Source organism: Nelumbo nucifera, chromosome 3, assembly GCF_055504915.1.
Source record: "Nelumbo nucifera cultivar China Antique chromosome 3, China Antique-T2T, whole genome shotgun sequence".
Lineage (NCBI taxonomy): Eukaryota > Viridiplantae > Streptophyta > Magnoliopsida > Proteales > Nelumbonaceae > Nelumbo > Nelumbo nucifera.
This window is the reverse complement of record NC_142651.1, coordinates 19,665,330-19,737,222: the sequence shown is the minus strand read 5'-3', so window position 1 is coordinate 19,737,222 and position 71,893 is coordinate 19,665,330. Positions and strand designations below refer to the sequence as shown.

At 36.9% G+C, this 71,893-nt stretch overlaps 5 protein-coding genes, 2 long non-coding RNA genes and 1 pseudogene across 9 annotated transcripts; 4 read left to right on the top strand and 4 right to left on the bottom strand.

Annotated features, from left to right (window-relative positions):
• Positions 1–2,174: 2,174 nt before the first annotated feature.
• LOC104600461 (zinc finger protein CONSTANS-LIKE 2-like) lies at positions 2,175–6,087 on the top strand. The gene is made up of 3 exons (XM_010263396.2): positions 2,175–2,309; positions 3,869–4,787; positions 5,522–6,087. The coding sequence occupies exons 2-3, from the start codon at positions 4,044–4,046 to the stop codon at positions 5,879–5,881; spliced, it is 1,104 nt and encodes a 367-aa protein (XP_010261698.1). The 5' UTR covers positions 2,175–2,309; positions 3,869–4,043; the 3' UTR covers positions 5,882–6,087.
• On the bottom strand, positions 2,439–3,862 carry LOC148801000 (uncharacterized). Its single transcript, XR_016083483.1, has 2 exons — positions 2,812–3,862; positions 2,439–2,613 (listed from the first exon to the last, which is right to left on the bottom strand). It is a non-coding gene; the product is annotated as an uncharacterized LOC148801000 (long non-coding RNA).
• Positions 6,088–11,013: 4,926 nt separating the features above from the next.
• On the bottom strand, positions 11,014–22,624 carry LOC104600452 (ceramide synthase 1 LOH3-like). Of its 2 annotated transcripts, none has more exons than XM_088901837.1 (7): positions 22,304–22,624; positions 14,994–15,223; positions 14,458–14,613; positions 13,787–13,972; positions 12,086–12,270; positions 11,606–11,678; positions 11,014–11,437 (listed from the first exon to the last, which is right to left on the bottom strand). In XM_088901837.1, the coding sequence occupies exons 1-6, from the start codon at positions 22,439–22,441 to the stop codon at positions 11,647–11,649; spliced, it is 927 nt and encodes a 308-aa protein (XP_088757963.1). In that variant the 5' UTR covers positions 22,442–22,624; the 3' UTR covers positions 11,014–11,437; positions 11,606–11,646. The 2 variants fall into 2 exon arrangements, with proteins under 2 accessions (XP_088757963.1, XP_010261677.1); XM_010263375.3 differs by having other exon boundaries at positions 11,014–11,389; positions 22,304–22,622.
• A 487-nt stretch (positions 22,625–23,111) lies between these two features.
• On the top strand, positions 23,112–23,886 carry LOC148800999 (cytidine deaminase 1 pseudogene; annotated as a pseudogene).
• Positions 23,887–33,399: 9,513 nt separating this feature from the next.
• LOC104600441 (protein GLUTAMINE DUMPER 6-like) lies at positions 33,400–34,017 on the top strand. Its single transcript, XM_010263364.3, has one exon. The coding sequence runs from the start codon at positions 33,457–33,459 to the stop codon at positions 33,772–33,774; it is 318 nt and encodes a 105-aa protein (XP_010261666.1). The 5' UTR covers positions 33,400–33,456; the 3' UTR covers positions 33,775–34,017.
• A 3,905-nt stretch (positions 34,018–37,922) lies between these two features.
• LOC148800998 (uncharacterized) lies at positions 37,923–43,355 on the bottom strand. The gene is made up of 2 exons (XR_016084289.1): positions 42,626–43,355; positions 37,923–42,425 (listed from the first exon to the last, which is right to left on the bottom strand). It is a non-coding gene; the product is annotated as an uncharacterized LOC148800998 (long non-coding RNA).
• A 12,894-nt stretch (positions 43,356–56,249) lies between these two features.
• On the top strand, positions 56,250–57,814 carry LOC104600431 (uncharacterized). The gene is made up of 2 exons (XM_088902106.1): positions 56,250–56,976; positions 57,112–57,814. Exons 1-2 carry the CDS (start codon positions 56,953–56,955, stop codon positions 57,583–57,585), a joined length of 498 nt encoding a protein of 165 aa, XP_088758232.1. The 5' UTR covers positions 56,250–56,952; the 3' UTR covers positions 57,586–57,814.
• A 5,086-nt stretch (positions 57,815–62,900) lies between these two features.
• On the bottom strand, positions 62,901–67,953 carry LOC104600406 (6-phosphogluconate dehydrogenase, decarboxylating 2-like). 2 transcript variants are annotated; one of them, XM_010263347.3, is made up of 3 exons: positions 67,685–67,953; positions 65,034–66,499; positions 62,901–63,650 (listed from the first exon to the last, which is right to left on the bottom strand). In XM_010263347.3, exons 2-3 carry the CDS (start codon positions 66,488–66,490, stop codon positions 63,635–63,637), a joined length of 1,473 nt encoding a protein of 490 aa, XP_010261649.1. In that variant the 5' UTR covers positions 66,491–66,499; positions 67,685–67,953; the 3' UTR covers positions 62,901–63,634. The 2 variants fall into 2 exon arrangements, with proteins under 2 accessions (XP_010261649.1, XP_010261635.1); XM_010263333.3 differs by lacking the exon at positions 62,901–63,650 and adding an exon at positions 64,088–64,689.
• Positions 67,954–71,893: the final 3,940 nt, after the last annotated feature.

Below are 71,893 nucleotides of genomic sequence, written 5' to 3'. Positions count from 1 at the left end.
AAAAAAATGAAAAACCTTAATTAGGTAATAAGGATTTGACTTATATGCTTCATTTCAAAATAAGGGTGACCATTTTTAGACCGGCCTGCAAAACCGAACCTAGAAATTCTGGACTGGGCTTGGACCTAGGTTTTGTGTTCAGGCCCATCTTGAGTCTGAACCTACATCAGGCCCCACCAGGGTCTAAAGCTTAGCTGGCATACATATTTATATATATGTTATATTGTATGTCGTATATATTCGTATTATAATAGATTTGTATTTTATATTATATAATGTATAAAATAAATATTTGACACATATTATATGCATGCAATATAAACAGATTTTATATTTAATACATTAATAGATAAAAGTTATAGGCTCGGAATCAAGTCTGAGCCTGTGCAGTCTTAACCCTGGAGCCTGAACCAAGCTGAGCCCGGGCCTAAGCTATAGCCCTTATCACATGTGCAAAGCCCAACCAGCCTGGTCTATGATCACCCCTATTTCAAAGCTCTTTGCCATCTCGTGATTAGTTACGTAGTTTATATTACACAGGGTGGTGAGCAGCAGATCTGGACTCTGGCACTTTACTTAGGGGCTTGATGGGATGCATATGCTGCAGTTCAAAACTATAGTGACAGGAAAATAGTTTAGCTGTTTGAAAAAAAAAAAAAAGACTGTTTGGGAGCTTTCTGTATTACCCTAAGTACAAAGATATTTCAATAGGAATAGAATTGGGAGAATTAGAATCTCATTTCTATTCCTATTCCCTCAAATAGGAGAATGTCATTCCAGTAGGAATAGAAATGCGAATATAGGATTCTAAGTCTGCCCAACCAAACAGTTGGACGCGACCCTTATTCCCACGAACCAAATGGGACTTAAGTGAGATAACATGTCATGCACGAAAGCTTCTTCTATATAGTTGAGACTGTATTTTCCAAATAACCAAAGTTTTCCCATAATCACCTATCAGAATGAGCTATTTTTCTTTTTTTTTTTAAAGGAAAGAAACTTAGAAAGTTTAAGGAAAAACTATCGATATAGGGCAGTAAGAGTGCTCGATCTTTAGTTAATTTTATGCTTTTTTTTTTCAGAAAAAAAAAAAAAAACAATTTCACATCAGGGGACATGGGTTTATGGTTCTAGCCAGGACCACAAAGCCTATATATGGTCTTGAAATACAAAACTCTCCCAGTTTTTAGAATTCTAGTGTTTCTCAATTAAGAAAGAAATATATTTTTTATTGATGTAAACATGTCGTCATGGGTGATGGGTGATGGGGTTGTATAATATATTCTGCATATAATAATGTCCACATGGCAAATTATTTGCTCCGAGACCACAGTATCTCAAGGCAACGCTTACAGATTCCACCAACAAAAGTCATTCCCTCATTCAGACCCAAGACTTTCTGATAGAGTACAGCCTGCATCTGCTGCGTGGTGTGTAAAGGCTTAGTTGTTTACGTAATTAATGATGAGTGAATATGCCAATATTTCGTGTGGGTTTTAGGTGTTCCCAACATTATTTGAGATTGTTTACATGGACTTTTAAAGGCCAAATCCCACCACCTTCACCTGGGATTGGTCAGATTTACTAATCATAAACGATTTAAGATCAAATCCCGCCTGTACCTGAATTGGTTGGTTGAGGGGTTATGGGTTAGGGGATTGGATACCCCCATTCTCAATGCACTGCAATAAAAGGCTGTAAGAATAGTGTGATTAGGGTTTTTTCTCTTGGGTTTTTGTTATAAGAAAGTTTTTCTCGGTTCGGAGTAGTACAGAAAAATAAAACGAAGAAAAAAAAAAATTTCCTACATGTTCTTTCATTGTCAAGATAAATAAGAATACATACACGAATAATGCTCCCACTAAAGAAGGGTAAAGCTGAAAAAAAAAATCATTTGAAATATTTTAGGCCCCGGACTAAAAGCGATTTTTAATTTTTCTTTTATTTTTTATAGTAAAAATAGACAAAAAGTTTTCATTTTCCACGTGTCAATTCAGCAAAAGAGGGATAAAAAAATGGAGTTACTCGCCTACAATGTCAATTACCAACGTTCGCATCCGCCTCCCACAACTTTGTCCCCCAAAAACGTCCCACGCGCTGTGAGTGCGCCGCGTGTCCTCTCACACGCAGATTTGAGGGACTCGTGCGGAGCTAACCGTGTGTCATCTCGCCTAAAAGGTCATCCTTCTCATTTCAGAACACTTCAACCTGGATCTTCTGTTCTCAGAACTGAAAGCCGCCGGAGATTGCTCCCTTTGAGTTCCGCCGATCGTTGCCGACGACCACTCTGGCAGATTTATTTACCGGAGGTAAGTTTTTCTCATTTTTTATGTTTTTTTTTTTTCTCATTTTTGCCGGAGTGAGAGTCCCCTTCCAGTTCCGCCGGTCGACGCCAACAAGTCAGAATCGCTGCAACATCTGCAACTCTATCTCTTCCATTGACCAAAACCAAAAATCTACCTATGTTGGTAAAATCTCCCAGACTTCACTTGTAAACCAAACCAAAACCAGCCAACAAATTCAAGATGTGGCTACTACAAAACGAAACGGAACCCATACCCTCAGTCCCTCAGAGAAATAACAAATTTTCATATTTAGCAGCAGAACCATTTCCTTCAAAAAGAAAAAAAAAATAATAATAACAAAGGGGAAAAACTTAAAGAACACTCGCCGAAAAAAATATAATAAATAAAAGGATAAAAGCAAGGGTTCCATTTAATGCAACTGTGATGGATGAAAAATAAGTAGCACACAACAAAGCATACAGAATCACCAAAAAGAAACCATTTTGTAGACAGTCGATGCAGTTACCTGCAACTGTGACCGGAGAATTATCATCTTTGGATTTAACCTGATTATTGCCCTTGGAAATCAAGCTCTCCTGCACCCTCTGACAGAGAAAGCAAACCATTTAGACGGTTCTAACAGCAACATCCAATTCTGTTGGATATTCCTCTGTTTCAGAGGATATAATCCCCAACTTTTCGTCCTCCATGATCGATGGAGAAGTTCGATGAAAACCCGAAAGAGAAGCAGCGTTTTCTGAGAGACCCACCTTGATGGAAGAGGCGGCTAGGCAGCATTTACTACTGGATAATAGCAGAACGCCTACATGCTTGGATGTGAGATCATTTCTTCTCACTACCAAATTATGTGGGAGTTGTGTTGCGTGGCTTGCACAGAATAACGGCATCAAAGACTCCCCTTTCAATCAATTTAAACTATCTTCGCCTACTCGAAAGAAAAATCTATTTTTTTTTTTCAAATAACAAATCGGTTGCTTTTGATTGATTATGTGGGTTTTGAAGCAAGAAAAACAAACGGTAAAATGGGTTCATGAAAACTGAGAAAATGGATATAACAGGGGACCTGTAACAAGGTATTTGAGTGGACATATTCTTCGTCGTTTCTCGCTGTTAAAAATGCTTTGCTTTCGGAACGGTCGTCGGCGTCGACCGGCAGAGCTCAAAGGGTTGAAATGTTCTGAAATGAGAGGGATCACCTTTTGGGCAAGAGGACACACGTTTAGCTCCGCACGAGTCCCTCTAATCCGCGTGTGGGAGGACACGCGGCGCACTCACAGCGTGTGGGACGTTTTTGGGGGGCAAAGTTGTGGGGGGCGGATGCGAACCCCCTAGGGAGCGAGCCTGCAATAAGTGATTCCAAAAGGCCAAAGCATCAAAATGTTTGGGCCCCATGAACCTCCACTCAGCTTCTAGGGCCCACTTGAAAACAGCGGCAACCACAAGATAGAGGGCCAGCCCTTGTCATCCTCTAATATCTTGCCACGTTTCACCCTCTGGATTCTCCTCTCTCCCTCACTCTAACTACTCTCGCTTGCTTAATAGTAATACTCTTCACACTACAGTTAACCAGCCCCTCACTCCCCGCCACTACAAAGTTACGACTCCATCGTGAACAGAACACAGCAGACACAGAAGCGAGACAGACAGAGAGAATTCATTCAGGTTTCTTCAGACTAAAAAAGGAAGAAGGTGAGAGAAAAAAAAATAATAAAAACATAGCAAGAACGACAAAAGAGGATGATGATAAAGGAGGAGGGGGGTTCCGGCGGAACTGGAGGAGGCGGCGGTTGGGCGCGTATGTGTGACTCATGCTGCTCTGCACCATGCGCAGTCTACTGCCGAGCTGACTCCGCATACCTTTGCGCCGGATGCGACGCACGCATCCACGATCAGGTGGTGTCGCAGCACGAGCGCGTTTGGATCTGTGAGGTCTGCGAGCGAGCTCCTGCAGCTTTTACCTGCAAGGCCGATGCTGCCGCCCTCTGCACCACCTGTGATGCCGACATACACTCCGCCAATCCGCTCGCTCGGCGTCACCACCGGGTTCCCATACTCCCCATCTCTGGTTGCTTGTATGGGCCTTCGGGTATGAACCCCGGTAGGCCTGTGAGGCCTGAGATCAATATAGAAGATGAGTTCATGACCCAGGAGGCTGATGAAGAAGATGAAGATGAAGCAGCATCTTGGTTGTTGCTTAACCCTGTAAAAAACAACAACCAGAACAATAGTGGGTTGCTGTTTGGTGGGGAGGTTGATGAGTATCTGGATCTTGTGGATTACAATTCTTGCACTGAGAATCAGTATAACGATCACTACTATCAGCAGAATCAGTGCAGTGTTCAGCAGAAGAATGAAGGGAGTGACAGTGTTGTGCCAATCCAGTGTCTGGCAGTAAAGGAGAATCAACATAATCTTCAGTTAGAGATGGATTATGAGGCTTCAAAACCTGGGTTTAGTTATACTGCTTCACTTAGTCACAGTGTAAGTCCTTTTATATAATTATATATAGTGGGGCAATTTCTATGATGGCCAAATGAAATATTGGGCTCTTCATCCATCTTCTCTCTTCGCCGATTAAGGAGAAACAATCTAGTTCTGTATATAATTTCTTAATTTTGTTATTTGGTTTTGCATCCGCATCTTTCATTCAAATTATTTTCCTAGGTTCTTCATATTAATTTGCATGGTTAGCTCTGACTTTCTGCTCTTTACTTTTCCATTCCTCTTTCATTCAATGAAACTTTATGTTCTCTATGAGTTGTTTCATGCAATAAATGAATAGTCTTTTCAATTTATAGAATTCAGTTATATTTTTAGCCAGATTGAGTTTTTCTGTTACAATTTCTTTTCTATTTTTCCTTGTTGATGAATTTGTACGAATTTTGTTTTGGTACCTTTGGCTCTTTCAATAGATTATCTGTAGTTGTTGTGCTTTTTTGACATAAACTGAAGAATTACACTTTTCTTGTCCAGTTTCTCCAAATGAAGATATTAAAATTTTATTGTGAATTTCCTCATGTTTTTTAATAAAAGTTACTAATAATCAGTTGCATCAATGGGTTCTTCATTATTGTTAAACAGTAATTTTTTTTTCTCATTATATTGTCTCGTGCCTTGGTCTTCTCATTGCGTATAAAATTTGCTATTCCTAATGGCTTAGCTACAAGTCTAATTAAGTTTGTCTTTTTTGGGTTTTTGTGTGATTTTACAATCAGGTCTCCTTCTCATCAATAGATGCAAGTGTGGTACCAGATGGTATAATGAATGACATATCAAACTCACATTCTAGACCACCCAAAGGAACAATTGACCTCTTTTCAAGTCCCCCCCTTCCAATGCCACCCCAATTTACTCCCATGGACAGAGAAGCCAAAGTCCTCAGATATAGAGAGAAGCGAAAAACAAGGAAGTTCGAAAAGACAATTAGGTATGCCTCAAGGAAGGCCTATGCAGAGACCAGACCCCGAATCAAAGGGCGGTTTGCGAAGAGAACAGATGTAGAAGTTGAAGTGGATCAAATGTTCTCTACCACTGTACTTGCAGAAAGTGGCTACGGCATTGTTCCATCATTCTAACTTCGAGAGGGGCAAAGGAGAAAAAAGATCATGTCATCTATGTATCTGAGAAGAGTGAGTTTCTATTAGCACCATTACTATTATGTACCTTCCTCGAGGCAAGTAGTTTGGATGAATTAATGAGTGAGAACCATGCAGGTTAACTTCTGTAAATTCTCTTCTCTGTGCCCTATTGTAAATACATAAGAACTTCAGTGCTTGTAATCTATAGCTTTTGCAAATACTTTTTACCTTTGATTATCACATCAATTTTATATTTTTGTTTGGTGTGGAAGAAAGGAAGAAAAGGTCATAGAGGGTTAAAGGAGTGTCAAATCTATTCCCATAGTGATCTTTAAGAAACCCCACTGCACTTTTCACCACTTTCCACTCGGTGAGAAAGATGCTCAAATTTTACCAACCGGAAAAAGAATATAAGACTGGTAATTACTAAAGCTTGGTATTGAAACATTGCTTTTAGAAGACATAAAAAATTTATGTTTTGATTTATGCCGACCAATTAAGAACGAGTCTCATTTCATTTGACGATGCCATTTTTGTTCTGTAACTGTGGCAACTAAGGTTCAAATGACCACTGTTGGAGACTATTTCAACTCCACGAATGGAGAAAAGCCATGAAATATGTGAAAACCTGTGGAAGAAGTTCAGTTACTTGAAAAACATGTGAAAGACATTCTCTCCCAAAGATACGTGCGGTAGAAAATGATAAGGGTAAATATTTACAGACATGACCTATTACAGCATCTAAGAGCTCTACAGGACAAACCATAGAGTCTCTGTTATATGAATTGAATTCAGGCTGTCGCAAATTTACCACAAACATTCTGGAAGAAATTAAAGAAGAGCACAAGCCACCAGATGATGTAATACCAATAGATAATATTGATTTTGGCCTACGATCACCCATTTATGGCTTTTGGTTAGTCTATCTGAAAGCTTTGGATCTCAATGGCACCAAAAAATCTACACCATCCCTATTTCCTGCACAACATTTATTCAGTCTATATGTGAATGTAATGTAATACTTGAGAATCTTCCATTAAAATTTCCTGCTGAAAATTCTGTTTGACATTGGATTCAGTTTTCACATAACTTTCATATTTTGATATGAAAAGATATTTAGTTTTTTGCAACTCATCAACTAAAGACAACAATAGTTTGTCGAGGTGAATATTGATCATAACATAATCTTGAAGCAAAATGGTCGAGACCTCAAGAAAAGGTCAATAAACTTCGGGGTGTCTACAATCATTCATCTGTATCTGCCATATCAACTGTTGACATTGCAGCTGAAAACATGAAGTGTCAAATCTATGTAATTGACTAATCGTTTGGATCATGTGTACCAAAGTGTCTTTGCTGAAAATCCATAGCTTACCATTTGCAACAAAGAAAAATAATGTTATACAGTATTCATTGAAGATAGTAAGTAAGTAAGTTATATTAGGGATATGTTAGCTTCCACCTACTTGAACTATTCTTTAACCTAATCTATTCAGCACTGAAGAATCTAACTTGATCTCACTTTTGAAGTCAAAGAAGTGCCCGTTTAGAAATCTATTAATTAAAAGCTATCAAGCAAATCCTACCAAAGTTTCTCCATTTTGGAACCCTTTAACCAAATTTCAGCTTTATATATATATAGTGAAGATAGTTTCAGCCCCTCTTTTTGGGGCCTCAAACCAGGTGGATAAGGCATTTGTCATTCTAATTCTCATAAGAAAAGAGTACGTTCTTTACAGGGTCAGATTGAGCTACTGCTCTGTGTTACTGTAATACATGATGATGCATGCTTGCATAATCTGTGGCTCATCTCTCTAGATGGTTCTATGCCTTTTTCTCAATTACTTTGATGAATTGCATTACACAATAGTCTTGGTTTGGAGTGGAAAAAGAAGAAAAGCTCATTGGTATCTATTTGAATATAGTCAATAATCAATGGTGATCTTTAAGAAAAAGTCCTCTGCGCTTTTACACCGTTTAGAGGGAAAGGTAAGAGAAAAAAGGAACAAAGTTTCAGCCACATGGAAAGGAAAGGAAGGAGTGGTGCTTGCAGCTTGCTGGATGGGATGGGCCTTAAGGTACTCTGATTCTCTGTTGCCCTTTTCAGCTATTATTCGAGCTTTTGAGTGCTTTTGATCTTTTGGTTGGGCCCCAACTCCCAAGTGACCCTGGGGCCATGTGCTTTTTCGCTTTAAGTATCAATTCATGCACTGCCATTGGCTAGCCTCGGTGCTTTATTCACTCATGGAGCATGGTCTCAGCCTAAGATTCCTACTTTCTGGTTGAAAAAGTTTTCAAGGACAGGGAAAGAAAGGAATGAGCGAGCATTCATGTCTCAACAAAAAGAGATATGAGCTTTGTTTGCTGAAGATACGTTCGTCACTGAGCCGTCGGACCACAAGTCTGCCAGGTTTTATGGCTTTTTAATTTTTATGATTAAATTGTCTTGTATTCAATAAATGCATTTTACTTGGATAAGTAACTTCCGAAGAGCAAAGGGTGCCACAAAAGTTGTGATTAAAAGTTGCAAATTCTATTATTATAGCAGCTGCTTCATGAGAGATTGCATGTCAACGAGACAAAGCTAGGTAGAGGCGTCCAAAGGTTCTCCTCCCTAGCTAGTTTTACAATTTTCCATCCACAGCTTTCCTCCAAAGGAGGGAGGAATCTTCGACTGGGTTGTCCACAGGCCACATCATATCCGAATTCCCTGCAACCCTTTATTAGGAGAAGTATGCCCCACAGCAAACACTTTTACCAAATTACAGCCTTAGCCTCTCTGGGTAATATCTTTCTCCTTCTGAAATATGCACGTTGTTTCTCTTCTTTAACTTGAGCTTGGTTTGGTTATATGGAAATGGGAATCCTTTACAGGGTAAAGGACAGAGTAGCTTTTTTTTTTTTTTTCCAGAGAGTTAAGTAAAGGTCATCCATCTCTCACTCATCAACTTCTCGGATAACCTTTGGAAAAGTTGATGTTTGCAGCTGACTTTCGCTACTGTTATTAAAGAGGAGACGGTCCACCTGAATTTATACTACTTTTTTTTTTCTATTTTTTGGAAACAAGGACGCGTGGCCTTGTCATCCACCGTGAATCCAACCCTTTAATTCTAGTAATCTTTTTTCGTTTTTGCTACATGGAGTTCTGTGAACTATCGTGTCATGCAAGTAAAGCTCTATGCTGTCAAATTTGGACAGCCAAAATTTTTTCCGAGAAACTTATGCCTACTACCTCTACAGGCTTCAAATTGCACCCTTCTCTGTAAGGTGCCAGCTAATCTCACTGGTAAAGGGCCCATTTGAGAGGTCTGAGCTGAAGTTTTGGTTAATGGTGAAAGTCGGAGTCAGAAGAATTTACACTGTGTTTGGACCCGGGTTTTCTGGCCCAGCCCATTCAAATTTTGATAAATTCAAAACCGGAGCCCAACCAATCTGCACCGCATTGACAAGTGGCTGTACTGCTTAAGAAGTCAGAAGTCATAATCTTGGCAAGGTGCTCTGAATAATTCAAAAAGACTGAAGCCCACAGCCCGTCAACTGGCTGATCGACAGCTGATTTAGCTCTCTGGATTTATTTTACCAAACATAGCTTATAGGCTGTCTGTGGACAGCCAAAAGCCACTGCACTTTTCCACTTAGGGTGAGAGCTCTGTGAGTCTGGCGGCATAAACATAAAAATGGGGCAAAACTAGAAAGTTTGGACTTTGGATCATTATCCATATTTCAAAATGAACCCAGCTACATAGATACGAATAAAATGGCAAATCTTTCTATTTGGACTTTGGATCATTATCCAAGCTCTTCGCCTTTTTTTGTGAAGTTGAGTGTAGTTGTTCTAACTTTCAAGGAGGGGAAGGGCGGGTGGGGCTAAAAGCTGAAAGTCCATTGTGTGAAAAGCTTCTAAATGGGATCAATTAAAATTAATCATGTAATCAGGAGGGTAAGCGTTCTGTGGCTCGTCTTGCTTGAGATCATAGATGATTGGTGCTGAACTTTAAAACATGCTTCATTGGAAGCACCTCCATTAATTAACGTAACAAAAGCATGGGCCACTTGGGAAGCTCTAAACATCACCGTCAATTTCAAGGAATTTCCCGTTGTGATCAAAGAGAATTCGAAACTCGTCATTAACTGCCTCAAAAAGTTCATCGAACAGCCGTGGAGATTAAGGAATGTCGTAGCTTGTGCTTGTTCTTGCCCACAGGTGTCCGAGTGTCTCATTCATTCGTTCGTTTCAAGAAGCAAACCAAACTGCTGATTGGCTACCACGGAATGCTTTGTCTGGTGGGAGTGTGGACCTAAGGTTTATTTGTTTGTGTGACTTGTGTAGCACCTCTCGGCTTATGGCAAGTCTTTTTTCCTGGTGTGGATTTTGTTAAACATGCATTGCCTTTACCCTATAACAGACAAGAATGTGGATATGAATCTATCCCATCATATCCCATTTTTTATCCAACTTGGATCTAATTTTTCCTATTCAGGTCTAAAGCTCCAATCCAATTCAATCCGTTCAAGATCCACGTCCACCTGTTGTGAAATTCATGCACCAGCTCCAATAGTTTTACATTATTCTAAACCAACATTTAACCAAACAGGTTTTGTAGTACTAAGATCACCAAGTATATGTTTGGCATCGATTCTGTTCGGTGCTGTAAATGTGTGGGTTGGAAGCACCATTTTCTGAAAAAACGGTGTCTTTTTTTTGTTTGGAAACGTTACTGTCAGGTAAGAGGTTTCTTGGGGCAACAGCAACACCTTTTGTTTGGTACCAGTGCTCTATATCTGTTTTCAGCACTGGTACCCATTATAGGAAGTCCATGTCATTAGAAAGGCATTGGAAAGGCAACCCAACCCAACTATTTATATCTTCCCAGAATCCCAGTTCCTGATCATTTGCAATTAATATACAGGTCTCTAGAAAACGTCTATGTGCCTAACAAAAAAGAGGGAGGAAAAAGCAGTTCCTGTAATAATCATATTCATATATATGAGATGAACAAAAGCAAGAAACATGCAAGTTGACGGTATTCATTAAGTAATCATCAAATGCAAAAAAAAAGAAAAAATAGATAAGTTGAAAGGGGGGAAATAAATTATCTAGCATATGCAATTGAATTCCTTCAGGCAAATTGGGAAAGAAAAATATAAATAAATAAACAATCTAGATCGTCCACTGAGACCATTTTAAATACACTAAACTGTAATGCCCTCATTTACAATTAAATGGAGTGATACGTGCAAATCAAAACCCAGACCAATCTAGATCCCCCACAAAGTTGGGCTCTCTGTCGAAGCCTAGTACAACAAAGTGTTACAAATTCAAGTTTCCTTACAACTAATACCTAGGTAGTCAATTGTGCCGACAAAAACTAAGTACCATGAAAAAATTCCCCCACCCCCAAAGAAAAGAAATAAAAAAAAAAATCACTTAGTTCCTAACGATACCAATGTGCTTCCACGTCTTCTCAAAGATATGAGCTTCCTTCAAAGGACTTCTGATGAGAACTGTTTTCAACATATCAAACATACATGTTGAAATAAGAAAGTGGAGATCTGTAAAGTTTGGATTAGCTTTCTGAGGAATGAAGAGGTTCTTTCTTTAGTCCCTCAATAGCAAGTGCAAAGATAATTACTGTGGTAAGAAGTGGGAAGTTGCAGAATTGAAAGCCAAAAAACAAAAGTAATAATATTAATGATGGAGATCATAAATTTGTTGAGTACCTTTTAGGCACATTTGACTATCCACCAATCCTGTTTGGGTCTCAATCATCATGTTCATTATCGTTTTCAGAATCTGCATGTGATAAAAAGAAGTGTTTCAGGGATCAAGGAATGAGATAGTTACATTAACAACTGTAAAGTGGAAAGTTTTAGATACTAACAACAACCAGTGCAAGTTTAGTAAAATAAATCCTCCACCATCAAACATTTGCTGTGTGGTATCCAGTTATCCCAGTACAATGCACTTATCAAGGTGCACCAACTATATCATAAGTAACCCACCCCGGATTCAGTCTATCTAAATTTCATTCTCATATTTTGTCCCATAATACTGATACTCAGCTTGGAAATAAGTATCTGATGTCAACAATAAAAAATTAAGTCTTTTGTAATTCAACTTGCAAATACTCTAATCTTAGAATTTGCATATGAGCAAACTTGTGCACACTTTGAAAACCATCAGAGACTTGTCCTACATACCAGATCGAACATCTTCACTAATCTGGCCTCTGGCTTGGATTTGTTTTACAAGCATCCGGAACATCAATATCCACCAATAAATATGAAGAACTAGCAAAGAAAATAGGAGAGAATTGAACACATAATAGTAGATGGGGCCCTCTTTCTTGTGTTTCTCCTTGTCAAATGTTAGTAAAACTTCATAGCTGTGAAAAGAAATAGTCAGAATACATAGGATTAAATTGTGCTTTGTGCACCACAAACTCCACAAGAAAGAGAATAGGAGAAAAAGGAAAATGGAGAAAAACAATTAGCAAAAGCCTTTGTTCTTCATCGCTAGTTTCCTATCTCTTAGTCCCTAGTCAAAAGTATCAAGGTGACAAACTGACAACAGTGAAAATAATTCTCTTAATATAATTAAATACCCTCTTCCACTTCACTATAAAGATTAACAAGAAAATTAAAAATTATTCTTCTTTGTAAACAGTTTCAAACAATCAAGCAGCTCAAATATCAAAAAGAAGAATTAAGTATTTCTAGTAAATGGTCCCACATAGGCACTACCATGATACTGCCCTTTAGTTATCATCTTTGTAGACCCCAGTTAGCTGTCAAGGATCTTTATTAGCATAATGACTACTACCTATAATAAGGGATCAAAAATCTTTTTCTTTCTATTCCGAAGATAGAAGAATCAAACTTTTCTTAAACAAGAGAAGGACGAATAAAATAAATACAGAATTCTTAGGAAGCATCAAACAATTAACCATCATGATGGAGAAATAATGCTGGTGAGAATTTGGCTAGCAGCAACTGAAAAATCATGAGGATAACATAAATGTCTATGGGAAAGTTGACACCATACTCCATCCCCAAATGTTTGTTTAGTCTTAAGTTCAGTATGGACTTCTTTATACAGAGTGTAATAGGAAATAGGTATTAATGACTTAGCATTTTCAGCTTCATATTCTATGTGGAGCCTAATGGCACCTAGCTGGAATAAGCAATAATAAACAAATGAGTTTTGGGTTATGTGCACAACCCAACAACTCTCCCGATTTCCAATGCACCAGTCAAGTACAAATGGTTCCCAAGGAAACTACCACAGTACCAAATACCACCATAATGATACTCTAAAGACATTCTTCTTTTTTTCATCCCAAATGGTTTTCGGAAATCAAACGAGGCAAATGTACAAGCTTGATTGAAAACTAATCATTGTAACTTAGCAAATTCTATTAGTTGGCTCAATATAAGCATAGACTGTGATGTTAGCAGTTAGCTGGTACTACAAAGGAGATTTTAATCATGCCAATGGGTTGCTGTCATCATTCAGAAATTACCAAAGAGAAGCCAATTATCCAGATAAGGGGCCATTTAATGGATGAAGTGACTGAACTGTTGACTTACGCTTTTAGTGGATAAAATATTCAAGGATATAGTATCAACCCAATAAGCCATTCAGTTCACATCATTCACTTCAGCTATAATCAAACAGTCCCTAACTAGACTAAAAGTTTAAAACAAGATCCAATTACATTACTTCCCCTTGCTATAATAATTCTTTTTATGGCTGTTTCAATTCCCTAGTCCATTCATTTCTAATTATGTCAACATTCCTTTTATGACTAATTTTTGCATTTCTTGTTGGCTCACCTTTTCTACCACTATATGGAAGAAAGTATGACAATTAATACAATAATTACAGTAAACTACACCAACCTTGTACTCCGAAGTATCCAGAATGGATAGTATATGAGGCGAAGTATGATCCATTGCAAGACAAAAATAATGAAAGAAATGCTAGCAATCCTTTCCCAGCCACTATATTTGGACATCTTTCCAACTTCCAAAAACACATCACTTGCATCATGAAGAGCTAAAACAACTGAACCAACACGAGCAAAGCTGCAACAAGGTGCAAAATGTTACAATATAGAAGTAGAGCAATACAAGGTACATTCTGATACAGCGGAAGGGGAGTATTGATACTTTAAACCTAATGCATTTTATTTTATTTTTTAGCTTTATTTTCAAATTTTGGGAGGGGTGGAAATAATATAAATTAACATTTAAAACAACGCGTTTTTTAGAAAAAACTATAAAAGCAATGTATTGGTCGGTATGGGCCAATACGTTGTGAAATTTTGATCCTTGGAGTGATAAAACATCTTACTAAGCCATGGCTTTCTGTACTGTAAATATAAAATCAAAATTTTTAATATCCAACAAGAGTTGGAATCTTTTCATATGTAGTTTTTTATGCATGCAGTTAAACAGACAGTAAGGACTTGGGATAAAACCATTCCCAGTACATATTTTTTCGGTAAGTAAGCTGAAATTGAACTTTGACATCATGGATGCACTGTAGAACCTCAGGCATGGAAAAGTACCTGAGTATATAAGATAACACAATGAGAATAACAGATGTAACATGATGAGCCATTGACACCCCAAAGTCTGAACGTCTTGTTTCCCAGAAAATCAGAGCAAATATCGAGTATGTGTAAAATCCGGCAGCATACATGTACAAGCCCTTCAATTTCAATCTAAGCACCAGAAAAGTGGTCAGTCAGCCAACACCATGAACAGGACATGCTCCTCTTCACAAATTATGTTAAAAACAATTAGGCTAGCAGAAAGAAACTGCATGAATTTAAAGCTAGACATGAAGCCTATCCTTGAAAAACCAAGAAGGCAAAAGAATCAGGATACTATAGAATGAAGTATGGGTGCCACAATGAACGGCTTCTCCAATTTGAACAGAGACAAAAAAAATATCCTCTTAACAATAAGATGAGAAAAAAGGACAGTTGCTGCCACACTATTGGAGGGAGACTTAGGAACAGTATTTTCTTCTTTTTCCTGTTTGAGCATGGATAGATTTATATAAAAGAGGGAAAAACTCATAAACAGGCTTGAGTCTTACTTGATCTTTTGATCAGGCCAAACTTGATCTCCAGGCCCTACCCAAAAATATCTGGTATTAGTGAACCAGGGCTCATTATACGTAACAGCCAGAGCAAAAATCTCTGCTGAAAGAAAATAAACACATTTCCATGCTGACTCCTTAAATTTCTTGAGCTTCTTCCTCCTCTCTTCTACCTGAGCATCCACTATCTGATTCCCCTTTCCAAGGATGAGTCGTCTTGCCAATTTCTACAAGAAGCATGCACATCCAGTCCAAACTAAGCAAGAAATCCCAAAGAGACAAACATAAGGAAATAGTAAACAGAACGGTAAGGGGAAAAGACACTACATCAACTGTATAGAAAGTAACCTTACTTTGATGCAGAATTTAATTTCACGATTAGAAGGGATGAGTGAACTTCATAAATAAGTTATCAATAAACAAGATAGATATAACAGATTACTACAACCAGAACCAATTGAGTATAGCAATCACTACTCAATCCAATAAGGAATATGAAAACTGATATGGTGGAAATGCTACTAGGATATGCTTCTTCCAATGTTATGTACTAGATTACTGGCCTCTCCCAGGAAAAAAAAAAGCAATTAATTTTTTTTTCATCCAGCAAAGTGGTTTTGTTATAGATAATTCAGGATTTGAGGAAAACAAAACATCTATATGTTAGGAAAAAAAATTACTAACATGACTTTCCAATCTAAAAATAGGGCCTAGTCTTATCCCAAGGAGAATCTTAAAATGTTTATATAAATTATAAGAAGAGCAAAGTACAAAATCATCATTACCTAGAACAAGAAGAACAAAGGAGAGAAGACCTCAAAAGGCCATTTTAACAATAAAAATTCCTCTATAAATGAACAAGCCAATTGGGCAAATGGAAGTCCATAAAGAGGAGTTTCCATGGTCACTTAGATGAAATGATAACCATGTGCCAAGCCATTAATTTTTATTAAGGTCAAGAGCAGTCACATAATTAGCGGAAATGATGCTCCTGTGAGTAGTTTGTCCATATCTTGTGCATTTGTGCACATTCCCTTGTTTGCCTCCCTGCTTTTGATATACAAAATAATCCTGCTATCATTTCTCAAAAATGGAGGGAAAAGGAAAAAAGAACTGAAATTCCACCTTTAAGGAAGTAAACTATGTATTTGTCAACATCGTTCCAATTGCAGATCCCATAGGGAACAAAAAGAAAGAAAAGAAAAGAATAGTCACCCTACAGCTGAGCAAATGTAATTCATACCACTGGAACCATGTATTTGTTGCATCTCTGAGTGTTCACCTGTGTGATATAATGAGGGTTAAAAGAAAATGCTTCTTAAAAAAAATATCATCCACGTTAGTGCACAGCAGAGGATTGACAGTGGGGTCAGGCAAACAGAAAACAGATCTGACCCCAACAAAAAAATGGGTTAGAGTTGAGGCCTCAGAAAACCCAACCAGAACCAAAACCTTTACATGTATGATGCTAATATAACTAATATTGTAATGCCTATGACCATGGAGTCAATGATGAACTAGATTGGTCCCACTAAAGTGCAATAACCTATGGTGGACCTCTTATCCACTGAGGATCCTGCCCGATCTGCACCTTGAATATCCTTCCAACACCAACTCACCAACTCACCAACTCTCCCCTTTATTATATAGCAACCCATGGCCCGGGGAATCTTTTAGATACCTTAACACTCTAATAACACCATCCCAATGAATAATCCTGGGATTCAGCATGAACTGACTCAACACTCTTACACTAAAAGAAATGTTAGGTCTAGTAATGGTGATATAAATTTCCCACCAGTTTCTTGTATCTTCCAAGATCACTTAATGGCTCCCTTGACTAGTATCTGTCTTCATATTAGGATCCATGGGTGTCTCAACTGGCTTGGCTCCTAACAACTCTGTTTCATCTAACAAGTTATGACAGAGAGATCCCCCACTTCGACCTTGCTACTTCAATCCCCCAATAATTACTTTAAAGTAGACCTGTTCACTAGCCATGTTCGGGCTAGGTTTTGCCTCTATATCAATAAAACACATTCAGGCCTAAGCCCGAACCTGACCCAACCATTGGCCTAGATCTTGAGACCAAGCCCTCATATAAAGCCTGAAGCTTGACGATAAGCCTGAAGCCCAGCCAGGAAATTGAGAAAAAAGATTTTTTTTAACTCAACAACAAAACTGATTTATTTATATTAAATGACCTAAAAACCCAAAAATATTGAAAGATCTCACTATGACTTGAGAAAAGAGAAGATGAACAAAGCAAAAAATATTATATAAAATATATGTTTCGTTATACAAAATATATTTTTTATTATATAAAATGGTATCAAGTCAAGCTCAAGTGACTGAGCCCGTTCCATAAAAAATGTGGAGCCTAGTGTTTTGGGCCCAAAACCAAGCATGCAAACCTAAATTCATGTCCAAGCCCAACTAAGAGCGGTCGGTCGGCTCGTCCCATCGGGTTACCTAGCCCATGAACATGTCTACTTTAAAGAGCCTAAATCTTTGGTTTGAAAGTGTTGTTGAAGTAATTGTTTTAACTCATTGATTCCCTATATGCCACTCTTTGCAATAACTATGTCATCAAAGATGACATATTTCTAGTGAAAATTGAGTGGTCAAAACTACACTAACATAGACCAAAATTCTGCACCACACTGCTAAATCAACTAAGTCAGGCTTGTGGTGATTGCTTCAACTCATAAATAGCTTTCCTCAGTCTACATACCTTTCCTACCTCCCCCTAAGCAACATACCTAGGAAGTTGCTCCATATATACTTCTTCTTGGAGATCACCATGAAGAAAGACATTTTTAATACCAAGTTGAAACAAAAGCCAATCAAAGTGTGTAGCCAAGGGGATAAGTACGCACACAGAACCCATTTTAGCCACTGGAGAAAAGGTATCTGAATAATCAACACCATATGTCTGTGTGTGTAACCCTAGGTAACTAGTCAAACTTTAAACCTCTCAACACTACCATCCTAACAATGCTTCATTATGTACACCCATTTGCATCCAACAGCTTGCTTTCTAGGAGGTACGGAGGTGAGGTCCCAAGTGTGATTGGATTGAAGAGCATAATATTCTTTGTCCATCACCTCCTTCTAGTCAAGGGATGTAAGAGCTTCTTGGACAGAATGAGGAATGAAAACAAAAGAAAGACAAGGCACAAACTTTTGATAGGTAGGAGACAAGTGAGCAAGGGAAACATAACAAGAAATAGGATGATCAGTGCGAGCACATTTACCTTTATAAAGAGCAATGTGGAGATCTAGGTCAGATGGTGAAGGATCTATTAATAGCAAATGCACTATTGATATATCATAAGCAAGAGCTAGCACTAAGCTGAAACAATTGGCTCCTGTTTAGATGGTGAAGGGATGGCTCTTGTTCACGTCTTCTGTACACTTTGCGAATCGATGATCATATAGGCTCCTCAAGTGTAGGGAGAGGAATGACCATGACACTAGTAGCAAACGGGAGAGGAACTAAGGGTGATGGTTTCCTTCCAAAGTAGAAGAGAAAACCATCAAAGAAGGTAACATCAAGAACAACAAGGGATTGAAAGAACATCATAATACATTCCTTTCTAGATATGTGAATAACTAAGAAACATGCACCTAATAGCCCAAAATTAAGTTTATTAAGACCTAGACCCAACTTGTGCACAAAATAGACACAACCAAAAACATGAGGCAAAGAGAAAGGTAACTCAATAGGAAATAAGACAAAAAGGGGATTTCCCATCAAGAATAGAAGTGGGCATGTGATTTATCAAACAATAAGAAGTGAAAACTACATTATTCCAATAAACGTTAACGGCCAACATTTGTATCAGTAAAGCATGAGTTGTTTCAATCACATTGCAATTCTTCCATTTAGCCACATCATTTTGTTGAGGTGTATATAAACAAGAAGACTAATGAATAATGCCAGGAGAATCAAAATAAGATTGGAAACTACTATGAAAATATTCTTTGGCACTATCGAAACAAAAACACCTTAAGAATAACACCAAATTGATTTCATATTTCAGCATAAAATGAAACAAAAATAGAGTACAATTCTAAAAAATCTTTCATTAAATAAAGTCATGTCGTCCTTAAGAAATCATCAATAAAGGTTACAAAGTATTTGAACCCATTGTAAGATAAGACAAGACTAGGACCCCAAACATCATAATGAATAAGTGAAAAAGGACTTAAGGCATGCTTATTTTCTCTTGGAACAAAAGACACTCTGTGATGTTTGCTAAATTGACATGACTCACATTCTAAACCTGAAACTGACTTTAAGGTAGAAACTAACTTCTTTAAGATTGGAGAAAAGGATGACCTAAACGACAATGCCACTGGTGAGGTGTGAGAGGAGAATGAATAGCTTTCTGTGAACCACCATCACCATCTAGATAGAACAACCCTCCAACTTCCCCATCTTGAGATCCTAAAAAATACTATAAGAAAGATGAAAGGTGATTGAGCAATTAAGAGACTTAGCCAATTTACTCACAAACAAAAGGATAAAGGGGAATTAGGGTACATATAATACAAAAGATTAAGCGATGCTAGAATCAAGAAACACATTACTAGTACCAATGATAGAGGGATAGTACCATCAGCCAAGGTGACATTTTGTGATGTACAAGGAGGAGGAAGGATATAAAGAAATCTAGAGATCCAGCCATATAGTCTAAAGCTCCAAAGTAGATTGAGAACAAGAAACTAGACTATCTATACCTAATTTTAGTAAGGGTGGCAGTAGTATTGGAAGAAGAAGAAGAAAGACCATTTCTCATACTCACATGTAATTAGGGGTGTTTAAATTCGGTTATCAAATTGAAAACCGAATTAACCAAAATAAATACATATATTTATATTTTAATGATAAATATTAATATTACTATTTATATTAATAATAGTATATGATATGTATTTTAATTATAAATGTTGATATATTTTGACAATAATTATTAATATAAATATAACATACATTTATATTTTAACTAATCAAATTAATTGATTTAAAACCAAACCAATTTGAATTTGGTTCGGTTCGGTTCAGTTTCTAAATCTAATTCGGTTCAGTTAAATTCAAGAAAATGACCTAACCAAAATGTCGGTTAGGTTATATTTTTTAACCAAACCGACTGAATGAACACCCCTATGTGTGATAGTTATTAGTACCTTCTCCTTTCCACCTCCTAAAGCAAGTCCACCACCAATTGATTTAACATTACTAGAAATCCATCGCACTTCCTCCATCTCTCCCACCACCACAACCATCACCTCTCATGGCATGCCGTCTATGTACACCTCCATCAGCACCACCTCCTCTAGCAACAGCCATAAAATTTGGGTTTATCATATGAATCATTCAAGAAAACTCAACAAATCTGATTGTTGATCTCAAGAACTAATCAGCCATCAAAGGATTGCAGCTTTTTGCCCATAGTAAGACCACTGAACAAACGCCTTGTAGGCAAAAAATCAAGACTATCACCACACACAAGTTACTATAAAATCATTACTGCAGCATAAAAAGGCACACTCCTCATAAGATCAGTAGGAAACTACTCAGAAACACTTACTATCATAACAGAGAACTTTAACCAATCATCAAACTGAAGTACTAAACAAAGCATTCCTCAATTGATCACAGCCTATCCCTCCTTGAACTGCCAAATAGAGGGACTTTATCCACTACTCGAACTACACAAACTGAGGCATAACAGCCTCTAATGCTTAATCTGATTAGTCACAACACTTCAATTCTTGTTTCTTTACACCAAAGGAAAAGGATTTTCTATGTGCAGACTTCTTTAATCCCAAAGAATCAATTCAGGTTGTTAATAGTAGCTCCGATACCATAAAACAACCTGAAATCGATTTAAGTACAAGAGAAAAAAAATAATAATAATAAATGGTGAAATTACAACTCTATTTGTTTTTCTGCCTATAATTCTAACAATAATGGGCAATGACATGAGAAAAAATGATAAAGATAAAAAAATAAATCCTCCATTTATAATTTTTCTTTTGCATCCTGTGTGCACCAAGGCTATGTTTGGTTTGAAGAAAAAGATAGGGAAAGGAAGGGAAATGTAGGGAAACCTTTACAAACCTTGTATAGGTTTCCCTGCCTTTCCCTACTTTTTCCTTCAAACCAAACACAATCTAAATGAAAAGCCCCATTTACATGTTTTAACTTTTCTCAAGCTTTTTTTTCCACAACCTGTTATGAAGATAATGGTTCAAAAGGTAGACAATTGCTCCCTTGCTCTTGCTGGACAAGATGCATGTGCTAGAGATGAGCATTCTTATTGGCATTAAGTGATCAATAAACTAAAAAGCTAAACTTGACCGATTTAAAGTACAATAAGGTTGGCCTTCCATATCCGCCTATCAACGACCCTGCAATCAGGGAGGAAAACTTTCTCCAACCTCGCCATTGTTCCCACTAGAAAATCCACCACCAAATTATTAATCCCTGGTCAGACTATAGATATTAGTTAAGGACAGCATAAAAGGGTTCAACCCATACCAAGCATCCGCCCAAAGTTCTCCTTTCCTAATATCAAAGAAAGTGATCTTCTTGAAATCATCAATATCTTCATTATGCCCTTCCCTACCCTTACACGGTAGCTTCCTGATACTCCTCGGCTTCCACACACAAAATGAGTACAACCATCTTTTGTTACTTAAACACAAAATTTTCATGGGAATATCAGACACTTAAAGAGTAATAGTACATCTCAAATCATCACCAATTCTCCAAGGAAGATGTCCACAAATCAAATATTCTTTTACAACTAAAACTGTAAATTTCCTCGTTCAAACCATCTCTTCTTAAATCCAAACCAAAAGAAGGAAAAATAAGAGAAAAGAAAAACCAATTCACCCAAATGGAAGAACCAAGTAACATATTTAAACAATCATAGGGAGAAAAAAAAAGAGCAAAAACATCAATTTCCGACGACTGATCTAGGCTGACAAAATTAAACTTGCCTCTTTTTATACTAGATAGGTAATTCGTCCAGTTAACGACACCTACACAATACAGGAATAATAGAAATAAAATAAAACAACCCAAAGTAAGTGCAAGCGCATCAGTCAGAGATACATATGCCTAAAAACAGGATATCTTAAGCAAAACAGGATATATCTCACAGATGTGCATGAATCATTTGAGCAAGGGAGATCTACTTCATCAATAGTCAACTTAATTAAAAACGAGTAGAAGCCCAGAGAATAAAACGAAAAACCCAGAACAATCAGATAATTCCTTTTGAGCGAACTACCTCGAAGACGTTTCTGTCGAGAAAGAACCGAACTGCTGGAAAAAACAAAGCAAAAAATGGAAGAACTCTGAAATCATTATATTGTGGATATGATTCGTGCTCCCAATCAATTGAACTTATTGATTCCAATAAACCCATTCTGGGTTTTGAATTACAGAAGAATCTAAAAAGATGTCCAGAGATGTTGGATGATCAAGTCCAAATGGGGAAGAACAGACACGGTCGTCTCTCGTGCTAACTACTTAAAAAAATAAAAATTTTCCGATCAGTGTTTGGCTCGAGTGACAATGTAGTACTCAAACAAATGCGATAATCCCATACCCGAAACCTCGAAACGCGACAACATTGTACCTATCGTTAATCGGTATGAAAAAACCAACTGACCAATAAATGAAATCACAAACGCGGTAGTAAATATGGTGTTATTTATCAAAATTCGGGTTTTGATTGGTCAAAATTCTATCAATATTATATCCTTTTTGCATCATAGATTTTCAATTAAATAATATATGAAAGGACACAAATGTCCGTCCATCAATGGCACCCCTCGTTATTTCATCAATTCCGAATCCTAAATATTTTAATAACTCAACCAAATAAGATAAATTACTCAGCATTGATGTTGGGGTTTTTGGGGCTAGAGACCTATATTCCCATTTTTATCGGATAGACCATCATCACCGAATCAAAGCCAATTTCAGAGCAGAGCTATGGAATCAGCGAGCTGAGAGAAGCGACGGAGAAGAGTCCTAGACCCAGACTTTTGGTTGTATTTCGAGATGAAGAGGAGTATGTGTTATATGCACCCATGGGTGCAATAGACGAGTGCAACCCTCGAATGAGAGGCGAACACGTCATTTCATTTATCTTAATTGTGAATTAATGGAAACTTTTTCTGTTACCAATCATTCGGCTGGTTGAACCGGCCATTTTTTAATCTCCTTCCCATTTTGACTATCCTCCACAGAATTCAAGCATCCATTGGTGACTCACTGCACACCGGCGTTGTGAATGCCCCGTTCTCCCTCCCCTCCATTATCCTATCCGATAGGAGACATTGACCCAGAGATTCGGTCCCAATGATCTACTGGACAAGGATGTGCCATTACTTCTAGAGCCCCATCACAATGACCTTCAGCAATGACGATCATAATAACGATGTCATTAAGATTAACAACGACGCAAATCGATGCTATAGCAATGACAAAGTTTTATCGAATTATAACAAGAAACTGAAGTATGCAACACTTGAAGTGGCGAACAAATCCCATGCGTCGTACAGTGGATGCCCATCTGGGGTGGCTCTAATGGACACTAAACGAGAGGTCTACAAAGGGTAGTTTGTGGAATCGGTAGTGTATAATCCAAGCCTGGGGCTAGTTCAGGTAGCATTGGTGGTGTATGTGGCAGCTGGCAATGGTGGTGGTGGTGGGTACGAGAAGATCATGGCAGGGGCATTGGCGGAGAAGAAAGGAGCAATGGTGGGATAGGAAGGCACGACACAATTGTTGTTGTAATCAGTATTGCCACGATGTGATTTTGTAATATTCCACTACAATTCAGCTCCCTCCCTCAAAATATAAAAAACCTTGTTAATCTGTTATTGATCAATCTGAAGATGACATTAGCATTATTGATTTGGAGGGGTGAAATAATTTCAGATCAATTATCTTCAAACGCTTCTTCAATTCGTTGTACCAAAAAAACTTATATCTCCACTCAGGCAATGTCTCTTCGATCTGATTGCCTAGGCTCTTCCTGAACTTTATCTCTCTCTCTCTCTTTCTCTCTCCTCCAATTTCTCCTTCTACGTTATTTCTGATAAATACAGAAAATGTGTTGAATTGGAACAGCTCCCGGCAAAAACCTGACGGAGTCTTTCAAAAGAATGGACAAGTATCAAACAAGATGATGGAGGGGAGGTAGAGTGGGGGGACAGCGGATTTTTTCCTACTACCAATGACTTGTGCGTTCACGATGCCAATTTGCAACGAGTCACTGATGGATGCTTGAGTTCGGTGGAGGAGAGTCAAAAATGGGAAGGAGAATAAAAAATGGCCAGTTCAACCAACCAAACGACTTATAACGGAGAAAGTTTTCATTAATTCATAATTAAGACAAATGAGATGACGTGTTCGCCTCTCATTCCAGGGTGCACTCGTCTAGTGTGCACAGAATACAGTCTCGATGAAGAGAGCACTTGTCACCGATGAAGATTCGATGGTTGATGACCAGTAAGGAGGAAGAAGAAAGGGAGTGAAGAAGAAAAGGAGGAGAGTAGTCAAGAAATTGGATTTGTTCTTCTCGATGAGCATCTGCTCTTCGAGGTGATGAAGTACTTGGACGTGCGGTCGCTTGCAATCGCATCTTGCATTAATACAGTGGCAATCAACAGCTCCGGTAACCGCTGAAATGGCTGTAGCAATCAACAGCTAACTCGGATGGGGTCAGTGACAATTATGCCTAAACTTTCATTTGCCACAAAGGCCCCTTCAACTTTTACATCGTAACAAATACTCCTTCTGTTAGGGTTTTTTAACTATGGAAAAGATTTTAACAGTTATTTAAATTTTTTAATCTCCAAATTATCCTTTTTATAGTTATTTGAATGATTTATGATTTAATTAGTTTGCTATTGAAATCCTTTGGGTTGCTCTAATAGGTCCCTGCAGATTCTGATTGGATAGGTTTCTTTCTGATAGATATAAATTTAAGGTTTCAATTCGTTTGGTCTTTTCTTGTTTTATCAGATGAAAGAGTGAATAATTTTTATATTTTAAGATGAAGAGAGGCATTTGTGCCAGTGAAATAAAACAAGAACTTAAACAAAACAAAAAAAAATGTTTATCTATATAAGTGAAATGATTTTTGTTATTTTATCCAATTTTGTTTGGAAAAAGTTGATGTATTTTGGGGTCAAGTAGCATTTAAGAGAAAGTGGCGAGGAACAAGAGGTAATGACTAAGGGGTTTTTGTTGCAAATAAACAGGGGGTAATTATCACTGATCCCATAGTATAAGGGGGTTTTTATAAAAGACATTTTATATAAACACATTGGCTGCGTTTGGAAACAATGCAAATAAGTGTGAATGTAAAAATGTAGAGGGTAAGAACGGTTCACATAAATTGCAAAATTTGGTTAGTTTTGTACTTATAAATTTACCTTCTTACCAAACAGACTTTTAGTTGTAATGGATGCAAACACGAATTCCAATAAAGCATATGTTTTTTTTTTTTTTATCAAAAGCCTACTTAATGTAAATTTACTTCTTTTTTATTGATGTGCTGATGTACTTTTACATCTTATTATCAATGTAACTGTGCATTGATTTGTCATTTGTCAATGCATAAATGTAATGTTGTCAAATACAAACAAAACTGACCCATAGTGCAAATTTTTCTAAACCAGGATTTACACTCCATTTGCATTGTTTTCAAACACAACGATTTTGTTGGTGTTTCATTTTGTTCATAGACACAATCAGCATTCTAAAACACATTTTCATTTGAACTCACTTCTACAACACATTGTGTTGATTCAAATTAAGATATTTTATTTTTTGAACACAAACATTCAAAAAGAAGGCCGGCATGACTAAGTGATTCATCTTGTTGGTCATATTCTTATATTGTAGATAGACCTGTTCATGGGCCAGGCTTTTGCTCTTCGTTAACATGATTTTTTTAGGCCCAAGCCCAAGCCCGACTTGACTAATGGGCCTACAACTTGGGCCCGAGCCCGGCCCTCATAAAAAGCCCAAAGCCTGACAAGGCTTGTACAAAGTTGAGAAATGCATGACTTGTACAGACTACAAAGTAACAGAGGCTGAAATGTATGATTTGTACAAAGTTGAGAAATGCAGGACTCACCGCCAGAGAGAAGGGCGATTGAGTTCACTGGTGGTGCGGCTGGTGCTGGTGCTTGAGTTCACTGGTTCCTGAGAATATGCGACAGTGAGTGAGAATGAGAACTGCGAGAGAGAGAGGACTGGTGGAGAGAGAGAGAGAGAGAGAGAGAGAGAGAGAGAGAGAGGACCGATGCCTGAGCTCGCTTGTCACCTCTAAGAATGAGAGCGGTGGCTACCTGTCTGGGTTCGTGCTAGTTCTTAAGAGTGAGAGTGAGGAGAAAAGATAGAAGATGACAAGAGGGAATAGGAAAGGGTTATTCAGCTAGGGTTTAGAAGAAGTTACAAATGTCGGGTTGGGTCGGGCTCGGGCCAAGCTTTTGTGACAAATCTCAAGCCCGTCTTGTAAAATAGTCGGGCTTGTGCTTTTAGGCCCGAGGTCAAGTCCGCAGGCTAAAATCCATGGGCAAGCCCGTTTGGGGGTCGGGCTAGCCCGTCAGGCTACCTGGCCCATGAATAGGTCTAATTGTAGAAAATACAATATATTTTATACACATCACGTATAGAATGTACAATTATATACTTTTTAATATATTATAATATATATTTAACGTATTATATATTATGAAAAGTAAATGATTAGAACCAAAAGTTGAATGGTGATAGATGACTTACTTGTAAGAAATGCAAAAGAAAAAAAAAAGCCCAAAATGTGTTGACTTGATAACATGAACCACGGAACCAAACGGGTTTAGGCCCTGTTTGGTTAGGTTAGGTGGAATTGGAATCCCATACCCATTCCTGCTGGAACGGCATTCCCCCATTTGAGGCCATTCCTTGCCATTCCCTTGGGAATGAAATCCTATTCATACTAATTCCAATTTCCATTCTCATTCCTGTTTGAATCAAATATACTATGGAAATGTACCATTTTGATTTTGACTTAAACCAAACGGTCCCTTAATTAATATTTTCAATTAAAAAAAAAATTCGTTATGGACCATATCTAATATATATTAAAGGATTACTGAATACAGTAATTAAATCTTAAATAAGAATCAATATTTATTAACAGTCATTAAAATTGTTAAGCCAAATCATTAATGTTTATTCTTAAATGCAAAATATGAATTAACAAATCTATTATATAATAATTATACTCGGTTGAAAAAAATATTTTAAGTAAATATTTAAATAATTACAAATTTAGCTATTATTATTACTATATAACAAAAATTTTAAATTAAATACTAAAATAAATTAATAATAATAATAAGAAGAAGAATGGTTAAATTAAAGTAATAAACGGTTCAAGTTGAATTTAATGACCCGTATAATTTTACGGGTTTGACATATAAGAATCAATTTATATGGACCCATAGACTATATGAATGTCATAAAAAATTGCAGTTTATAAATAATAATAAAAATGGTGATAAAAATCATTAATGTTTATTATATATATATGTGTGTGTGTGTTTCTGGAACATAACCACTCTATCTGGAACCACGAACCAAGCACCTTTTTTTTTAATTTTCTTTTTGTTTACAGTGCATATATAAGCTTTCTGAATTTTCTTTTGGAAAAAAAAAACACCTGAAGCAAAGTTAAAGCCAAAGCAAAATTGACTCAAAATTTGTAGTCTTTTCATTTGCATTCCTATGCATTTGCATTCCTATATCGGACTCCTATATAGTATTTGTTGTAAGGTGTAAAAATTCATTTAGTTAGAATTCCTCCTAATTTGCTCTTAATTATAATATTAATTGTTGCAATGTTAAGAATAATTTGGTTTCCTCTCTATTTTCCTAACAATTTTCACCACGGCTATGTTTATTAGTTACCTCTCTATTTTCCTAATAATTTTCACCACGGCTATGTTTATTAGTTACCTCTTTATTTTCCTAATGATTTTCACTACGGCTGTATTTGGTTGAACCCTTTATATATAAAACCGAAGAACAGAACCGATCAACCAATTAACTGATTGATTCGGTCCAGTTTCAGTTTCGGATAATATGAAATTGAAGGGACCGGTTTGGTTAAAAAATATACCCATGGTTCAGTTTAACCGAATCATGAACACTAAATACTTTCAACTTGCAGTTTAAATCCTTTTTAGAAGAAAATGGCAAATTAGCAGCAACTTGGCTGGGCCCTGGGGCCCATTGAGATATCTTCTATTTTCTAATCTGGAGGATCCTCTTACTTTATGCCCTACATGTCATCATTAAGTTTAATAAATTATCTTTTTGACACAATCATACGAATTCTTCCTTGATCAAACCTGTCGGCACTCGGCTTCTTTACACCACACCAACATGCTGCGGGTCGGGTGGATTGGTAGACTGTGTTAGGCCCAAGTGGGTGAATCCGGATTGGAAATATCTCTTTATGAATAAAAGCATTTAAGTATGGAGATTTCCAATGTATGGTTGTAGAAACTGTGAGGTGGGCGTATGGAAATGTTCCCGATGTATGGTTGTAAAAACTGTGAGGTGGGCGTGAGGACCAATTCTGTGAAAAAGAAATCTGAACTCCAAGTGGATTGAGTAAAGTTTCTACAATTATCCATTTACTTCAACCCAACAAACAAGATAAAAGGTTTAATACTGAACAACCCCTAAACCGGGAATCAGAAAAATTATCCATTTTTTTTTTAAGCTGTGTGGCTTTATGTGCTATGATGGGTTCGGATCGATTTGTGAACAACCAATCCTAACCCGAGAAATAAACCGATCGAGTTGGTTCTTGTTGACAACTCTATGTTGAAGTTGTAAAGTATTGAACATGGAGAAGCAGATTAAAGGGTGGTTGTAAGTCAAGCTAAAAGTAGTCAGCAATAAAGTATAATGGACGGCTATGATCATTTTATCAGGATAGTTTTGACCTTCGAATCTCTTTTTTGGGTTATCTCATCACAAGGCAGATCACCATTCTCCGCATATTCTGCCCTACATGGTATATTCCAGTGTTGTGTCCAACATGAAATTTCCTGAGTTTCAGCCCTTAGTAAGTAATGGGCCCCCATGTTTCCCTCTTTTCTTAAATGAGAGTCTTGAGAAGCGTATGTGCAAGAATGTAACTACGTCACCAGAAGATCAGGACTCAAATGTGTTGGGACAGCTTTGATTTGTGGATATTGGGTCGGATTGGGTTGAGAATTTGTTAAACTTTTAATAGGCCCAAGCCCTAATCTGAGCACAACATGGTGGAGAATTTCATACAGAATTGATAATGGTTGTTATGTATGGTATTTGATACTGTGGCTCCAAAAATCATGGTATATGTTCTGGGCCAGTGAGCCCCACTGTGGTTAGTTTTAAATGGTAGGTTTTGAAACGCACCACACAACACCACATATTCTATATTGTGATTGTGTGGTGTGTTTCAAAGATTTAAGACTTGAAATACATGTATTTTTATTAAAAATATTTTAAATCAATGTTTTATGAGTGTTCTAAGGTATAATGGGTTTTGGAACACTAGATTTTGATGTACACCAAATTTCACAGTATATTCAGTTCCAAAACCTAGCATAACTCAGCTCAGAGCATGTCACAACAAAAAAAAACACATTTTCTCTCTATGATGGGCCTGAAACCAAGGGAAACGAGCCACAAACACATAATTAAGCCTTATATTTTCCTTTTTGGGTTCAATTTAGAAGGAGTATAAATGTAAATTCGTAGAGTGCAAAACTTATATTTTGTATATTCTGTATGTATCTATATTTGTACTCTTTCCAAACTAAGCCTTAATTAAAACATTTTTAGTGTGACTTAACTTGGTTATCGTGCAAAAGCTCAAGCCAACCCAAACCGGCCTGATTGGGTTCATTTATGAGATAAAGAGTTGTAGGGATGGAAATCTTGACTCCAACCTCTTTGACCCACCCACCTTGTAACCCACCCATTCTATTGGTGGGTCAATATGGGTTCAGTGACCTATTATGGTCAAGGGAAAAGGGTCAGGGTTAGTTGGGTAAATGAAGGGTTGAAACTCGGGAAAAAAGGGTTAGGAGTCTCAAAGTTTGAAGCTCGGTTGAATCTGTTCGGCCAATCTACTGGTCAGGGGGAGGTATTCCGCCATCACACTCTGAAGTTCGATTTTCACCTCTTCTGCCATGGTAGAAAGGTGGAAGGTTTTCCACTATTGGAGTGATGAATGGAAGGTTCAACATTAAATTTACAGTACATTTGGTTTTGAACTAGATCTGTGTTCATCGATTTCCCCATCAATCAAAAAGGGAGAGAGGGTGGTATTTGTTCGATTTCTTTCTAATACTTTGTTCGAACAAAGTCTTGTTTTCTTTCAAGTTTCTTTCTGGTTTTCTTTAAATTTCTATTTGCTTTATCAAGACTTTCGATTTCTTTCTGGTTTTCTTTAAATTTCTATTTGCTTTATCAAGACTTTTGATTTCTTTCTGGTTTTCTTTAAATTTCTTACATTTTCCTACATTGTTTTTAAATTTCTATCAATTTCAAAAAAAAAATGATAAAAAATTCTATCAAAAAAAATTTCCTACATTTCTATTTTTTGTTTTCTTATATTAAAAAAATCAATTTCTGTAATTTCCTACAATTTTTCTATGTTTAGTTTTCTTGTACTTTTGTTATTTATTTGCAATTTTTTGCTTGACTATAATTTTTGTTGTTTTCCTGCAATTTATATTTTTCATTTTTTTCATTTCCTGTAATTTTTGTATTTTCTTTGCATTTTAATGTTTTCTATAATTTGCAATGATTCATAAGTTATGTTGTCTTTTTTTTTGCAATTTATACATTTATTATATTTTTGTTATATATTTGAATTTTTGTTTTATCTGTAATTTTTATAATTTCTTCAATTTTTGTGTAATTTCTATTTTCATTTTTTATATTTTATAAATTTCTGCATTTTTATAAATTTTACATTTTTTCTGAAAGTTTGTATTCTTTTTTACAATTTTTTGTTTTTATGTGAAATGATAATTTCATTTAATTATTTATTATTTTTTCCTATAACTTTTGATATTTTACATAAAATATATTTATCATTTTCAGTGTTTTTGAGCATTTTTATTTTGATTTGAAAAATAATTTTTGAACCTTTTATCATTTTTATGTTTTCTTTATATATAGTTGTATATATAACCTAGGTGAGGGTGGGTCATATAGATGGGTCGTCATATGGGTGGGTCAGGGTGGGCCAAATGGGATAGAGGGTCAATGTGGGCGGATTGATACTCAACCCTCACCCAACGCAACCCAATCCACCCATTTGCCACCCCTAAAGAGTTGCCACCCGGCCCACCCCTATGCCCTAGTAACCTCACCTATGGGTTATGGCCCTTCCATGAAAAAAGGATAAAGGATCAACTGAAAGCATATCCCATATTCTAGAGGAAGTAAATGTTACAACGAAGCTAGTTCTTATAAATTAATATTTCTTTTCAATTCTTTGCTTCTTTGCACTTTGCAGTGATTTGATTTCCACCTCCCTTTCAATCATAGTTGCTACCAATATTTTACAACAATCACAGGGTTTCACTTAGATTCTCAAGAATAATCCCCCGAATCCATTCCACCATGACAGTACACTAATGGTGGAGGACTCAGAAAGTCAGATCACTTAGCGCTTGTCCTGCTCTCTGTCTCCTGCATCTTGGTTTTTGACTTTAATGGGTGCCTCTCTCTCCCTAAAAAAGAAAAAAATTAAATGCCCTAAAATGCACATGAGAATATGAGATTCTTAGGCTAGGTTTATCAACATTTTTAGCAGAAAACAAAAATCTGTTTATCCCCATTCTCAACATTTGTTTGGCATCAGCACAAATGCACGCAAGAACAAATTAGAAAGAGTGAATGGGATTTTGCTTTACTTTGCTTTAAGTTATATTTTACTTCATTTACGATGTAGACAGATAACATGAAGTAAAGTTTAAAACAGAAATAATTAAAGTAGAATTTGCATTCAACCCATTTACACTACCATACTTTTGCACCGTTAATGCAAATGAAATTGCAATACAAAGAAACAAGACAAGGACAATAAAGGAAAAACAACAAGAATATATATATATATATATATATATATATATATAAATCTAACAACCTCAACTCTCATGGAATGAATGAAATTTGGCTTCTAGACGTGGTATTAGTTATTTTGCTACACAACTGATCAGATGCCATTGTATCATCAGCTACTGGTATAATTGGCAATTGTAAAAAATAGAGATATCAAAAAGCATGAATCATAACGTATATTTGTGGGGTATGGAGTTAGATATCAACGTCTTCTGATGACAAAGTTTTTCTTTGCATTGTTATCAAATATTACCAATCCCACGAAAATTACTAACTAAAGCTGATCAGTTATTTCTTCTAGCCAAGTGATAATATGAAGAAGTAAATAAATGAAATGTAGCGGGTCAAGTTGATTTGGGTTAGGTCTGACGGGTCGGGTCAAAATCCCCCCCCCGCCCTGCTTAAAATGGATAATTTAGTATGTGCTATTTAAACAGGAGAAAGCTTTGTGGTCTAACCAATATTGATTTGAAGGCAAATGAATTGCTGGACATTCTGGAAAGAGGAAAAAAAAGCTTAATAAATTTAAGTGTGTGGAAAATGGGCCCGGTACTGGGTCCGCTTCCAAGATAAAGCGCACAAGAACTATTGCACACATACACATTCTCCATGGTTTCCTGTTGGTTACGTCATTCATCAAACATGAATTTCTTACCGGAGGAGATTTACGAAACAACCCTCATACGAATAAATAAAATTGATCATCTTGAATGGTTCAGTTACCAAATTATCCCTTTAAATCAACCCGATAATTCATGTCTATACACATAAATTTCCTTAAGGCTATGTTTGATTTGAAGATAAGGAAAGACAGGAAAATGCAAGATTTGTAAACGTTTTCCTATCTTTTTCTTCCTTTTCCCTATATTTTCCTTCAAACCAAACATAACCTTGAGAGTAAAGAGAGTGTTTGTTTATTTCCTTTGGATGGGAATGGGACCCGATCTAGTAGGCGTAAACACGCTTTTATTCTAACAAACATCAAAAGTGGGTATTTTAGTAATTTAGCTTTTATAGTAAGCTTGCTTAGATCCTAGGGTCATATTTGAAAATTTAGCTTTTATAATTAAAAGGTATTTTAGTAATTTGAGCAAAAGTAACCCATTTGGTCGGAACTCGGAAACCAGGCACTATGCAATTCCAGTTGCCTCGCCTGGTCTCTCCTCTATAAGTATTAGCTACACATCATCAATTTCATTTCGTTGCACTTTGCAAAGCTACGAACAAAGAGCTAAGATGAGGCCTGTGAGTGCAACTACACATGCTCCAGCTACCGTTGCCACCGGTTTCCGGCGATGGAATTCTCCGATGCCCTACCTCTTTGCCGGCATAGCGGCCATGTTGGGCCTCATAGCATTGGCATTGCTTGTCTTGGTTTGCACCCACCGAAAGTCTTCAGACAACTCGTCCCAACAAACTGAGGAAAAACCAGCGAACCCCATCAGCTCACCGCCCGACACTGAGCCGAAGGTTGTTGTCGTCATGCCGGGAGAATACAAGCCGACGTTCATTGCCAAGCCCGTTTGTTCAACAAACGCTAGCGAACAAGTTTAAGTTCCTTCCGCTTACTGGCCTCGAACAAGGGGGCCTTCAGAAGATGATGAGGATTTTGTTTTTTTCAGAGATGCAAAATTTTAGTAGCTCTTCTTCTTCTTCTTCTTTTATCTTTATTTTTTCATTTCTTTTCTTTTCTTTCGTTCCTTCTTTCAAGCTTTTGCAGCTTCTGTTAGAGCTTTCCGGGAATATGTAAATAATGAATATCGTCATGATCTATAATCTTTCTTTATATGAAAATAAGCTCTGGTAACGACTGTTTATGTGTTTTCTTCCCCTGTTTTCTGGGGATCAATCGTCAGTATAATGAAAGCCTCTGATCTATACTTTATCAGCCAGTATAAAGAATGTAATGTATCGGGCTCTGTCTTACAGTATTTTCTCACTCAACTGTCTCAAGCGGGATGAAGCCATCATGGCCTCATTTTGGCACTTCCTATTCCTTTACTGCAACTCTCTCTCTCTCTCTCTCTCTCCAGACCGTCAAATTGATTATTAGGAAAAGGAAAACTCAGAGAAGTTAATTAAAGCAAGGTAATATGAGATCCACGAGGATACTAAACTGAGGACATGATGACATAAACAAAAGAAATTAAACAAACCTTGTGGAACACTTGCAACCAGACATTTGGGTCCATAACCCATTATGGATGTTTGATATTTATTTCCCTTGAAACATCCTCCAAAGGTAAGAAGAAGCTCATACTTATTCACTATTTTGCATTGGGAAAACCCAGAACTCAGAAGTTTGGTTGGTTTAGTAGTAGCCTCCCTTAAACCGCATTTTGCCCACAGATTTGGCATCAATCCACAGGATTCATCCCACCAGTATGGTGAGATTAAGAATTCTGAGGTGGGCTGAACAGTCATTCTCCCATTTTTTTTATGGAGTCAACCTTAGGATTTCCAAAAAAAATATAAAAAATGGAGCCCAATACACCATAAGAAAAAATTGGATTGCCCTTTAATGGGTGGATCCACCATCTGTAGGTAGGGCTGTAAACGGCAGGGTTGGATTCGGATGAATCCGATCCAAAATATTACCAGATTTCGGGATATCAGATTGGATTTTAATTTAATCTGATTTTGCTTCAGTTTTTTTAATAAAGAAAGAAATTTAAGAAAAAATAAAATATTAAGAACTTTTAATTTGTATATAATAAATTAATATAAATATGAAATGTTGAATTTATTATATATAAATTATATATTTTTGGGTTTGATTATGATAACAGAAAAACAAAATATGTGAAAAACTTACAGTCAATCAACTGGTATCATAAAAGAGGTGAACAATCACATGGTATTCATCAAAACTCATGGAGTGCTTTGATTGGTCAAAACTCTTCGAATACCTTTTATATTTATATATAATTATATATATATATATATATAAAAAAGAAATAAAATAAAAAAAAGTAAAAAAACACACTCGGATTTGAATCGGATCCTATGGGATGAAATCCACATCGAATGCAAGTGCACTAAAAAACTTGTTTCAATTCTCATAAGTTCCATGTGCACCCAAGTCTAATTTCAGCCCAAACCATCGATATCTATCATAATTGATTGTAAAACTAAAAGAAAAGTTTAGACCCTAGTTCCATGTACGTAACCTTTGCACTGTTAATGCTGCCCCGGGCACACCACAAAGGCAAACAATACACAGAAAAGTGAAATGTGATGTATTAGTTGATACATTTTATACATAGCATTAATTTATTATATAGTGGGAGTAGCTCCCCATGTTTGACAAATTAAAGAAGGAATGGGAACAGTGTTCCAATGTGGATTAGGTAAGTGGGCGCGGCGGCTTGGGGACGCAGAAGAGGTGTTTGATGAATTTACCCTGATCCAAAAGCTGAAATGTGGAAAAGCAACAATGTTTCATAATTCATATGCTGGAAAGTAAAAGAAAAGGTGTGGTTTTTATTAGGAACTTGGTCCCAAGGAAGTGGAACTCCACATCATCTTCTCCAGTGGAAGACCCATATAGTTATCAATATCCACATTTTTCTTGTTCATCTTCTTAGTGGAGTTTGATGGAATTTGACCCCAAATACCTCTCTCTCTCTCCCCTCTTAATGTGTCAAAAGAAGTAGATTACTTTCCTATTCATAATTTATTAAGGGGGGGGGGGGGGGGGGGGGTTACAGTCAAAACAGCATACATTCTTCAAACAAAACTTTTTACCCATGAAAATGCTTTCAATACAAGTCGACTCTGGAATTGTGGTTTTTGCCCGGCCACTTCTTAAATGCCTTTTAAGACATCCAGTGACCTTTTTTCTGAAGATTGTTATTTTATTGAGGAGGGTTCCATTAAACATCAAGTGTTTTTCCATCAATTTCTGAATGTCTTTTATCCTTATTTTAACTTAATACACCATTATCCATTCAAATTTCGAACAACATGATTCTAGGAGGCTAAATTTGAATCAAAGTGATAACACAGTAGAGTAAAAAAAAAATAGAATCGTTGTTCTTATATTATAAATTGGTAAGAAGGTACCTACTTGCTCAATTGACAAAGTCTCTAGCTGCTTGTGGCTGTGGAGACTTGAGATCAAATCCTTGGGCTGTAACTTGGGTTGAGCATTTCTTAAAATTTCAATGGGCCTTGGCCCTGAGGACTGGGCCTGATGCTTGTGTAAATTCTTCAAGTCAGGTACACTCCAAAGTCCAACTTTCGCCTCTACCAAATTATGCTCTCACCAGGTTGGGGTGGGGATTGTGGGCATTAAGGACTAGCCCATGAAAATAAAAAGAAAAAAAAAGTGCAAAATTTCAAATGGTATCCATTTAGGTCTAGACCCTTTGAAAGAAATTCCATCTTCTTCTTCTTTTCCGTTATTTCTTTGGGTCCTCCTTCTGAAACCAGGCAAAGGCACCCAGAACATTCAGTTAAGCTGGTTCAGTTCCTTTTGAGGCACTCCAGATAAGCTATTTAAAGAGGCTAACATGGACAGCCCAATAAATAATTGATTGATAGCCGAATAGCCTGTTTGGTCTCTCTTGATTTTTCACCAAATATAGGACTATAGGTCATCCACCTCAAAAAGCAAGAACCAGAAGCTTTAATTTGGATTGGTCCAATCCAATCCAGTCTATTATGAATTCATTACAGATGGATCAGGTTCAATTCAACCTGATGAATGCTTTGAATCATTCTTGCTGGTTTAATTTCATGTCTGGACCGTCCAATCTGTTCAAATTAGCTTTAATTTAGATTGGGCCAAACCCAAACCTGGTCTACTGACACCCATACTCTTTTCTTCTGTCTATGGACCCGATATTGGATTCAGTGCAATACAATAAATGCTCTAGACCATTAAGTCTGGACTAATCCAATTTAATATGTCTTGTTGGTCTGTCCAATCCATTTAAATTGATTGTACTTCGAAGGATCCAACCCAAACCCGGTCCATTGACACCCCTACATCCATGCTGGTTTTGGGAAGTTATTAATCAGCACAATTATTGGTAAAAATAAATAAAGAAATGAGGTGCATAACAAAGTATACAAGGTGTTAATGATCGTGTTGTGCTTTGTAGAGAAAGATTAGCACCAAGATGACCATGTAGTCCCTGTAAAGAAGGCTTAATAACCGTATTCTCAAAATACTGTCCAACCTAAAAGCTTAAGCAGTTAGATGAGATCCCCGATTAGGTTTTTATTCTTTAATATGCCCCCTTACCCAAAAAATCCCATCAGGCTTGAAGCATGGATAAGGACAGGTCCACCCATACCTTGTGCTAAATTTAATTACTTTTAATGGGACAACAACAATCAAACACCATACCACTTGGTCAAACAAGCACTTATACCTTTTCAAAGAACTGTTCAATATAAAAGCTTAAAATTCCTGAATGGTTTTTTATTCTCTAACACTTACTTATCTGTCCTCTTAAATATATTTGTTTGCACTACAAATCTCTGCTAGATACAAATTCTGCACCCAACTCAAATTCATATACCTTTGATTGTAACTATATGATTTACACTCCTAACTGATACAAACACCACCTTTTTAAATTCTATTTTGATATAAACTGGAAACCGTATCGTTTTACTTCATCTTTTACTCCTAAGACTGTGTTTGGTTGCAATGTAAATAAATTTGCATTAAGACATGAAGTAGAATAAAGTAAAACCCAAAACCAAATTAAATGAGAGTTTGTATTTTTTTTCATTTGCGCTCCCATGCAATTATACTAGTGCAAATAAAATTACACTGCAACTAAATACAGCCTAAGGCTTAGTTTAAAAGGAATACGAATATAAATATTGTAGGTATATACCGCTTACTCAGACCCTTAAAGAACACTCAGACATCAAGATTAACACCATAGAAGCATATGTGAGCATCTTGCAATTGACCCCCATGTCGCAATGAACTTATGACACACTGTCACCTCTGCGATGAACTTGCAATACACGAAGCAAAACCACGATAAACCCACGGTCCACCAAACTCAGTCAACACCAGTCCAAAGGACCCAAGCCCACCTGAGCGTGCGATGAAGCTACACCCGCTACAACGTGTGATGAAACTACGCCTGCTACACTCTTGACGATGGGTTAGAAGGGACATTAGGCCGAACCCATGGCGAGGCCCGCGTGTGCCCAGACGCACACAGACCCACGACAGCAAATAACCCTACGAGCCACCACGTGGAATCGATGAAGCACCAACCGCTGAATGTTGACGTCACCGTTGCTACATAGGATTAGTTATAACGCGCAAAAAGGGTAGTAGCACACGTTTGTAATGAAGGATCTCAAAGATAAAAAAGCCAGTCCTTGAAAAAATCCTCATGAGACACGTGGTGATACCCCAATAGCGCATCCAATAATTGATAGCGAATCAAATATTCCCTTCCCTAATACGGAGCAAATATCCTCATCTCCTACCTTTTAAGATTTCGGGATCCCCTCCATAAATAGGGATCCTCCTCGTATCAGAAATCATCCGATCCCAAACAATCTGTTACCTAGTACCTCCAAGATACACCCATTTCCAGCATCTTCAACCCAAAGATCTTCACTTCCCTGTTCATAAGACCCTTCTCTATCTTTCAAAGAGACCATTCCTCACCCCAGCCTTACCTTGCCTACAAATATATAAAGTGCAAAGCCCTATAATTTGAGACGTTACCCATCTCAATTATCTAGGGTCTTGATAGGGGTAGACTGAATGTGATTCTAACTTCTGACCTTTTTTTTTTTTTGCACAAAGTGATCGCTCTCAAACACTATCTAAACATATAACCGACCATGCATATATTGATTAACTATCCATCCATATCCATATATGACTAGAAGAAAAAACAACAATACGGATCCCTCTCAAGCAAATTCTGATAACAACATTCCACCGGCTGGTCGGCACATTTCTATGAAGATGGTCTATTCTTAAGATGATCGATCAACAACAGTGATCAATGGGTAGTCCGGACAAGGCAACAGCAGTGATCAATGGGTCAAAAGCTCGACCACATAACCACAGTCCATCGAAGGCATCTCCATGAAATTAAAAGATTCCAATATGGACCAAGATTAGAGTAGATATCATCATCAATAGATGGTTTTCCCCTTAAAATTGATCTAAAATCTCATTATCAATCATTATCAATATTACTATTACCAACACTGGATCATCACGGGATCTTATGGAATAATTGCTGGAATTATAGGTAAACCATACCTATCTATCAGCTAGCAGTCTTTGTTGCTTGGCCATGGAATAGACACGATACCCATTCTCTGAATCCATGCATGTGCAAAAGATGCTTTAACATTTCTCCATTTTTGCAGCTCAACTTAACCAAGATGTTCAATGTCTTGTTCCATCTCCCGAGTATTAGTTTCTTGGGTTCAGAGTTCAAGTTGAAACCCAGAAAAAAAAAATACTGAAAATTTTGCACTTCCGATCTCCATGCAATATGGCAATATGGATCAAAGTCATCTAACAGATTTGAGACGTATGCAAAGAATGCACCTTGCAAGAACCTGGCTGTGTTTGGTTGCAGTGCAATTTTAATATTTGCACTAGTATATATGCATGGGAATGCAAATTTTGATTTAACTTCGGTTTGGGTTTTACTTTACTCTGCTTCAGGTCTTATTTTGCTTCATTTGTATTGCAATCAAATACAACAAGATAAAATATGAAACAAAAATAAATCAGATTTGTGCCCAAATCAATTGCACTATCATATATCCTTTTATTGTATTTGAAAATACTGATTATCTAAAGATTGAAAACATTTATACATGCAAATCCAGGTTAGATGGATTAATCATGGTGCAGATTTAACACTAAAAGTTGACTGCAAGCATTCCCCAAATTTAAAATAAGGCTGCGTTTGGTTGCAGCGCAATTTTATTTGCATTACTACAAATGTATGGGAATGCAAATGAAAAAAATGCAAATTCTCGTTTAATTTTATTTTGGGTTTTATTTTATTCTGCTTCGGATATTGATTTACTTCATTTATACTGCAATCGAATAAATTAAAATAAGCTAAAAATTAAAATAAAAATAGATAAAAAAATTACACTCAAATCATTTGCACTATTATAGTTTTGCATCAGTGCACATTTATTTGCATTGCAACCAAGCACGACATAAAGAACAAATTTTGATTTACTCATTTAATTATGGGGTGTTCACCAAGGTTTCTGTTTTTCTTTTTAGGTGTTTTTTCAAGAAAGAAATCATTTTGTTGCACAGTTTCTCATGAAGATGGAAATATCATATATAATAAAACATTATTTTTGGTTGCGGCCTATTTCTATTTTTTCTTCCCAGGCATTCAGAAATATAAGTGAAATGGATCCCCGTGAAATTCTTTCTAATGATTTCCTACTCACACCCACCTCACAGTATATGCAGTCATGCATTGTAAACATTTCTCCAAGAATAAAAGCATACAGATACAATAAGTACAAGAGATATTCCTAATGTGCGACTATAACGAGAAGATTTGGTGAGGTGGAAATCTGAACCCTTTCAGGGGGCGTTCTTTTTTTGTATTTTGAGAGGGTGGAAAGTTAGTTAATAGGATTTTGATTCCCCTTAGACCTGTTCACGGGCCAGGTTTGGGCTGGGATTTTCCTTTACATTTATACTGGTAAGTGATTTACCAAAAAACGAATGGAGCCTTAGAAGTAGCTTTTAAATTTTTTCAATGTTAAGGTACAGTCATTAATGGATCACTTCAAAATGGAAATGAAATCAACACAGTGAAACAAGAACAAGTTTGTGGTGTTTTTCAGTGATTCCAACTTTCGAATCAATGAAAGTGAGACAAGACTAGTTTTTGAGTGATTCCAACTTTTGGAATCAATAAAATCAGAATCACTGACGTTGGCAAAAACCCTCTTAATTATGTAACCTAGATATTATGACCACCCAAGTAGGGCTGTCAATTGGACTGGATTTGATCCAATCTGGTCCAGTCCAACATTGGTCCATTTACAAATGGACTGGACCAAATCCGGTCCAAACCCCATACAAACCGGATCCAGTCCAGTCCAATTGAAATGCAAATAGACTGGATTGGACCCAATCCAATCCAAATTAAATGTTTTCCTCAAAAACTGCTTTCCATACTTAAAAATCAACATAAAAGGATATGATTTCATTTCACACAAACAGTTTACTGCGTCATCTGGTCTGATTTGAAAGCCATTAACGTCATCTGAAAGCCATTAAAAGTCAACATAAAAGGATATGATTTCATTTCACACAAGCAGTTTACTGCATCATCTACCGGTTTAGTTGTGGGTCACTACCATTAACGTCTCAATAAACCTTCTCATCTCTATGGCTCTATAGTAATCAATTATCAGGGATGATACCAGAATCTATTGGGAATTGTACTAAATTGGAAGAACTCTATCGTACTGAGAACCAGTTAGTTGGAGTTTTGCCTAAGAGCCTAAACAATCTTCAGTTCCTTGCTTACTTGGATGTCAGTTCGAACAGACTTGAGGGCAAAATAAAGTTGGGGGGTTCAGGTAGTTGCAGGAATTTGCAAGAGTTGGTCTTGACTTATAATCAATTTGATGGAGAAATACCATCAGGCTTGGGCAATTGCAGTGGCTTAAGATTCTTGCAACTCTGGGTAATAAATTAATGGGTCAGATCCCCTCTTCCTTTGGATTACTAACTAAATTGGAGCTACTTTACCTCAATGAGAACTCTTTGTCAGGGGTAATTCCACCAGAGATTGGGACTTGTAGTTCCTTGAAGGAATTACTCTTGTAGAAAAACCAACTCGAAGGCAAAGTTCCAAGTGAGTTGGGATCTTTGAGTAAACTAGAGGAACTTGCATTGTTTACAAATAGATTGACTGGAGAGATTCCATAAGCATTTGGAAGATTCCAACCCTCAGATATCTCTATGTCTATCAGAACAATTTGTTTGGGAAATTACCTATAGAGATTCCAACCCTCAATATCAGTGATGATGAGGCAGAAAAGGGCCCTAATGCCGCAGAGGCCTTGAGGGCTCAGGTGAATGCTGAAGAAAAAGATGAGCAGACTTCAAGTTCAACTGGGAGCAATGAGAACAACAGTGAGAGTGGGAGTGGGAGCAGTAGCAGTGACAATGAAGCAGGTGATGAAGATTCAGTCAATTCAATCTGAAATATCAAAGTAAGGTGGGGTTAACTTTTATTTAAACACCCCAAATAACAGGTCTTAAGATACAACAAAAACAAAAATATGCTCTGCAATCGGTCAAAGAGAAAAACAGAAAAAACAAGTAAAATGTTCCTCCATGTTAGGGAGCATATTTGGGTCATGCAGGAATATTTGTGCAAGGTGCTTTAGTGATTTTTACCTGCGTTTGTATGGTCTCCAAACTCCTATTAATATTAGCTCTGGCATGTAGAATTTGACGTAGAGCAGTAGTCCACTACAGCCAATTCCTCATATACCATCACATGGCTGATATCTACTTCCACAGGCTCTCTAATGAGAGCAACCCTTTAGAGCTTTTTTCTATTCTATATACTTGTCAACACATGAACTTACCTTAGAGATCAAGTTTAGGACATCATATGCATAGACTTCACTTAAAATGAAAGAGTAAAATGCCCAAATTGAAAAAACAAATTTAACATCTAAAAGTATAGGCATCAAAGGCCAAAATATAAACAAGAAAATCAATTATTTTAGGCAAAAAAAACTTAAAATCTAATCAGTGATGATATTTTTTTATTAGGTATGTTAAAAAACAAATTTATTGTTCATGGTCCAATAAGTGAAGTGGGTTTTTCAATTACGTATCCAACCTAATTTATTGTCCTAAAAGAAATAGAAAGCATTACCCAAATGATCAAACCTGGTAATCCCAAACAATAGTTAAATATATGTACAGGGTCAGATAACTATGAATATAGTTGGACAAATGACAATGGCTCAAATGTAGGGGAGAGAGAGAGAGAGAACATGGCATCAGGCATGGTGAAATAACAAAATCAGGTGATCAAACGAAATATCACCGTTCGCCAGCAAGACTGAGGATGGAGCTATGGAGGCGCAGAGGCGCTGAACCCTAGCCTTCGAAAGCTTCCACATTTGATGCTTCAAAGTTCAAACGAAAATGAACATTGAACAGATCATTCGAACTAGTGGCTTTGTCCACTTTCGGTCCATTCTATGAATAGACTATTCATGTTTGGACCGGTCCACGTCCATATCATTTTTAGGACCATCCAGTCCATCCATATCACTTCCGATTCAGACGGTGTCCAACCCGAAACCGGTCCATTGACACCCCTACACCCAAGAAAGGGCCTTCTTTGCCCAATTGTAAGGTTGTGGTATTGACTGGTTGGTTGCATCAAATTAAAGTCAAAATTAGAACTCTTTACTGACTCTCTTCGAAGAAGAAATGCATCAAAATTTATCATAACAAAGCCGATTGTATTCTAGCTAAGATGGTTCAATATTTAAGTTTGTTCTCGTGCTTTTGGAGAATTTCTGAGGTCCAAGCGTAGCCTTCTAATCCCCAATTAATTATTTCCAACCCCCAACATCCAGTCTTCTAACCAAAATAATAGGTCTATATATTTGTGATTTAAATGTAGGCAGGGGCTATGGTGCATATGAGTACTGCACCATGAAGAAAAAAAATTTGAAGCAATAATAAAGCAACTGCCACAATTGAGTGTTAATTTAATATTGTTAAAGTCTTTAATAGTAAGTATATTTTATGACAGTTAAAAAATAAATAGATAATGTGATATCTTTAACATGATTGATTGAAAATTTTATTTAACGATTCATTAAATATTCAAAATACATCATACTTGAATTCTTAAATACAATATCTTATAGATCAAAGTGTTAGGCATAGGAGCGGAGCCAGGGGGTGGCGGAGGGGAGCCATGGCCCCCCTATGCCTTCAAAGTTCCCTTTAAATTTATTTAAGTTTCATTTGTATTTTACCCTCTTTATTCATGTTTTCTAACTTTTGGCCCCCCTATCCATGTTTTCTAGGTTTTTGCCCCCCTCAATATAAAATCCTAACTCCGCCCCTAGGCAATCAAGAAATAATATATCTAAAAAAAAGAGGGTTTGATAAAGATGCATAGGCCATGTTTAGGAGTCATTAAAAATAAGTGCTTATTTGGACGAGGACCACACCATTAAGCACTTATTAGTGTTTGGGAAATAAGCTTGAAATAAGTGCTTATCTTAAAAATAAGGGCTTATTTTTTAAGCCCAAATTTTCAGCTTTTTTTAAGTGCCCATACAATAAGCGTTTATTCATTTTTTCTCCCATAATTGTCCCCAGTGAATTTTTAGAATACCAATTATAACCCTTTTACAAAGGCACTTTTATAAAAGTAATTTTATGAAAGTAAAGTATTTTTACGAAAGCATTTTTGTGAAAGTACTTTTACAAAAGCACTCTTATAAAAGTACTTTTATGGAAGTACTTTTACGAAAGCACTTTTATAAAAATACTTTTATGAAAGCACCTTTGTGAAAGTACTTTTACGAAAGCACTTTTACAAGAGTACTTTTACAAAAGCACTTTTATAAGAGTACTTTTACGGAAGTACTTTTATAGAAGCACTTTTATAAATGTATTTTAAGGAAGTGCTTTTATCAAAGTACTTTTATGAAAGCACTTTTGTATACGTACTTTTATAAAAGCACTTCTATCAAAGTACTTTTATTCATTTACTTTGGATTGGATGTTTTGAAAATGTGAAAGAAAATGAAGGATAAAAGAGCCACAATTGCTTATTTAAGTGCTTATTGCCAAATGCAAAATAGTGCTTATTCGAATAAGCACCTGTTTTTAAGCTGTTATTTTTAACATAAGCACTCCCAAACATGGCCTTAAGCTGAAATGGATGAATAAAAAATAGTAGAAAGGATAAATTCAGAAATGAAGTCATTTGAAGAATTAAGGAAATAAAACAAGAGAAAATACATTTAAATAGTTTAGTCATATCCATAGAAACCACCTACAACACCTCTAAAAAAAAGTGATTGGATACAAGTTGAAGGGGCTAAAATGGCCAAGTGGGCAGACCAAAAGAGATATGAATAAGTGAGCACGATTTAACAATAGATGTGACATCAAACACAATAGAATGACATCGAAAAGATGATTCATGTAGCGGGATCCATATGATTAAGACACGGCTTAGATGATGATAGTAGATGCTTTGGCGGATTAAGTAACATTTTCTTAAATACTGTGGTCCAACTTAGGCCCACTAACAGTCAGTGGGTTGTGGGGCATGAGAAGCATAGGCTATTGTGGGGGGTGGGGGGTGGGGAGGTGACAAATTGACCGACTCTATTAGTTATTGGTCCAGGGTTAAGATGGTGACAATGAAGCTGAAACATTGGTTAGCTCCAACCCAACCATAGAAGGCCCCAATCACTGGGATCCAATTCCCCATTAGAGGGTGTTCAACAAACAGTTTAGATCAGCTAGGTACGACGTTGTAAGCATGTTAAATGAGTATTTAGAAATTTTTTTGACACCTATCTGTCCCTTAAAATATTCCCAGCCTATCCTTGAAAAAAATTAACACCCACTTATCAAAATATTTATTAAGTGTTCGTTTAACGCGTTTTTTATTCTGCTTACTAGATCCCATCCCTTCAACAAAATGGTTAGTTTTATTTTTGAGAACCACCCGAAAAATTTAGTGCATTTGTTTTCCTCTCTCCCCTCAGCTCATTCTACCAATCTCTCTTCTTCTCGGCACTCAACTAGCATTTATAATTCAATTAAATTAACCATTCTGGACCAGACTTTGGTCATGTCTTCTATTCACCAATCCACATCAACTATCAACCTATGGCGGATAGCTCAAATATAGTAGTTGGGCTCTCTCTCTCTCTCTCACTCTCATACACAAACATACATTCTCATCCACGAGAACATGCAAATACAGTGCCCGAGGTTCCTACTAGATGAAGACGAATCTCCATGCATATAAGGTTAGTTCAGTTGATATGGATGGAAGCAAGTGGGCCTCGTAACTAAGGAGGCCAGCAAACCAAGTGATGACCATATAATGCAAAGTCTAGGGTGAATTTGGAGAAAGACAGACGACAGAGATGGAAGCTTAAAAGCAAACAAACACGTCAGAAAGAATAACCAGAATGCTGACAAAGAAGACTCTTTGCACCATGTGGGTAGTCTCAACTCTCAACTCTCAAGTGATTGAGGATTTTGTTCTTCCTCTTTTATCTTTTGTTTCTTTAGACACAAGAATTCATCTTAGAACTTGCTTGCTCCATGTTGGGGATATGACAATTCAGTGCCATATTTGCTTTGTCCATACTTGTTGTATATTATTTCAAGTTACTGTTTTCTGACCTGCCTAGGAGGACATTTCTCAACCTGTATTCTGTCCTTCTTAGGAGGACATTTGTCAACCTCATGGCTATCTTCTCTTTAATTTGTGTAAGAGGGGTAGAGTGAAAAATACATATTTTTCTGCTGATACTGCTTAATTAGTTAAAGCATGAGCCACATATACAAAACGGGGGAGAGTGAAAATATTTTGTTGCCCTGAAATTAGGGGTGCAACTTGAGTCGAGTTGGGCTGGGAATTTGTTAAGTTTTTAATGAGTCCAAACCCTTATCAAGCCTGATATTTAAAATCTTTAAATTGGGCAACTCAACTTGTAACCCTAACTGAAATATAAGATTTATGATGTGGAAAGATATAATATTGGAAGAGTTTTGATCAATCAAAATCTATCCATGAATTTTAATCAATTCCATCTGATTGGTTAACATGTTTATGATATACTAGCTGATTGGTCACAAAATTTTCAGATATCCTGTTTTTCCACAATCGAAATTGGACCTTTAACAAAAAATACCTAAAATTTCTCAGGCCATTACCCAATGTTGATCATGGCTATATAGGGTCTTGTGATGGGTGACCTAGGTGCAGAATTACAGACCTAATCCTTTGCACAATGCAAACTTTATAAGACATGTTAATTCTGAATCAGGTTATGAAAAAAGCAGTGAACCCATGCAAGTTCTTGTAGAGTCGAGTGCGAATCCAAGCCTAGTTGTATCCCCAGGATATATAATGCTATCAGATTTCTTATATTGTGGGCTTCTCTGCTAATCCTAAGCCTATTATGTAGGAGATTACCATCTGGCGCTGTCTATATGTTGGGAACCACCTATATATATATATACCTATAGCCCTCTTGTAGATGGTAAATAAAGATTATCATAAACTTTCTAAAACCTCCCTCAGAGCAGTATTTAGTATATCCGTAAATTTTGTTAAAAACACTCTCAACTTTCCATCTCTCTTTCTGTCTAAACATAGCCTTATAGAAAGTCAATTAATTGACAACATAAGAAATGAAATAACTGGTATACCCATCTTCATAGTATATTATGCATAGACAAATTTCAGGAAAATTATCTAAAATCTCCCTGGTTTTACTGACAATGTGGGTCAGCTTGGGAGGGTTGGCTGAATTGCTTTGGAAAATTAACTTGTTGCCTGTTTAGGAGGGTTTTAATGCAGTAGCTTCTCGTGTTACATGAGCTGAGAAACTCGGAAATCTGTGAAGCCATGTTTGATAAAAAGTCAAAATGTTCAAAATTTGACTTTTCGGTGAAGCTATCTTAGGTGGTTTCTCCAAAATGATACAGTCAATGTAGCTCAATCAATATAGAAGCCTTCCCAAATGGGCCCTAATTAAAGAAGTTTCACAAAAACACAGCTGTTTTGGACCTTAGGTATTTTTCACTAAACATTATTTATAGGCTGTTCAGCTGAGGCCTATCTTACATAGCCAAAAGCAGCCACATGAAAGCTTCCTCAGGCGAGCAAAAGTTTACCCAACTTTTAGATAACTCTAAGTTGGGGTGGACATGAATCGGGTTTTTCACAAGTTATTGAAGCTTGACTTGTGAAAAGTTAGATTTAGCTCAATCTAAACTGGATTTTAAGTTGAGCTCAAACCCAATAAAGCTCGATTCATGAGATTCACAAGCTTAATCAAGCTTTTATTTTTTATAAATAAGAAATAAAAATATTATATATGCATATATATAATATTTTTATTTTTTTATATGTATAATAATAACTAGTTTTTATAATTCTTAATTTTTGTGTAAAATAAAAAATGTTTTTATATGTATAGTTTTTATTTTATAAGAAATTTGACTCACAGTTGAGCTTGAGCCAAGTTGAGCTCAAACTTACAAACTTTTGAGTCTAGCCGAATTCCAGTTTGAGCTCAAGTCTCATAGTTTTTTGATGAACCGAGCTCAAATAATCAGATATTTGGCTCAGCTCAAATCCACCCCTAATTCTAAGAACTCTCTATCAGAAGTTTTGTGAAAGAAGTATCTCTTGAATAAAAGTTGCCATCTGGTCTCATGATAAAGTAGTGCATCTGATCTGACTGCAAATAATATTTTTCTAAATGATAAAAATTATCTCGACCCATCACTTGAATGATTTCATCTAAATTTAATATGACAAAAATACCCATAAAATATGCTAATAAATCTCTTTCTTTCCAATAAAGGGTATAATCACAATCGATCGAAGACAATATATGTACAATTTAGGGGAACTAGAATTACTGCAAATATCAACACTGATCGAAAGATGTTAGTTGAAAGTGCCTAAGTTCAATTCTTTTCTCTCTTTATTTCTTCTTTCTGCAAATATCAACACTGATCTATACTGCTTCTATTCCTGCCATGAATGAGCCCGGATCTCCTGCTCACAAGAATTCTGCCCACATTTATCAGAATCATACATGGACAACATTTCATCTTTTGCATAGTATTATGCAAGGGGAGATGTTCCCAATTCACGGGGGGATAGTGTATTGTGGGTAGGCGTGGGTAGAATTCTCGTGGGCAGGTGATCCGGACTCACTAAAAACATCCATAATCGAAATGGGAGACAACTTTGGCTGTCCAATTTTGACAGTCTCTGCTGTCCTGTGTCCATAGAGCTCTCTTCATGTAACACGTGATACTAGTGTCGGAGCCAGGAAATTTTTATAATGGGGGGCCAAAACCTAAATGAAATATAAATGAACCCATAGGGGGGCCAACCATTGAGGTGGACAGTGAGAGAAAGGGAAATTTTACATAAAAAAACTGTATTATTATGAAGATTTTCTGAACCATAGGGGGGCCATGGCTCCCTTGAGTCCCCCCCTAGCTCCGCCCCTGCGTAATACAATCATCCATTGGCTGTGTAACGTAAAAAGCCAAAATTTTACTCGAAATTAAATGGTGCATATGATCAAATATTTGTTTGAAATTTTATCAAAGTAGCTAGTGACAATATTTGACAGCAGAAAGAAAGAAAAATGATAAGAAAATGTGCCAACGTCAAAATTAGATGTCAATTTCAGGAGCTAAGCAGTGGTCTAGACCTAGGAATGGCAATTTTTTCTAGTCCTATCAGGTATTCAGTGAAGATTATCTTGGCGGGAATAGGGGTGGGGATTGATAGTGATACCTGACTGGGGATGGAGAGTGAATTTCTCACCCCGCCTTGACTATATATTATATTATATATATATATATATAACATTTTATAATTTAAAATTTTTCCTTATTTTAAGTAAATTGATTTTTTTAAAATATTTTAATTTAAAAATTTTGGAAATTTGGTTGGGATTGAGAATGAAGGGTCATTTTTATCACCGTGGAGATTGGGTCAAGGACGGGGTGTATGGTCTCTGCCCCAAACCCATCCCGTTGCCATCCTATTTGGACATCCAATAGAGTGCTAAAATACTTGTATTGTCCCAATATTTGACATTGAAGAACATCAAAACAAGTGTACTAAGACCTAAGTTTCATATGGACATTCCAATGATTATAGGGGCCAAGATTTAAATATTTGGCTATTTGAACTTGGTTTTGTAGAGAAATATGAGGTTTGGCCTCAAGTTCAAGCTTGATTCGAACTAGAAAATTGAGTTCAAATTCAGCTTGACACAAAAGTTTATATATTTGAACTCGGCTAAGATTGGCTCGAATGAGTCAAACTTCATATAAAAATAAAAAAAATTATACATGTAAAATATTATATTAAAAACATTATTTATAATATAAATTCCATTAAACTTGCAAGATTCATGAACCGAGTTATAAGGCTCAAACCCGGTTCATATCCCACCCATTATTCGTATTGAAAGAGAAGGTTGATATATTGTGTATTTCAATCATTTTTACATGGTCATGAAATGCGACAAATGGTCTAACGAACATCTAATAGGTGTTTGGCATCAATGCTGAGAACATTGCACCGTTTTTTCATAAAACGATGCTTATTTTTTGTTTGGAATCAGTGCTGCCACATAGGTGTTTTCTTAGAAAATAGCACTGGTTTTGTTTGGTATCAGTGTTGGCAGCAACGTTTTCAACATTGATCTATATTATCCAATGTCCAGGATGATGCCATATCATTACACCGTTGGTAACAATGCACCGTTTTTTCAAAAAACATTGAATTTGGCATTACTCTAGACCACACTTTCTCAATTTCTAAGGATTGGTTTGGAGTAACGTTTTTTTCTAGAAAAACGGTACCAAACAAGAGGGTGTTGTTTGAAGCGCCGCTTCCCTGGTGCGGCGCCATTTTCTCTCAGAAAACGACATCGATGCCAAACACCCACCTAATCACCGTGCGGCAAGTTTCAAAATCAAAACAATTTACAAAATTTTTACGCTATAAAAAACTTTCTTAATTCCCTCTCTTGGCTTCATGCATGGTCAAAATAAACTCATTTTGGATAATTGCTTCGTCATTTAGGCTGCGTTTGGAAAAGATGCAAATGGAGTGTAAATCCCGGTTCAGGGTTAATTTGCACTCTGGTTCACTTTTGCCTGTGTTTGGCAATATTACATTTATGCATTGACAAATGACAGACCAATGCATATTTACATTGATAATAAGATGTAAAAGTACATCAATAAAAAAGAAGTAAATTTGCATTCAAGTGGACTTTTGAATAAAAAAAAAAAGAAAAAACATATACTTTCTTAGAATTCATGTTTGCATCCATTACAACTAAAAGTTTATTTGATAAGAAGATAAATTTGTTAATGCAAAAATAACCTAATTTTTTAATTTATATAAACCGTTTTCATTCATACTTATTTGCATCATTTTCAAGCACAGGCTTATTGGTATTCCATCATTTTTGGAGCGGTGCATTGACAAATCAGTTTGATGTATTTCCATTATGTTGTCTTTTTTGTTGTTTTTGAGTGCCTAAAGTTTGATGGGTGATGTTCAAAGGTGTTCTGAAGTGAACATGGATTAAAGAAAAACTATAGAATTAGAAACATCAAATATGTAAGAATTAGGATATAAAAAAATTAAATTAATAGGGAAAATGATTTCATAAAATAACATAATAGTTTGGGGCTTTAGAAATATCTAATCAAATATTTTTAACTGATGGAGTGTTGATGCCAGAAGCAAAGTACTGGAATCCAAAAGTTTGGTGGCCAAGTGTCATTACTCCAAACCTCTAGCCGCGTATATTTAAGTTAAAGTTAATAACAATTAATGATATGGGCGGTTGTGAAAGAGATAGTTGAAACGAAGAACATAGGACATAGCGCCAGTTCTCGTGCTGCATGTGGAAGATACGTGATATGTGAATTAGAGAGCGATTCATGAGTTTGTGGAACTCGTTTTTATCATTATTTATTTAACATTTCATGTATGATTTATAAACAATGGGGATCAAAGTCTAGTGACCACTTTTTGAAGAAACAGGTCAAAGGTTAAGATGCTATACAGTCTGTCCCTTTCATAGAGGTGGCAAATGGGTGGATTGGGTTGAGTGGATTGAGTATCAATTCATCCATATTAACCCTCTAATCCATTTGTCATTTATGTCTATGGGTCAAAGTGGGTCACAACCTACTCTGGCCCTGATTCATCTATTTGACCCTCTAATTTAAAGTAGTTTTTTTTTAATTGTATAAAAATATAGAATAAACGAATATAAAAAGTTTCAATTTTTCAAATAAAAAATAAAAACTTATTAAAACACAGAAAATGGTAAATAATATATATTTCATGTAAACACACCAGAAATTAAAAAAAAATACAGAAAAATGTAAATACACAAACGGATATATATATATATATATATATATATATATATATATATATATATATATATATATATATATATATATTTCAACTAAAAGGATATGAAAAAAGATAAAATGTTCAAAAATGTTTTCAAATATAAAATACATAAAAACACAACAAAAAATGATAAACATCAGAAATTGCAAAAAAAATACAAGTAAACTGGAAAAGACAAAAAAACTCAGAAAAACATAAAATTTGGATAAAAACAGAAACTACAAAATACATAAAATGATAGAATATTCAAAAATCTATATATTATAGCAAAAAAGTAAAAGAAATGCAGAAAAACAAGAAAATGATACATTTTTCAAAAAAAATATTTTGGAAAAAATTAGAAACTGCAAAAAATTCATATTAGAAAAAATCAAAAGATTTTTCATTGCATTTTGTCATTGGGTAATATTCATATTAGATTGTGCCAATGTAAAAAAACAATTTTTTTCATGTAAAATGAAAATGTTTCCGCTTTGGTAATTGATTTTTTATTATAATACCTTAAATAATGACAATATCAGGCTGAAACATAGGTATTACTCCAAAAGCCGAGCTCCAAGTTTCGAATATTCAATCTGGAGATCTGAGTGAGGAAGAGAGAGTAGGGGTGTGGTTTCTAATTCAAATCGGAGATTTGAGTGGTAAAGAGAGAGGGTGGTGGTGTGGTGTTGCAGCAACCAACTTCAACATCTGAGATAGAGAGAGGGGTGGTGTCTAGTGTGGCATCTACCTTCCATAGATCTGAGGAATCAGTGTAGCAACCATCTTCAAGATCTAAGAGAGAGTGATGGTGCGATGTCCACCTTCCATAGATCTGAGAAATCGGTGTGGCAATCGGCTTTAATCAAAGATCTGGATGAATAGATTTTAGAAATTGGTGCGACAATTGGCTTTAATTGAAGATTTGGGCAAGAGAAGCAGAGAGGGGTGATCGGCGACATGAGAGAGAGAGAGAGAGAGAGAGAGAGTGGTGGTCGGCTTTCCATAGAGGTCTAGGCGAGAGAGAGAGAGAGGTAGGGGCCAGGGAGGGGTGACCGACAACGTTGACATGAAAAAGAAAGAGAGGGAGAGGGAGGGTTTCAGGAGAATAAATCCAACCCAAAAAAGGGTCAATGGATAACCCTTGACCGAATCGACCCTAACCCTTTTTTCCTAATGCTTATGGGTCATTTGACCCATCTTAACCCACTATTCAAATGGGTGGGTTATCATGTGGGTGGGTTGGGTTGGTCAAGTGGGTTGGGGTCAAAATTGCCAGCCCTACTCCCAAGTCTCAAGATGGGAGGGATGTTGGGTAATGGTCTTTTGTGGTATATAAAACTTTAACAAGGGAACTGGGCCTCTACATTATTTAAAAGTTGGGATAAAGTTTGAGATGTTTTCAATAAAGTTGGGACTTAGGGAGGTTTTAAATAAAAATGCGGTAATCAATCTTGGTCATTAAATCAAAGGGTAAAAGACTTAAATATACCATGAATTTTCATTAATTAACTTAAACATGTCCTAAGTTTTTCAAACTTAAAACTTACCCTCCAACAATGAAAAGACACATATGAGTTCATTTAAAATTTTAAAAATCCTATTTTATCCTTCTGACAAGAAGAATGTGAGAGGAGAGAAGAGAAAAAAAGAGGGCCAATGAACTGGTTTACCTAACAAACAAGAGGAGAGAGAGAGAGAGAGAGTTTCATGTATGATTCACTTAGAGCTTTTTTGTGTTCCACGTGAAATGGAATTATTGCAATTTAGTAATTGGCATAGCATTTGAATCATAAGGTCATTAACTATGATGATGTCATTTATTTGATAAATTGGAATTCAATCATTAAAACTTAATTTAAGTTCTACAAATTGAATGTGTTTTAAGTTCCAGATTTTTTTGTTGGAAATGCATATTACAAGTGTGTTATCTTGTTTCCCTATTTTGCATTGTTTCTGTCATTGGTTAGATCTAAAACAAAACTTCTATACTGCCAAATCTGACCATGTTGTAAGATTTAGAATGATATATAAAAGAGTTTGAAAATTTCAGGGTATATTTTAAAATTTTAAATGAAAATGAAGGACAAAAGAGTCATAAGGTATATTGTCTTTTTTAAAAACTTAGGGTATGTTTTAGTCTTTTGCCCTAAATCAAAATGATACATTCTTTTTTACATAGTAAGTAGATCTGATCACCTTTTGTTTATTTATTCATTTTCAGTAAAAAACATGTAGGCTTTTGAAATTTCCATTGCCATTAATAAGAATGAAAATCTTGTTTAAAAGATTTTTTTTTTTCGATCCATGTTTTTGTTGTATCAAAAGTTTCCAAGAACTAAATTCCATTAGGCTGAGTTTGGAAGGAGTACAAATGCAAATATGTAGAGTGCAAAACCTTATATTTTGTATGTATTTAGGCTGTACATATTTGCATTTGTACTGCTTCCAAACTGAGCCTTAGAATTTATTCTGGCTCCTCAAGTTGAGTATGCTTGCATCTTTGTAGTACCCCATAGAAGTACACTTAATAGGATTTTGTTTGATAGTATTGTTGTTTCTACCTGAAAATGTTTTGAATTGGTCAATACAAATTGGTAAAAGATATGTATTATCACATCATATATGAATCAATCTCTTTTTGGAACAAAAAATATAGCATCTCTAGAAACAACCTATCATACATTCATTTTCATGGTATGCCTGTTTCAATCTTTTTAGCAGCCAAGGCACATGGGCAACGCAACAAATTAAAGGTAGACCTCCCTCAACCCCTCAAGCCCCCAAATCCTTGGGGAAGGTGGGATTGGATCCAAATCTCCTCTGCAACCATTCAAAAACCTCACCAGCAAGATAGCTGGCATCTTCTGACAGGGTTTGTTCTTAATATGAAATGGACCAACCTTTGATTTGGTCTCATCTCATTGTGCTTTCCTTTGTGATAATTTCGGCAGCTATATATAATAGTGATATGGGTTCACTTTCTGTAGGATATGTCTAACATCTGTCCAGGCATTCGGCCGGCCACTAGTTTTACATGCAGAAGGGTCTGCCAATCACTTCTGACCTCCTGCTTAAAATAATGACTCTATGGGAGAGCTATCTACTCCGGTCAGCTGACCTAACATTGCATATATAATAATTCCTTTTTGCTTTCACTTATAAATCCATATATAGACCATGGATGCATAATTGCATACTATACTAACCATGAGATTGAGATGGATTATATACATATATATATGCATTATACTTAGTAGTACAGTCAGAGTCATCTGACTTACTGACCTAACATGAAACCTAATTGCACTGTTTACAAGTGAAAAAATAAAATAGTAAAATGCAGACCCACAAAGTGAAAAGTGGTGAATCCAATCTTTAACTTAGGGGATGTTGTCTCATTTATCAAAGAAAACTTCCAAATTAATATCTTCACATGGAGCCCCCAGGACAGGACCAAAGGACGTGCATGCAGCAAAGAATAATGCAAGGAGTCTTACTTGTCTAGTCTGAACAGTAAATAAGAGCTAGTCAGGGAAGAATGCAAAATGGGGAACGACCAAGAAAAAGATGGGCAAGTATGCCCACCCACTTTGAATTAATTCATTAGCAGATATCCTTAGATCTGTTCCTTCCTCTCTCAAATCCCAATTGGAGAGGGCTCTATTGTAAGACCCTACGAAAATTAAATTAAAAGATAGCAAAAGATATTGAACGAACCTTCTCGTGAAAAATGAAAGCAACTCAGCCAAAATGTGCACTGTTTATCCAACATATATAAAAGAACGATTATATATAATTGAAACACAGCAACTATGATTACTTCAACAATCACAAAATACTTCTTCTGTGTAAATAATACCTAAACAAAGTATTATAAAAATTAAATTCCATGTTCATCGCCCATGACACAAAAGACACTAGCCTTCTTAATTTGTGGAGACTGGAACAATATCAGACTGATGATATTGAACCTCTTGACAACCTCATGATCTCACCCAGCCTCATCTGAAAGCCCAAAATCCAGTTGGGTTCTGTGCATTTTGCATAAAAAAGGCTGACCCATTTGGCGATGACAAGACAGAATTAAAGTTGCGAAAGATAAATACATGTAGTTAGTGAAGGTGTCCGGCTCTACCCTATTTAAGGGCATGGATCTCATATTCTCTCTACTTTGTGGAGCAAGTTCATCTGTGTGTTTGCATTAAAAGCTGCCTCTTTATTTATGACAAAGGCAGAGAAATAAAGAAGATTGTATTTTCAGGTGTGAAATCTAATGGCCAACCGAGCAACCCCGGTTCTATCAAATTTAAGAACTTGGGCTTTTATTCTTTTTGTGAGATGGGTTTCTCTGTTGTCTGCATAAAAAGCTGGCCCCGCTGATTAAAAGCCCGAGAGTTAATGGTGTTAGGATGTCCAGGTGCTGAACTTTGGTTCTAGCTATTGAATAATATAGGTTAATTTTATGTAGTTACCGGGTTGTGATCGATATAGGGTTCTTGGTGTGGAAGCTGCCTTTTGGTTGATGGAGAGGGTCAGAGAAATAAAGGTATCGTTGGGTTTCCCAGATGATTAGGATATCTGGTCTTACAGTTTAGATATAGCTCTCCGGTTTCCCATTTAAAAACTCCAAGCTTTGCATTCTCTTTGTCCATTTTTTCTTGTTTTTCTTCTCTTCCTCTAGCTACCTACAGTAATGGAGTCTTCCCAACTCTTTGGAGGTACAGAAGAATGTAGTAGCAGTGAATCTGGATGGACGATGTATATTGCCTCCCCCATACATAATGATGATGGCGATGATGATCACCATGATTATGAAGAAGAAGATGATGACGGTAACGACGGCAACAGTAGCGACGACGACAACGACAGTGATGACTCCATGGCTTCCGATGCCTCAACTGGTCCCAGTCATCGTGAACATCCATTTGAGCATGGTGAGGATGGCCATGGCGTGGGCAGGTTGGAGCATGATCAGGATGAGGCTGATGACGAGTACTATCCACACAAAAGTTCTCACAGAAACATGAAAAAAGGAGGGGAAAGGAGAGGAACAAGAAAAGAGAAAGAAGACTCCGTGCCAGCAAACAGTGCTACCAGTCATGTTCAGAATGGAGCAAAGGTAAGAAAAACTACCTGGTTCAAGAAAGGAAAATAGAGACATTTTATTAATTTCCTTCTCAGATTTCCTTTTAGGACTGTAGCATGTTTCTGGCCATGATTGTCAGATCAGATGAGCAAAATATAGACTATAATCTATGTCTGTGCTCTATGCTTCCTGTATAATAGTTGAATCTTCAACAGTATTAGGGTCAGATATATAGCCAAACTTATGCGTGTCTGGACGATGCAAACACAATTCTGAATGAGTTGGTTTTTTATTATTACGTCTCTCTGCAAGTATCCAATTTGTAGCTCAAACTGTGGCTTTAAGAAATCAGATGTAGATTCATCGTAGGCAATTGATGAACCAGGAATAAAATTTACATTGTTTTTTACTGATATAAAACACTGGAAAATTAATGGAAATTAGCTGTGCTTTTCCAATTATATTATTCAATGTAAGATTGCAAGTTAGAATTTTTCTTCTGCTTCTGCGTGAAATATGGATAGATAGGTTAAGATGGAGCCCACGGCACAACTAGCTGGTAGCTTAGCTTCCTGCAGAGCACCATGGCACCATGTATTTGATGATGCCAGCTTACTAACCTGAAAAAAAGTTCATTTGTAGTATATCCGTGTTGGAGCAGAACTACAAATAATAATGAAGATTAATTAGGTGGGTGGGTGGGTGGGGGATGTGATCGATATATGGGCAAATCCTAGTTTTGAAAAGGGAAAAAGGGCCGGGAACTACTCATTTTCAAAAAAAGAAAATGGTAAATTACTGATACCTCAACTGGGGTTTAGTTGGGTTTACCTTCTATCTCCTTTGTCCACAAAACTAAAACAGGTTTAATTTGTTAATGAAAGAGACGGAATTGATAAGACAAATAGATTATTTTAGTAAAAAATACCCTTAATAATATAATATATGAGTTTTGTCTTCATAAAATTGATAAATGTGCCCTCAGTTATGTGATTTGAAAATGTTTCAATTTTTTAAAAATTATGGGGTAAATAAAATTTGATTTCTTTAATGAGATCTTTTTTTAATGGTTTTAAAAGGACTAAGAGGTGAGGCCAGAGGTGTGCCCCCAACATGAATTATTAGTTCCAAAAATAAATCAAAACCATCTGATTTGAAATCAGATTATTACTCAAAACTAAAACGCAAAAATCTGATCTTGGATGTGTATATGTTCTTCAAAACTGAAACCAAAAACATATTTTCGAATTCCTGATTTAAAAACATGTTTTCATCTAGTTATCTAATATAATATTCCATAAACCATATAGTTTCTAAACATTTTTTATTTTAAAAACCATTATTTTGATGAGTTTCAAAAACATGTATTGTTTTTTAAAACATAGCCAACTTGTTTTTTGCCTTTGATAACAAAAACAGTGTTGAAGAACATATTTTTTTATCTGATGTGATGGTTTCAAAAAAATGAAAAACAAAAACATTCATGTTGCAATCTATCTCACTTGGAGTTTAGACTTGAATATGCCACCCGATCAAACTCCTGGAATCGAGACCAACCCAGATTACAAAGAATTACCCCTCGAGTACACAACTTAGATGTGTACTGGTTCAACCTATACGACTTAAAAAGAAAATTAATGGAGCCTTGTGGCAACATATATACATACATCAATTGTTGAACAATCACATCAAAGTAGAAAGAACCAATCTAACTCCTGATTAAGAAACACCACCAAATTAAAGATATGAAAAGAAGTCAAAGAACGGAATTCAGTCTGCAAACGTCTCCTTGTTCAAGAGCCCGATACTATATAGCTAGTCTGGCAGTGGCATTGCGCATTAAACCTGATTATCCTGCATTGTAATATATATGGTCTAAGTTTATGGTGATCATATGTAGTTCTTGTCTCTGCCGCTAGTGACCCCCACAAATATAAAAGATGGGTTTTTCGTATCGGCTTCAACCAAGGACGCATCTTTATGACAAAACAAGTTCAACCCCCAGTTTGGTGAATAAATCATAGAGCTGCCTTTCGTCGTGGCAAAGAATAAATGTAGTACTATGTACCTTACTACAACACATATATACAGTGGTATATGTTTCTTCTGAAAGGAGTAATAATAATTAATGCATTGGTGTGAACACCATGAAGAGACTTAGGCTTCTTTTGGTTTGTGGGATGGGGATGAGAAAAAGAGAATATTCCAATTTTTTTTTCTCATTTGTTTTGAGGGAAAGAGAGGGATGGGATGAGAAAAATGTGGGATGTCAGGTCCTAAAATCGTGGATTTGGGGCCGTACCAAAACTGTGCGATCCTGATGGAAAATTTTGAGAAAGATGAGGGAGTGAGGGACGTCTTGTGTGGAGAATGCAAAAGCAGGAGCTGGTTTGGTGACAGAGACGTTCGAACCCAGAAGCAAGAGTTGGAGGGATCGCACCAAAACCATTGGCGTCTGCTACCTCCTCTTCCCCGTTCGAACCCAGAAGCAGGAGGTGGTTCGATGAGATTTCACCAACGGCTCTGGTACTCTGGTGTACTTCTTCCCTTGCTGTCGATAGAGACGTTCGACACAGGACTAACAAACGGAGAAGAGGATGGAGGGAGGAGAGAAATATGCAAGTAAGATTTAGAAATGGAGAGAGATGGGGGTTCGGTCTGCTGCTACCTGTTAGTCCGAAGGTAGGAGATGATGAACAATCACTCCCCTTCCTCCTTTTTCTTCTTCTTCCGAATAGGAAAATTAGGTTTCTCTTTAGTCCAAACAATCTACTGCTACCTGTTAATCCGAACTACTATCTCCGGTGGCACTGTCCAAAGGTAGGAGATGATGAACAATGCTTTTCCCATTATTTTCCTATATATAAAACCAAACAATGAAAGTATAAATTTTTACACTTTTCTATCCCATCCCACCCAAATCTTTCCACAAACCAAACGGAGCCTTAGAGTATGACTAGGGTTAATTTGAACTTGATCCAACGTGCTTCACCTTTACCTAAACCTAACCCACCTTATAGAGATCAGATTAATTTGTTCCTCACATTCATTTGCAGCCGTGCATTGGGAATATCTACTGTGAAGACCAGATGATCCGATCGATTTCCGGTCAAAAGACCCGGCAAGTGAAATAAGATATAAAAAAAAAATAAGAGAAGTGCATGTGTATGTGCAATTAAAAGGATGAAAAGACATTTAGATTTTTAATTATATTTTTACTGTATTTCTTTGAATGTCTAACTTAATGAAGGGAATTATCTAAATTATATGGTAAAGATCTTAATAAAAAGAATTATAAAACTAAGAAAATTTGAAATCTATATTAAACACTAGTCTTCATGGTATGACTATGACAATACATGGAGTGCACATCATAATGGAGCCCAACTATAATCCATCAGGGATTCAGAGGTGGTTGAAATTTTGGAACCTGAACCCAAGCCTAACTTTGATCAGTTGATTGATTAGAGACATTACCAAACCTGCCCCAATAAAGAGTGGGGCAAAGCAGGTCATCCCTGATCCATATTCCGAGCTTGGATCTCCTACCCACAAGCTCTCCCCATATGCCATTCGCACATCGGGAACACATCCTTTGTCATTCATGGCGAGATGCTCCCAATGTGCGGCCGTAGGATCGTGTGAGTAGGGATGTGGGAAGAATTTGTAGGCAGGAGATCCGGATACCATACTCCACACTTCACCTGTCCAGACCTAAACTGAGAAAACTCCAGCCCACTGGTTTGGACCTAACTAAAATATATATATATATATATATATATATATATATATATATATATATATATATATATATATATATATATATATATATATATATATGAGGATGCCGGCCCAGCTGATGAGTCAAACCACCATGATATTGGACTCTGTGCGCGCCATCTGTAATAGCTTACCAACGGCAGGGCCCTTGGTAAGACTGTAAGAGCTTCAGAGGCGTGACAACATTTAATTCCATCATTTGTAAGGTTGACCTTGAGGATTCAAGAGAGGAAAAGCAGGAGACCAGAATCTGATTATGCTCATTGAAATAAACCTCTGAACATGTTTCCTCCTTATAAATTGTTCAAGTATTGAACATTTAGACCCATAAGAGATCTTCAGAATGACAAAGAGTTCAGAATTATTTTCGTTGGGTAATAAGGGTATAAACTATAAGAGATATAAACGAGTCTCTATTGCATTGCACCAGACATTTTATGAGGCATCTCCAAATAATTGATCATATGGGCAATGTAAGATAAGACACAGACGTGCCGTGATGTGAGAAAATGAAAAAGACAGTCCAAGTAGGCAGACTCTAGAGGAACCTGAGATGGCGACAAGCTTGCATCAAATTACTTTATAAATTAATTCTCAAGTTAAGGAAAGAGTTGTGAAGAATATCTTATCTTCTAGACTTCTACTGTTCTACATTAATATTACTTGATTGAAAGTACAAAAGCAGTCCATAGATAAATAAGCTAACCATGTATAACTAGTAGAAGAATGGATGCAGAAAGATGACTCAGGCTGCCCTCTTACTGGTTTTGACCTGTATCCACATTTTCTTTCTTTTAGGCTGTGTTTGGTTTGAAAGATAAGGTAGGGAAAGGAAGGAGCTAGGGAAACCTATACAAACCTTATATGGGTTTTCCTACGTACCTTTCCCTTCCATTCCCTACTTTTTCTTTCAAACCAAACACAGCCTTAGGGAGCTTGATGATTTGTTGGTGAAGAAGGTGGACCCAATCTCAGGCCCAGGTTTCAACCCTCCTAGACTTTTCCAACTATGCTAGCTGGACTTAACATCCACAGTATTTTCTTCAATGTACACAGTGCACTCTCAGACACTCGGTCTAATGCTAAAAGCACAGTAAATGGTGACATGAACCAAGCAATCCGACAGACCATACGGCAAATGTACTGCCACATAAAATCATAGCTAATGTCCATGAATCCCTCAAGAGATGTCTGTGTGAAGAAAATGGTTGTAGCAGTAGTAGTAAATACTAGTAGGGTCAGTAGTACAAACAATTAAGTAATAGCAATGTGTTCAGATTCGGATTGGACCAGACGGTTGAAAGGATTTTCAGAACAAAATGGTTTTTGGGTTGTCTAATTCCTAATTATCCAAATACATGTTTTAATAGTAGGCGTGTTATGACCTCTAATATCGAGTGTTTTATGCTCTCTTTGATGTCAATTAGGTTTAAAAGAAAACTTGGAAAACAATTTCTTTTTTTGATTTTTTTGTATTTTATCAAGCAAGTCAAAACAATCGAACCAGATGGTCGGACCATTTGACCCATGACCCAGTGACCAAAATGGTTCTACGTCTGGTCTGAGTTTGACAACATTGAATGATAGGACAGGGAACAATATACACCAAGACAGAGTAGGAGCTCTGGCCCCTCTACAGACTACAGTACAGTTTAAGAGAAATGAAAGTTCAATGCCTGTACAAAAGCTGGAAAATAAATGTTAGTGGAGAAACAGGTAGTATTAATGCAAAGGAAGTAGGCTATATTCATTCAATGCAATGGTAGTTAGCCCTCCCCAGTACACCATGGACATGAAAGAGTAGCAGAAAAAGGGGAGTGGTGAGTGGTGAGTGGTGAGTGTCGAGTGTTGGATCAGCCAGACAGAGATGCACAACTCTGAAAATCTGTAGTATGATGAGCTAAGCTGTCATGACAATTAATGTTGTTTGGATGGGCCTGTCATGATAATAAATGTTGTTTAGATGGGTCTCCATGGATAAATTAAAGAGCTGTGATCGACCATTTTACGTGGGAGAGCCATAGTCAGAGAGCAGCGAGTAAGAAATGATATATTGAGCGCCTAGACTTGGACCTTACATAGCCCATTAATTGTCCAATACAGATTCCATACATGAGATCCCATGTCTTCATCTGGGTTGTTGGTAGATTGGCCCTGTAGATGCTCAAGTTAAGAAATGACCCAATGAATCATGCAGGCAGATAAAATCCTTCACATTGATAAGCTCCAATGTTAGGGGACTCAAAGGTTGAATGGTTTTGATGCTGCTTAAGCGCTTCTAACACCAGAAGACTCAAGATCAAATAGTCACTTAGCAGCCTGGTCTGTTTCCAGTGTTTCAGAACTTCAGATCCCTGCATCCAGTACAACCCAAAATTTAAGCGTCCATCAATTTGCAAGATTGATTACTGTTCATTCTATGCATTAAACTATATGGAGAAGCCTGCGATATGAATGGTGATCTTGCAACCAAGTTCGGGTTCCCTTGTGAAATCAAGAGATTGATTTCAAGAGAAAGTATAGAGATCATCCAAGGTTATTATGATTGCTTGAATGAAGAGCTTCAACATAGAAAAATAGATTGGCATCCATGGTATTAATTGAAAGTAGGCCATACTCTCACAAAAGAGCAGGCAAGTGTTGGGATAAGCCTGCAAGGGATACATCTATGAAAGCATGATGAGATAACAAAATTTACAGTAATGCAGTAATTAGCTTGAGTATAGATGCTGTTCAGGTGGAACCCCCATGTGTAATTAAAAAAGAAAAATTAAAAACTAATGGTCCAGTGTCATGGAATTCAAGATTATATTGTTCAGTAGAGGATCACAGTCAAAAGGCATGTTATCATGGCCGAACCTTCAGAACCTGAACCAAACAAAATCGCATGCAATACAAATTCCATACAAGAGAGTTCAGGCTCTGAAACATGAGAAATGGCCAAATAGAATTCCTAAGACACCCGAACTCTGTATAAGCAGGACCTATAATAGGTTAATAGAAGAACATAAGCCCATCAAACGTAGAGACAAGTTGCAGTCTACTTTTTTTTGGTCTGTGTGCGTGTGTTTTCTTTTCGCAGGAAAATTGAACCAACAGCCATTTCTTCGTGGTCATTGATAAAAATTTCATGTTGCAGATAATCATTCCTCCCACACGAAAAAATAAAAAACTGTGGACTCGTTTACAGATGGCATATGCAGTCGCCAAATCTGAGATGTTTGATTACTCTTCAGCTTGATGTGCCATATCTCAGAAGTTGCAGCAGTGAGTGAATTCTAATCATCCAGTGAAAGACAAGTTCACCTATCAATCTAATTCATATCTGTGGATAGGCATGTGGCTATAGATCCAAGAATAAATCTAGCATATACAACCAGATCAAGAGGGCATCTGCCACATGAAACAGGAATTAATAGTTGCCATTGTTTGAAAACAAACAAAGAATTGGAGTTTCACCATGACTGGAATCCATAGAAATATAGAATAAACACCAAAACAAAAGAAACAGAAGTTTAAGTAATGTCTAATCCAACATTATGAGCTAGTGTATGCGGAAGACAGTCACACTAAGCAAAATGCACACAGTTTGACAATATTCCATTACTCAAATTTGAACAGATGATTCCACTAAATAACATAGTGAAACTCTACCCCACTATTTAGTTCCAACTCTCAAAGGAACATTATTAGGTACAATCATTTGGTTAGGTAGAAGAACACAAACAAAAGCTTACATCTTTGATCGTTTAGCGATCTTGAACCACTCAGTATGGAAGGATCCTTTTACATCAATCCTCTCATAAGTGTGAGCTCCAAAGTAATCTCTTTGCGCTTGGACCAGATTTGCTGGAACTCTTTCCCTCCTGTAAGTGTCATAGTATGCAAGACTGGATGACATACCAGGGGTGCTGACACCTGAGTTGATAGCAAGACAGACAACTCTTCGCCAAGCAGATTGTCGCTCAATGATCTCCTTTGCAAACTCTGGGTCCACTAGAAGGTTTGCAAGATCTGGGTTCCTGTCATAGGCCTTCTTAATACGGTCCAAGAACACAGCACGGATAATGCAACCTCCTTTCCAAATCCTAGCAAGCTCTCCCAATTTCAGGTTCCACCCCTTTTCAATGCTCTTAGCACGGATCAGATTCATTCCCTGTGCATAACTGCAAATCTTGGATGCATAAAGAGCTTGCCTCACATCATCAATCAACTTCCTCTTGTCAATAGTATGCTCAGTCAAGATGCCACAAACTCCACTTGATTTGAAAACCTTGGCAGCTTCAACCCTTTCTTTCTTCAACCCGCTAAGGGACCGTGCATCCAAAGATGATGCTATTGTGGGAGCAGCAACTGATAGCTCAGCAGCTTGCTGAACAGTCCATTTACCTGTACCCTTCATTCCAGTCTTGTCCAAAACTTTGTCAACCAAGTACCCATCTCCCTTGTCATCTCTAATGCCAAAAATATCGGCAGTGATTTCAATCAAGAAGCTCAGAAGTTCCCCCTTGTTCCACTCTGAGAAGACATGGCACAACTCCTCGTTAGAAAGCTTTCCAACTGATTTTAGGACGTCATAAGCCTCTGCAATTAGCTGCATGTCTCCATACTCAATCCCATTGTGAACCATTTTAACAAAATTTCCAGATCCTCCTTTGCCTACATAAGTAACACAAGGGCCACTGTCAGGAACCTGAGCTGCCACCTTGAGAAGTATGTCTTCTATGTACTTGTAGGCCTGAAAGGACCCTCCAGGCATCAAAGATGGCCCATTTCGGGCACCCTCTTCACCACCTGAAACTCCCATTCCCAAGTAGAGCAAACCTAATTCAGCCATGGCTTTCTCTCTCCTCTCAGTGTTCTCATACCACTCATTACCACCATCAATTATACAATCACCTTTTTCCATGTACACAGAAAGGGTTTTTATTGTTTGGTCAACAGGAGCCCCAGCCTTAACAAGCATGATTATGACTCGAGGCCTTTGGATAGAGCGAACAAAGGATTCAGGATCATGGAAGCCATACAAGGGGAGGTTTCCTTCCCTTTTAGCTCGTTCAACAGTTTCGTCAACTTTGGAGGTGGTTCGGTTGTAAACAGAAATTGGAAATCCCTTCTCAGCAATGTTGAGGGCTAGATTTTGTCCCATAACAGCAAGCCCTGCAAGACCTATTCTTGTAAGAGGCACGGCCATTTGTTTTTCCTGTTAGAAGAATGAGAATATCAGTGGGAAATCTGGCAAATTGATATATCACATTTCTGAAGACATAAAAATCTGCAATTAGTTGCTCAATGATATACAATAGGATATCAAATCATTTTCCTAGTGTTTGGCTTAAGTTGGAAATTGAATGTGAATGGTTTCAAAAAATGATACATAGGGGGTTGGAAGGAATGCCATTTTCCTACAAATACTAATCACTGAAAAATGTTTTTCCTTGACCATTTTACATGCAACCAAACACCAGAAGATAGCATATTCTGGGAGATCATTCATTTACCCTAACTTTACGTGCAAATTGAGCCAGAAATGTAGCACAAAGATCCAATATATTGTGTGAAAAACATTACAAAGGTAAAAGTCGTACTTTCTAACACAAGAAGTATTAATTCTATGAGAAGAAATCAGTTTGGGCATCTTTTTTTTTTCTTTTGACCAAGTGAAGCCCACATACATTCAATATCAGAGAACTTGAGTGTTTGTTGATGAAATATCCATCAGATTGAATGACATGAACAATCTGGGATGTATGAAGAAAACAAAGGAAGAGAAAAGAACCCAGCATTTAGACACTCGCAAAGTAAGCAAAGATGGGACTTCAACAAGAATCTAGTAACAAATTCACAATGTTCAATGGAATTTTAGTCCTTCAATTAACTTCACGCACATACGTTTAGGGAAAAAATCGTGATTCTGACAAACCAAATCCATAATGCTCTTCTAAGAAATTAGCCTGAAAAGAAAATTCAACTAACGACTAGCCCCCATTTTTCAGAGAAGAAAAGGATATATTAATCTGGATCAAAACCCGCCATACTAAAGAGTACGTTAATACAAGAGAAGTGTACATTCTGCAAGAAAGTCACGAGAAAATCTCCTCTAACATTACCTAAAGATAATAAACAAAAGGCCCTACAACTTTCTGATCCTTTTCCACTTAAAAGGTATGGCTTTTAAGAATTTTTAACGATCCACATACGAAAAATAAATCATCCAAGCGATACCCAATTAAGGGAAAAAAGTATGATTAATAGACCAAAGCACAGAAGAAGGGGAACCGTATCAGCAATTGTCAACTAGAACCGTCCAACAGATTAAAGAACATGAGAGAATTAAAAGAGACTTAATGCAATTACAGCAAAACCCAGAAAAGAGAAAGAACCGAACCTTTTACTCCTCAGTGAAGAATCAGAGATTACTTCAGAAACCAATCCACTCCCAGAAACCGAAAATCTGGGTATTGCAGAAAACGAAGTTTTAAACAGAATTATATAACTGGAAAGCTTGAAAAGCTCAAATATTCGACTATTTATGCTTCACGAACCCAAGGTACTCAATTGAGACTACCCAGTTCCCACTTCCCCCCTCAACCACTCGATTCCCTTCCCGTTCGAAACCGGATTCAGTCAGTGCAAGGCCCGTTCCCGCTGATCGCCTTGGCATTTAAGTATTTGACTGCTACCTCCTCCCCTCTCCGGTTTGAACGTTGTTAGTACTTGGTAGGGACGCCACGGCCCACGGCCCACGGGTCAGGTTGGGAACGGCATTTTACCCGCGCGAAACCCGACTCGAATCGATTCTAACCCGAAACCAACTGCACTCAGGACTCAGCCATGCCTATGTATGCAAATGCTGCCCATGTAAACAAACCGGAGCCCAAACCCCATTGAGGCTAGTGTGAGTTTGCCATTTAGCCCGACCCACTGACTAGTTTGGGTTTTAGGGGCACTTTCGTCTTTACAAATATTTATTGGATGGGACGCGATAGGTGCGAGGCGACAGGTTGAACGATTGGGATGGGATAATAAGATTGCAACCTGCGAGGTGATGGAAAGAATGATGTAGTAGTGCCAGCTCTTTGTATTACAGTACGTCCATGCGCAGTCGAATATTCCAATCGTCCAAATCTATGATTCCCTGTTTATTAAGTGTATCAATTTATTTGGATAAAAGAATATTAATTGAAATTACTGTTTTGCTCTACACCATACTCTAGCGTACACCGACTAGATCTAGGACACCGGGTCCCACACCCACATGATGACTAGAAGTGGCAAATTTGGATTTTTATTCGGGTTTAGAGTTTGCCGCTGGATTTGTCCGTCGGGAAACGTGGCGAATTTTGCTTTATTAAATTGCAACGTGTCTAATGTAAGTTTCTGGACCTAATCTACGTGGATCCGACCCGTTTAATGTAGGTAGGAATGACGAATGCCATTGCGTCAGTCTACGTCCTGAATCGAATTAATGATCCTTGTTCAACTGGAATGGTGTTCCTGTTAACTGTTTTATGATTCTGCTTTATCCAGTTTAAGTGTCTGGTTTGGTTGGATTTTAATTTTATTAGAGATTAAATTTAATGGAATTTGATTGATTAATTACATTAAAAAAAATGTTTGAACACGTGATCATGAGTATTATTCAAAGTTAACGGTTATTAATGATTAATTACCATTTTAATAATCATAATGCTTGAAATTGTGATTGTTCAATGAATTTTTTTCTGAATCAATACCTTCTTCTATACTATGATTCTTCAAAAATTATTTAAGGAGCGTGAATTAAGTAAATACACACATAAGCTTTTCAAAAATCACTATTGTCTCTCTCTGCTTGTTCTGCTACTGTCTCACAAAAGATTTTTTCGAAAAATCTTTAACTTTGTTAGTTGAAGACTCTCACCCAAGACTCTGTTATATCCTAGAAACAGATTTACCTATAACCCAATCAGGGGATGGAGCTAGAATTTTTTCTTGAGGGGGCCAAAAGCTAAGAAACATGGATAAAGGGGTTAAAATACAAGTGGAATTTAAATGTGTTTATAGGAAGTCTAAAGGTATAGGGGTCATGGGTCTCTTCTGCCACCCTTGGCTCTGCCCCTAAACCTAATAATAAATTTAATAAATCTGAGTGAGGACAAATAACATTCTGAATATAATATCTTTAGACACGTCTCAGAACTTCTCCTTCAAATTTCTATGACCCCATATTTCTAATAAGTATGATATCTGGATCAAGTATGAATCATAAAGCATTAGTGTTTTGAAATCCGGCCCGTAAGTTCATGTTTTTCCTGCTTAAACCAGATAGCTTGGTTGATTATAAAAAATTCAAAAGTTCTCTAAACCAAAGAAAACTATTTTGTCAAGTTCAAATGGGTTATATAGTTTGGTTTTGATATCTTATAGAAACATTAAACCAAAAAGCTGCCCGGTTCATGGTTTGATATCCCACTGTTACAAATAACAATGGTTTGAAATCCGGACCAAACATTGAACCACAAGGATGTCTGGTTCATGGTTTGAAATCCAGATCCAACATTGAAAGGAAAAAAATAATAACTTTTCAATTCAGTTTTAATAAGTGGTTTAGTGATCAAAAGTCAAAACCTCTATAAAATGATAAAAGTAGAAAGATGTGAAGACGTGGTTCCTCCTCGCTCCTGCTCAAGTGGGGCAGCAGTCTGGTGAGTGGTCACTCTGGTCTTGTTTTCAAAACAATGTACCAAAGCCATCGAAGCACACGGTCTCTAGAGGCATAAGGACTCTAAAGCCTTTGGGTTATGTGTGGTTTGATTTATGAAGAATATTAAAAAGTTGATGAAAAGTTGTTGATTCTTAATTTCTATCAAATCAAATACAGCGTTAGGTGGCGTTTGATAAATCGAAATTGAAGTGTTAAAAAGATATTAAAACTATCTGAAATCTGAAAAGAGGCATTGATGCTTTTTTACTTTTTAGAGGTTCTAAATACTTTGGTTTGTTTGTGTTTGACCAAACTGTTAACATCTGAAATGCTATGTTTTTATTATTTTACCCTTAAAGTAGACTATTTGGTAAATTTGAACTCAATTTGTAATATTTCATATAAAATAATTTACCAAATTCAAAATAATATTAAAATCATATAAAATAAATAATAATTACGAAAATAATTAATAATTAGTAGAAAAACATAACTAAATTAATAAAAATAACTAATCACTATAAAAAATAATAAAATTATTAAAATTTAATAAAAATTGAAATCATCAATAAAAATTAGTGGTAACTAATTAATAATTAATAATATTGAACTAACATGAATAAAAAATAATTGAATACATAATAAGTGATAATAATTACTAAAAATAATTAATAGTTAATAAATAACATAATTAAATTAATAAAAATAATTAATAACTATTAAAAATAATAAAATGATTAAATTTTAATAAAAATTAAAATAATCAATAAAAATTAATGGTTACTGATGGTGCGCAATCCGGTCGATCCTAACTGTCAATGACCTTGCCTCTAATTGGAGCAACAGGGGGGCCTGAAACGGAGAAGAAAGAGGGGAATCTCCAGGGAGGAACCCAGCGAGATCACTCTGAAGCTCAAGTTAGTATTCTCTCAAAGGCAAGATAAAACCAGATGGCGCAAATTTCACATACCTTGTCCTCGGGGGGTAGAGAGCCTTTTTATAACCACCTCGCGCACTCACTCCGAGGCCTCTGTCAGGTCGAGTATGATTACTTCTGTGCTTCTGCCAGTTCGGGTGTCATCACCTTTACTGGGACAGAACCGCCACTGCTCCTTGTCGGAGCCGTCTCTGTAACTAGAGATGGCGGTGGCAGGTGGCCATTGGAATGCGGCTGTCAAGTGTCAGATCCCAAGTCAGTCAGGTGCGCCGCCCCTGGATACGGACTCCTTCAGTGTCAGGTACGATTTGTTTAGTTCGGTGTCCCGGGGGCAAAGTGCTAGAGTGGTGTGCGAGGTGAAGTCTTGAGTTCAGACAGTGGTGTGGCCCGAACTGCCCTAGGGTAGACCAATTCGGGTTGTTGCCCTTTGTGTCCGTAAGGCTCGGGGCCTAAGGGAGAGCTCGGGCTCCTTACGGGGAGTTCGGACCACTTGTTCCTCCTTTCGGAGCTCGTGCCTTGGCGAGCTGTTGTGCCGAACTGTTGCCTTTGCCACGTGTTGAGTGGTTACGAGGTCGGGCCAAATCTTCCTCCTTTAGTTCGCCTTCAAGGTCTTTTGCTCGTGTTCAAGTTCCCGTAGTCTGTTCAAGCATTTTTCCGGGTGAGTACTTTCTTGGAATCCATCTTCTCTCCCCGATGTCTAGCTCGGATATCTCAAACGGTTCTTCAAGGGGGTCAGATGCAGGTTCTACGAACTGAGCTGCATCCCCTGATGGTCCTAGCGAACCGGAGCTAGAGCTCGAGGAAAAGTTCGAACCCGTAGGCCGAGCCGCCTCTGGTAACTTGGCGTCCACCTCTTGTCGAGGTCGGACGTTAGACAAGTTCGGTCCCTCGACCATGACGCATGAGGGGCTCCAATCCCTTATTACCTATTACAACTTGCCTGGGGAGTATGCCTACTTCATACCTTCGGGTAG

Coding starts and splice junctions, on each gene's coding strand:
- LOC104600461 (XM_010263396.2), top strand. CDS start 4,044: ATGATGATAAAGGAGGAGGGGGGTTCCGGCGGAACTGGAGGAGGCGGC. Junction 4,788..5,521: donor CTGCTTCACTTAGTCACAGT/GTAAGTCCTTTT, acceptor TTTTACAATCAG/GTCTCCTTCTCATCAATAGA.
- LOC104600452 (XM_088901837.1), bottom strand. CDS start 22,441: ATGGGTTTATTGGAATCAATAAGTTCAATTGATTGGGAGCACGAATCA. Junction 15,224..22,303: donor TCGACAGAAACGTCTTCGAG/GTAGTTCGCTCA, acceptor TGCTTCTTGTAG/AAATTGGCAAGACGACTCAT. Junction 12,271..13,786: donor TGGATACTTCGGAGTACAAG/GTTGGTGTAGTT, acceptor TTCTTTTCACAG/CTATGAAGTTTTACTAACAT.
- LOC104600441 (XM_010263364.3), top strand. CDS start 33,457: ATGAGGCCTGTGAGTGCAACTACACATGCTCCAGCTACCGTTGCCACC.
- LOC104600431 (XM_088902106.1), top strand. CDS start 56,953: ATGGAGAGGGTCAGAGAAATAAAG. Junction 56,977..57,111: donor AGAGGGTCAGAGAAATAAAG/GTATCGTTGGGT, acceptor CTCTTCCTCTAG/CTACCTACAGTAATGGAGTC.
- LOC104600406 (XM_010263333.3), bottom strand. CDS start 66,490: ATGGCCGTGCCTCTTACAAGAATAGGTCTTGCAGGGCTTGCTGTTATG. Junction 64,690..65,033: donor ATCGCTAAACGATCAAAGAT/GTAAGCTTTTGT, acceptor TTCATGTGGCAG/ATGCCCTCTTGATCTGGTTG.